Source organism: Centrocercus urophasianus, unplaced genomic scaffold (genome assembly GCF_019232065.1).
Source record: "Centrocercus urophasianus isolate 14NV4802_14NV808 unplaced genomic scaffold, USGS_Curo_1.0 seq_46, whole genome shotgun sequence".
NCBI classification, from domain to species: Eukaryota; Metazoa; Chordata; class Aves; order Galliformes; family Phasianidae; genus Centrocercus; species Centrocercus urophasianus.
Genome location: NW_024885044.1, coordinates 1,822,602 through 1,881,611, shown reverse-complemented (window position 1 = coordinate 1,881,611; position 59,010 = coordinate 1,822,602). Strand labels below are relative to the sequence as shown.

At 43.0% G+C, this 59,010-nt stretch overlaps 4 protein-coding genes across 6 annotated transcripts; 1 reads left to right on the top strand and 3 right to left on the bottom strand.

The window, feature by feature from the left end:
* Nucleotides 1-334: 334 nt before the first annotated feature.
* CSTF1 (cleavage stimulation factor subunit 1) lies at nucleotides 335-8,850 on the bottom strand. The gene is made up of 7 exons (XM_042834444.1): nucleotides 8,561-8,850; nucleotides 7,846-8,016; nucleotides 7,044-7,239; nucleotides 5,541-5,818; nucleotides 4,522-4,719; nucleotides 3,585-3,975; nucleotides 335-2,453 (listed from the first exon to the last, which is right to left on the bottom strand). The coding sequence occupies exons 1-7, from the start codon at nucleotides 8,678-8,680 to the stop codon at nucleotides 2,194-2,196; spliced, it is 1,614 nt and encodes a 537-aa protein (XP_042690378.1). The 5' UTR covers nucleotides 8,681-8,850; the 3' UTR covers nucleotides 335-2,193.
* Nucleotides 8,851-9,218: 368 nt separating this feature from the next.
* On the top strand, nucleotides 9,219-16,244 carry AURKA (aurora kinase A). 3 transcript variants are annotated; one of them, XM_042834416.1, is made up of 9 exons: nucleotides 9,219-9,506; nucleotides 10,004-10,088; nucleotides 11,139-11,424; nucleotides 12,014-12,092; nucleotides 12,751-12,942; nucleotides 13,500-13,638; nucleotides 13,994-14,142; nucleotides 14,755-14,929; nucleotides 15,527-16,244. In XM_042834416.1, the coding sequence occupies exons 2-9, from the start codon at nucleotides 10,035-10,037 to the stop codon at nucleotides 15,683-15,685; spliced, it is 1,233 nt and encodes a 410-aa protein (XP_042690350.1). In that variant the 5' UTR covers nucleotides 9,219-9,506; nucleotides 10,004-10,034; the 3' UTR covers nucleotides 15,686-16,244. The 3 variants fall into 3 exon arrangements, with proteins under 3 accessions (XP_042690350.1, XP_042690349.1, XP_042690351.1); XM_042834415.1 differs by lacking the exon at nucleotides 9,219-9,506 and adding an exon at nucleotides 9,793-9,801; XM_042834417.1 differs by lacking the exon at nucleotides 9,219-9,506 and adding an exon at nucleotides 9,795-9,801 and having other exon boundaries at nucleotides 10,030-10,088.
* Nucleotides 16,245-16,826: 582 nt separating this feature from the next.
* Nucleotides 16,827-21,890, bottom strand: FAM210B (family with sequence similarity 210 member B). The gene is made up of 3 exons (XM_042834418.1): nucleotides 21,717-21,890; nucleotides 20,334-20,503; nucleotides 16,827-19,479 (listed from the first exon to the last, which is right to left on the bottom strand). Exons 1-3 carry the CDS (start codon nucleotides 21,888-21,890, stop codon nucleotides 19,263-19,265), a joined length of 561 nt encoding a protein of 186 aa, XP_042690352.1. The 3' UTR covers nucleotides 16,827-19,262.
* A 30,756-nt stretch (nucleotides 21,891-52,646) lies between these two features.
* Nucleotides 52,647-53,624, bottom strand: MC3R (melanocortin 3 receptor). The gene has a single exon (XM_042834398.1). It carries the CDS (start codon nucleotides 53,622-53,624, stop codon nucleotides 52,647-52,649), a length of 978 nt encoding a protein of 325 aa, XP_042690332.1.
* Nucleotides 53,625-59,010: the final 5,386 nt, after the last annotated feature.

Here is a 59,010-nt window from a genome sequence, read left to right as displayed (position 1 = left end):
TTGGATTTTCCAAGTAATCTACTTAAGTAACGAAACACAGTAACTAGCTTAGTAAATAACTTATTTTTACTGGGAAAAGCAAGGCCACTTTTTGTAAATACCTATGGAAATCAAACTATTTTAATGAAATCAATACGAACATCCTGCAGCCAAATGCCAGTTCTCTCTCTGTGAGCATCATCTCTCACTACAGTACTGCTAAAAGACAACAGCACAGGAGCTCATTTCAGGATGTTTTCTCCTACATCTCTACTTCCGTTTCAAGAGAAAAACAAGGAAACCAACCTCGTACAGAATTAAGGAAGTCTGAAGTGAAAGCTACAACACTGCTAACTTAACAACTTCAGCAATGGTTTAATATACAAAACACTGCTTCGAAAATAGAAGAGCCCAAAGATGCACAGCGAATGAGTTTCTTACAGACAGCTGCTTTACCAGAAACACTTCAATTTAATAAAGAACTCCCACTGCTCCCAGTTTAGCCCACTGATGCTGGTACCAGAGGGCTGACTGCTGAGCAAGGACAGCGTGTTCATAGCTGTGTCATGATTTCCCTTCTCCCTCCCACCGGCTCTCCTTGTTCCTTCACCAAAGCAGCCAGCAGAACCCACCACCTCCTGCCTCCAGTGCATCTGAAGTTGTAGACAACTGATGTAGAAAATCACTGAGTCCAATAAATTGGTTCTGTACTGCTGTACTGTTTAAGAAGAATATTAAATTTAGAAGAACAACAAAACTGAAACATTCAACACTGCAGGTCTGCAACTGCCTGATTCGAATGCGCTGCAACAGAGCAATTCAGATTGTAATACATCCCAAATCCTTCCAGTACTTTTACTATCTTCTATATAGAAAACTAATACATTTCCTTCTTTATATATTAAATAATTTTTTAAAAGATCATCTTTATTTATATATAGACAAAACCTGCATCCTCATCAGCCCTTGACAAGACACTCAGTGGCAATGGAAGGTTAACCCAACATTAATAAACAACCATACATTTAATGAAAGCAAGTGCTGAGCTTATGACTAAGGGAAATTCATTCCCAAAAGTGAATCTGAACAGCACTGCACCACTATGCTGCAGATAGAATGCCTGAATGAACACTCTTAAAACTGCAAAGACCGGATATCAAACCTCACCTATAAGAACATGTAGTGAATTTTCAAGTGTACAGAAGTTTTAACCACAGATTTCTTGCTGATTTGTACTTCTATGAATACAGTAAGATCTGGGAAACTCAGACTAGCAGACACAGCAGGCAGAAGAAACAATGAGTCTGTTTTTAAATTCAAAAAAGTATCTCAATTGCTGCGTGACACACTGACAGAATGTGAACTAAATGAAACAAACTGACATTTCTGACGTAGATATATGAAGAAAATTGACATTTCTCAGAGGAGTTACTAAACAGTTCCTATTGCCAGGTTATTGTCACTTTCATATGCTGCAGCACTGCCACATTTAATAGCTTCAGTGTGAATATTCCTTGAATTTACTTTAAGATTACACTTGAGATAAATTGTAAAGAAGACAAGATTTCAAGTCTGAACTTTAATATCAGAACTAGAACACCATTTCTTCAATTCATCTGAACAATTTAAAACCACGTTTTAAATTCTTATGGCACCAAACTGACTCAGAATCAGAGGCCCACTTGGCCAACTGAGAGAAGGAGACTGAAAGATATAAAAGAGCTTCAAAGCATGAATCAGAACTGAAGACGGCTTAAGGCTTCACTAAAACATTCACTGAGTTCTACCGTTGCTCGTGTAATCCATTCTTTAAACAGACTTTAGGGGGATTGCACAGATACAATGCAGAGCAAAACTGGCTCACACTGCCCAGTTTGAGCAAGATTTAGTCACATTATCTTTCGCAGGATTCAGAAAGACAGGAGAGTAAGTTTAATCCTTCCTGCAAGGATCGTTTTATTCCGCACCCCAGCTCCTCGAGTAAAATCAGAGATGACTTAAAAAAATTAATGCCACGCACACTAATAAAAAAAATTAGCGTGGGGCAAAACTGAAGTTTCAGTATCTCAATATTTTTCTGCCATCTGACAGAATTAAAACACAAAACAACAAAAAACAGACACAGCGTAGCTCTCCTTTAGGCATCTGTCGGCGGTACAATCAATACAGGATGATATAAGGAATCTGGATAACCATTCTTTTATCAAGATGCCCTCAGTCCGTCGTTGACCTCCTGTACCAAAATCTAGCCCTGTAGTCATCACTGCAGGTCATGAAGCCAGGGTTGGTGGGAGAATGGACAATACAGCGGACGATGCTGTTGTGCCCAAGAGAAAGGAGGTTTCTTCGCTCAGCAGTTCTCGAATCCCAGCAGCAGAGACTTATGGTCCTTTCATCTGGCAGCAGCACGTAGTCTTCTGTGTGGTTGAAGACTGCTTGTGTCCTGTGCACTTGACGTCCACTCAGACCAGCTCCTAAATACATGCAGTGAAATACAAGCCAAGTAAGATCTTTAGGTTTTTCTTCCCCAAGGATCCAGAAGTAAACTACAGCAATTGATAGTTATGGGAAGTCTATTACCGAGCCTTATTTCCTCAGTTAGTACACATGTAAAGTAACTACAGGTATCCTCTTGTAATTATATACACTGTATAGGGCAGAACATGTTAGAGAATAGAAGGATTAAGCATTCCACTAGTAAGAAGTTCAGCCAGTCAGCATGAATGCAAACATTAAGAGCAGTATAGCCTTACATCTTTTATACAAGGCTTACAGCTAACTAACTGAAGACCACAGTTACTGGTGAACACACATTCCTGTTATCATTAGTAACTTCTGCTTTTAATGAGCAGGCCACACAATGTGCCACACGATGTACTTCAGCCACACCTCTCCTCCTCCCTTCAAAGGGGATGTGTTACCCACTCATGCATTTATTTTGCAAGGAATACATTGCTGCATCCTACCTGGTGTCTGCAAGAGTTTACTGAGGAGGTGCTGCACCCTGCTGGTTGGCAGCAAACACAGCCAGTGCACACAGACTGCACACATCCAAACCAGTGGTACGAGTTCAATTCCCCTACAGTCTGGGCAACAATCCAGGCAAGTGAACTCCTCTAACTCCAAAAGGGTTACACAGTACTTTTGACTTTCCCATTTTTTGGTTAGACTAGGCGTGCAGCTTAAACTGGTGAGCCCCCAAACTAAAGTGAACATTAACAAGAAAAGCAATTATGCTTTTTTAAAAAATAATGTTCAAGAAAAACTAGAAAATGAAATTCTTCCCACAAGCATTCTATTCCTTAAAGGATCCACATTCCTATTTACTTTTTCTCTAGTCTGGTGATGACTTCCCTCCAAAAGTGTAATGATGTCAGTTATGTGTCCAAGCTCTAGATAGAGTAAATAGGTTGACATTGACATAGCTCTTCTTCTGGAAGTATTTTACATTTTCAAATTTGGGGCCATTTATCCTCACAAAAGCAGTCCCCCCTTACGAGTTAATATTCAGCAGTGACAGATCTTACTCTTCAGACAGACACCACCACCTGCTCACTGGTCAGCACACGACAAAGGTGGTCCCTGGCAGGTCAGCTGCCACGTACCTGTGTACTTGACCAGCGTCCGACCAGTAGATATCTCCCACAGTTTAGCTACAGAGTCTTTTCCACTTGACAAGATATACTTTGAATTCTTGGAAAAAATAGCAGAACAGACTTCAGCTCCATCATGTGCCTTCTCAAAAGTAGTGATGCAGCGGTTCGAAACACCATCCCACAGTTTGATGCATCCATCCTTGCTTCCTGTCACATACATGTTTGCGCTTGCGTTGTAATTCACTGAGCATATGGCATCGATGTGCTGGTCTTGAGGATTGCAAGACACAAAACATTGGAAAGTATTGATATCATAGAGTCGCAAAGTAGGGTGCTGGGTACCCACAAGTATGAAATCTCCAGAGGGATGGAAAGAGATGGAGCGCAACATCTCTGCTTCCTGTTGGAGCAAAAAAGACGTAATTGGTGTAAGGTTAAAAGTAAAACACAAAAATCGAAGCGTCAATCGTGGTGGCACTAAAAAATAAAACTGCATTATCAATTAGCATAACCTGTTCTATTTTCACAGCATAGAAAATGCCCTGTGTATTATTTAAGTGACAGGCCACGCTAAAATGTATCATAGTTTCTCCCCTAGAGCAGCTTGCTGTGCCCATTTGTTGGATACTGTACAACAGCAGCAGGAGGTTTTGTCAGCCACCACATAATCACAAACTTTGCCTCCAGAACCAAGAAAATGTAGCTGACTTCAGAGTCATCCATTTTAGATTAGGTCTGAATTAACAAAAAGCCAACAGGCACAAGATTCTAAGACTATAGCTATCCATTACAAACTCACAGTGCATCACCAGGTCTGAACATTTTGTAGCTGCATACTCCTGCATACTACATACACTTACATACCCAGATGCAATTCAGCTCACTGATACCTCAATAATCACACATGCAAGATTTGGTTGCTCTGAATTGAACTATTGTATCTAACCTGTATGTATTTGAAGGCTCTTTTGGCAGAAGGTTTTGAATAGTCAAACAATTTAAGTGTGTAGTCCCTTGAACCAGATGCTAGGATCTGTTCTGTAGGATGAAAAGCTAAACATGTAACCTCATCCACATGATCATACAGAGTCCGAATAACAGGGTGATTTTCCATGTTCTGCTGTGCTGTCTCATTCATCATGACCTACAAAGAACATTGAACAAGTCACTGTTAGAAGGCAGAACACTCCTTTGACAGGAAATTTACCATTTTCACTCGTACCCGTGATCGTATCGCTACCTTTTCTGACATATGACTTGGCACATTATCACTGATCTTAATTATCTGAAGATGTGATACCTTCACACAGTCACAAATTCTTATGAAATAACGTCCCTGTGTCTTTACAAAGGTTACTGGATTTGCTCAAGGACAAACTACTGTCAGCCACAGAGAACTGATGCCTGAACATACATCACCTTCGTGAACAGTCCAAATCAAAAGACATTACTGCCACACTAATTAAGGGAAGCAGTACCAACTGGGAAAACTGCAACTTTCACTCATGTTGCATACTGCTGGGAATTTGGTGTGCACTCAGTGGGGAAAAAAAACGACAAACCCAGAACTCTTAAGCTGTTGCCAGATAAGTGTATTAGAGAAAAAGGAAGCAAATATGAACTCCGTGAAAAAGTACTGAAGCAGAGCCATGCGTTGTATAGTCAGATGTGAAGGTAGGTCCATAACCAAACTGTCTGCATGGTTATAGAGATTATCAACAACTATTAGAAGCAATTTTTGTCTTGGCTCTCCAGAATGCTGTGAGGAGTTACACAGGTATACTCGCCCTGTTTTTTCTTCTTTTTCTTCAAGGGTGCTTTATGAGCCACTGCTGGAATAAGAAATACGTCGAGACAGATATTTAGTCCAACCCACTGAGCCAGCCACAAGGCACAGACATGGCACGAAACAGAGAAAGCAGCCCAAGAACTGACAAAGTGACTGTGATTCAAGTCATATTTTACCTCAATAGGCATAGCACTTTTGGCCAGCATTCTCTCCGTGTCAAGAATTTTTATTGAGGCATCAGCAGATCCTGTAGCTATTAGCTGTCCATCTCTGCTATATGTTGCTACACGACACGGCCCCTTATGAGACGTGACGTAACAAGTCTCATACTCAGAGGCCTCAGGAGACATGGTCTGTACATCTGCATCAAATTCCAAGTCGATTCCAGTGCCTGGAGCTACTGTATCTGACCGCCCAATTGCATACTGAACAGCACTGTCATCATTCTCCATCCCTGAAAAGAGAAAGTTGACATTCTTAAACCAGGCTTACCTCCTCTTTAGACAGGCAGGCTATGCCCACACCTATCCTACAGATTTCTTTGGCAGCTCTCAAGTTCAGGATTTAAGAGACAGCCCACGTTGAACAAAGCTAAGCTAGCAGAACGGATTTAGTTGTAGTACAGCAACATCTATCATTAAGAGTGAAAGGCAGTTTGACTAAACACAGCTGTTTAGTGTTCAGCACTGGTGTAACTGTGGCAAGATAACCAGTAAATATAGGATGGTATTAAGTACTAATTACTTATTAACAGCTAAACAATCACATACAGAAGTCGATGACATGCCTATAATCAGGTTACAATAGGGTGAAAGAAGACAGTGCTATTACATGAGATTTAAAGTGGAAAAAATAGAAGCATTTACCAATTACTCTCTTTCTAACTGAATTGAAAGAACAACACAAACTCCTATCCTAACACTACTCACAAAAATTATTAATTCAAACCCACCTTAAAGAATCATTTTGACTGCAACATGCATCTACATGACGAAGCCAATTCAGCACTGCAAACTGCACCAAGGCACACAAGCTTTAAGCTAAGTGCCTACTTGCAGTTAGCGACTTTCACAGAAAAGTTTTTTCCTGCTTTCATCTACAGACTGCAAAGCCCAGTATTCTTCTTACAGACAGACGAGGCTCCACATTTATACCCATAGAAGTCAACTAGTTCAAGCAGCAGAACCAGTTCAGTTACAATGCAGAGAAAACACGTTGTCATGGTTAGCACTGTTCCAGTAATCCAGGTGACTTGTTTCAACAGCAGCCCAGGAACTCTGGGCTTTCTGCAGCACATGTGTACTTTCAGAAAGATGCATAGAGGGAACAGGAAACACATCTTTGCCAAGATCATAGACTGTGAAGCTTGTTTTCTTGAGAGTGGTATAAAAAGGCCAATGAATGGGGCCAATAGAAGGACTTATTCCCTCCCCTCCAACACGTCCAGGAGCAACCAGAGAGAGTTGTGCCTTAGTAATGGATCTAACACTATTAAATGTGCAGTGATCCTGCGAGTCACTGAACAGGCTAAAGATATAAAAGCTTTGTGATTTACTACAAAGGCATAGAAAACAGAAGAGATGCATTCTCAGTAATACTACACTATTCACAAATGTTTAATCCAAACATTTGGGAGCACAAACTTTACAGGAACTATTTTGCTTTTAATGTCAGCTTACCTAATTTAATAAGATGCAGCAGTTGTTCAGATGGCGCACACACTGATTGTGGTTTTATCTCATTTATTAAGCCATTGGCAATATTTATGTATCCGTCATACAGTAGCTGACTAATGATTAGTTTATAAAGTTGCTGACGGTCTTTCAAGCTGACTTTTGTCCTATACATTGTGAGCAAGGAATGCCTTGGAGGGGCCTGAAATAAACAAATGGGAAAAGTCACACACAAGAGAGTTGCACAAAACAAAGCCTTTAATTGAAGTGCATCCTGCCAGGTATCAGTGCTAACAGCACCGAAAGTTTAGGTAAGACAGAGACCGAGAAGCGAAAGACAGAAAAAACAGGAGAAAGCCGGTGCGGCTTTATTGCAGAAACGAAAACCCGACAAATAAAAAGAATGTGAGTTATATTAAGAAGCAACGGAGAAATAATGAAATAAAATAAAATAAAATAAAGAAGAAAAAAAAAAAAGCAGCTCCGGTGAGCGGGGTTATCGGGTCGGTAGCGCCCATCGCGCCCCACTGGCAGCAGGCAGGTGGGTGGGGAGCAGGGGGACGGAGCGGGGCACGAGCAACGTGCGAAGCCCGAGCGGCAGCGGCAGCCCCGCCCGGCCCGGGGAGCGACGACCGGAGCGGGAGGGGGCGTGTGGGAACGGGGCCGAATGAGGGCGGGCACGGCGCCCGGCGGGAGCGCGGCGGGCAAGGGAGCGCGGGCGGCGCCGAGCGGCCGTTAGGGAGGGCGCGGCGCTGCCGAGGCCGCGCAGCCGAACGCGGAGAGCGGCGCGAGGCCGCCCGGTACCTACCGAGCCTTCCTTCTGCCTCCCTCGCTCTCCCCCTAAAATGGCGACCGGAGCTCTGAGCGCATCGATCGGCGGCGGCGGTAAGGGAGGAGGCGGCGGCGGCGGCCGAGACCGAAGAATGCTCCTCCGCGAAGGCTGCTGCATCGAGCGCCCGCAAATCGATTGGAGGCGACTCTTGGGGGAGAGAACGGCGGCGTCACGTGAGCAGTGACGCCTAACGTGCGCGCCGCGCCGCTGGCAAGCCCCCTCCCCGTCACGTGACGCGCGACGCGCGAAGTGAGCCCCCGCCCGGCGGGGAAGGGGCGGGCTGCGGGCGCGGCGCCCCGCGGTGTTACCGGGAGTCTACCGCCCCTTCCCCGCGTGGCTCGGGCCCAGCTGCAGCCGGCGGGGCGGCGGCTCGGGCGGGGCGGACAGCGGCCCGCGGACGCGTGTAGGGCCGCCCCGCGCCGCCCGTCGGCGTGTGGGGCCGGCTGCTAAGAGCGTCAGCGGCTGGGCGCCGAGGGTCTTTGTGTCTGGGCCGCGGGGCGCCCGCCCGGTGCCGCCGGGACACCGCAACACCCGACGCGGGGCTGCGAAACGAGCGCTTGGCTCTGCCTCCCGGTGCCGCAGGCCTCGCGAACGGTTCGGGCCGCCGGCACGGCCGGCCGCCCTGCTTCCAGGTCCCGCAGGCTGAGCTCCTGCCCCACCGCCGCCCTCCCCGCAGCCCTGCCCTACTCACGTCAGCCTCCAGAAACGGCAGCCGAAGTGGACGCGGGTCGAGGAGCGGGGCCGCCATGCTCCCCATGCCCCGCGGCAGCTGGCGTCGGTCACACGCGGCAGCCACACGACGACCCGACATCTTCTTTTTACCTATCGTGTCCCGCTTGTCAAACACCAACACACCGGGACCGCCCTCGCGCTGGTTGTTAAGGACGCAGAGCCAAGTTGCCTTCAATCACACTTCTTCAGAGGCCGCACGTGTCGCACCGAGCGGCGGAGCTCCCGGCACCGCAGCGAGCGGGGCCACGCGACAGCGCAGCGCCCCGCGCTCCTTCGCGCTTCACGAGCGGCACCGAGCGCTCAGCCCTGTCTCAGGGCGCCGCGTACCGCTGACAGCTGCGAGCCGGCAGCGCCGTTACACGACGTCGGGCTCCGGCCGGGCGTCCCCTAGTGCCGAGGCGGGCGGCCGTCCCCTTCGCGCTTGTCCTTAAGAGCCGAGGGCACGTGGAGCAGTGCCACACAGTGCCGCCGGTGCGAGCCAGAGGCCTGCCGCAGCCCTCCTGCTGCTCCTCGGCGCTGCCACCCGTCGCACCTTGCCTCGCCGGCAGGACGCGATGGCCCCGAGCCCCCTTTCGAGCTCGGCTTCACGAGAGCCGGCGGCACCGCCTCTCCCTCGGCCTCGGGCTGCGGGTGGGCGTGCGGGTAGCTGAGAGGGACGAGGTCGGAGCCCGGTGAGATGCGGGACTAACCTGGAGCCCTTCCCCCCGACGCCGGCGGCGCGCTGCAAGGCCTCGGCGGCTGTAAGGAAGGAACGGTAGTTGTAGCGTTGCCACAGGTGGGTGGTCTGGACGTACGCGATTTGCGTAACGAAAGACCCGGCCGGGCAGAGACTTGCGGAGAAAAGTGTGTAAGCGGGGCTCAATCCACGCAGTTGGAGTACGGAAGAAGCCAGCGGCGGAGAGACGGTACGTAAAATACGCATGTAGCGCAAACACCGCCCTCGGGGCGGGCGGGTCGGGCCGACGCGGGTACGCAGCAGGCTGCCGTTGCGCATGCGCTCCGCCAGCTCACGGCGACGAGTCTCGGCCTCGCGACGAGCGGAGCTTTAGGAGAGCCAATCGGCGGGCGCGTCGACTGAAAAGCAGCCAATCGGCGGGCGCGGACGCCGGGAGAGGGGCCAATGGCGAGGGGGCGGTAGTTTAAAGGGTATTTAAGGGAGGGAGGTTTGAATTCAAACAGTCGGAGCGGCCGGAGGCCGAGGTGAGGGGGGTCGTGAGGCGTTCGGGGCGGTGCTGCGGCGTGGAGCGACCTTCCTGCATCGGGGGCGGCCCGGCTGGCGGGAGGTGCGGGAGGTTACGGGAGGTTACGGGGCTGTGGCGGATGGTGTAGGGGGCAGAGGGAGAGTGGAGCCGGGGAATGGTGCTGTCTGCGCGGCTCACCCCGTCCTCTGCCCGCTCCGTAGGCGAAACCGCATCTTGCCTTTCTCAGGCGCTATGGACAGGAAGATAAAAGAAAACTGTCCTGGAAACCCGTCTCGCGCTGCTAAGGTAAGGGGCTGATAGAGTTTATGGGTGTATTTTTCGCGGCTGTACAAAACCTGTGAGTCTCAAGGTGTGATGATGGTGACTGGTTTTGTTAAGTGGCAGACAGGAGGAAGAAGCTCTGAGCGATGCTTTCTATGCACAGCGAGCAATTATCAACATGGCCTTTCAGCCTCTTTTGTTGCAGAGGATAATGTCCAAGTCTGAACTTCTTACTGCCGTTATTAGCATGCGGTTTTTTAATTGGCAAGTCTTAATAGTGCAGTTTTTATCCATAATCCCTTAATTAGATAACAAATGTGTGCAGGGAACTGGCTGTGATTTCCAAAGGAAATGCTGCCTTCATGCTGTTATTCACGTGTCTAAGACTGCATATCTTTGCATACAGAAGCAGGGACATTCTCATTCTTGTAACTTCAATATGAACAGGTCCTGGTCAGATTTTAGAGTAGCAGAAGTAAAGCATAATTTAAAATCGGCTTTCAACGCATTGAATCAAAAAACTAGAACATAAGTGTTCTTAGGGGAGTCAAGGCATCACTTAACAGCGTTTGAATTTAATTCTAAGCAAAGTATTCTGGAACAACTAAGAATTGCTTAAATATAAATTTAAACTACCTTCCTCAACTGAAAGAAAGGGATTAAAAGCAGATAAAGGAACCTTACCAAACTTGCTTTGGTCTGATGAACTCCTGTTGCAGTGCAAGGCATCTTAAAATGCACAGCATTCAAGGGAGCAGTGGCTCAAAGCAGTGCATGTGAATAGAATTCCTGTAGTAAAGACCTCTCTAAACTTTCCACCAATATCTGGACTTTGGTGGGTCCATGACTAATTATGAATAAGTATGTTGTTAACAAGACAGCAGTTTTCTACAGGTCAATTGAATTCTTAAAATATAAGATCAGAGTAATTTTAAGATCTCCTTTTGATATACTCTGTTTTTTTTTTCTCCTGCCTGTCTTTTTTTCACAACCTAAACCTAATTCTATTGTACAGGGACATAAAGGTTATAGTGTGCTATTCTATTACTAATGTACAACTACTGTTTTTTGAAGGTAGCAAATCCTGTTGTAGATGGCCCAAAACGTGTCCCTGTGTCTCAGAATTCTGCCCAGAGCCGGCCACTGAACAGTGGAGTTCAACCACAGCGTGTTCTGTGTCCTTCAAATTTTGCCCAGCGAGTTCCTGTGCAATCACAAAAATCTTCTTCACTGTCAAACCAAAAACTGTCCAACAGTCAGACAACACAGCAGCCCCGGCCGAAACTCCCAGTCCAACCAACTGCTGGGCCTCAGGTTGCAAGCAAGAACAATGAAAAACCTCAACAAGCTCCTATACCTGGTAATTCTGAAGATTACATCTTTATGTGTTTGTGACACTTGGGATACTTCAAACAAGAGTGCAGTGCAGAAAATGTAAAGCTCATGCTATGTTGGGCAGTCCTGTAGAGAAATAGCTGGTTGCACCCAGAAACAGAAAAGCAGCACATAGTTCATCTTGGATGTTACTGTACTGTCCTTGTTGCTAGGATTAGGGATTTAGAGCCCGTATAAGTGTTTCTCCAACCTTGAAAATTTACAGATGCACATTAGTCAACTTTGAATAAATGGAGTTGGTGTTCCTGCAGCACATTTTTTTTTCCAGTGTTTATGGTAATCTGATACACGAGGATACTGTATGAGCAGGAATGAGGAGGTGGGGGGAAGCTTTCTTAATGTTTTCATTGATTTCAAAAAACATTTGAAGTTACACTTTGATGAAGTAGCCCTAACTGTTGTGCTGCTTTGCCAATGGTGAACTACACTAAGTTTTAAATATCATGGATGGTGGACTGTAAACTGCTGTAGATACAACCCAGACTTGTTCTTCATGTGAATGTGTTGTGTTCACTGGTCTGTTTTATAAAGTTGTTCTACTTGTTTGTGTTCAGCAAAGAGTTCTGAAGCAGACAGCACCTCTAAACAGAAAAGCGAAGAGTCTACTAAAAAGAAAAAGGAAGAGACTAAAAAGTAAGTTGTGCGCCTATAAAACTTAGAGCAAGCTAATTATTCTTTCAGTGTCTAGCACTTCATGCTACAGCTAAGTTGCAGCCAAGCTGCTGTCTTTAGTCTCTTGACTGCTAAGAACAGTGGCCTTCTCACTTCATAGTGACAATATTTATTAATGAAACTCTGGGAATGGTTATTTTGCTTTGGTAATCTTCAGAAACAATAAATTACTGTAATCTGAAGAAAAGCTTTTGGCTCAACAAGGAGCAACTTTTCCCATGAGAGAATTCTGATAATCACTGCTGTAATCACATGATGTTCACTTGGAAAAATGTGTTCTTCATGTGTGCAGGAGGCTTGAGTCAAGTTTCACTTGTAGTATGGCTGCTTTGAAACAGTTCTGACAGTCTAGAATAGATCTGTATCAAGTATATTGAAATGTACTTTGTTATACAGTTTTGGTTTTGTTGTAATAAGTAGCTGTACCTCAATGCATGTGCTTTAGAAGCAAGAGAGAAGCTTTCAAAACTGCCTTTAGAGAAATCTCAATGCATGTTTTGTCCTCTTGGTGGTGTGCCTTTAAAGACTAAAATCTAGCTGAGATCACTAATTATGTATTTAGCTGGAACGTTGCTGTCACACCCAAGCATTGCTTTTGTAACATTCTCTCCTTTTGCAGAAGACAGTGGTCTCTGGATGATTTTGAAATTGGTCGTCCTCTGGGGAAAGGAAAATTTGGAAATGTGTACCTGGCACGTGAAAAGCAGAGTAAATTCATTCTTGCACTGAAGGTGCTGTTTAAAGCACAGCTTGAGGATGCTGGTGTAGAACATCAACTACGAAGAGAAGTTGAAATACAGTCTCATCTCAGGTAATGTGAGCAGTTAACCTCTGCTTAGTTTGTGCTCAATTTAAAAAAACAAAGTAATCTTACCTGAAGAAAAGCAATCCTGTAATATGTGACAACTTGAAACTGCTTCTTGTCATTCTGCCCCTGCCCCACCACCCCATGGGCCAAAAGAACCCAAACAGAAGTCAAGCACCTGGCCAGTTCTTACAAGTGGATGACTGCAATTTCTCAGTCTAGGCTTGTTCCTGCTATTCTGTTTCACAGAAAATAATTGAAGTATTTAAGCTTAAGTTCAGAGAACTGTAGATATTTGCGTGTTGAATGGTGATCTATTCTGTGTGTAGAAAGCTATGTATGAGAAAATACAAATGAGCTGAATTCTTGGCTACGTTTTTGCTACTAGCAAGTCTGATACTTCTGTGATAAATACCTCTGTCTGCTCTGAAGCTCTCATAGAAACGGACATGGCAGTTGGAACTGTGCTGTCTTGTGTAGCATTAATGTTAAATTGTAGGCCCTATATGTATAATTAGTTGTACACATACCTTGTTCAGGAAGGCATTTCAATTTTCTTGCAGGCATCCCAACATACTCAGACTGTACGGCTACTTCCATGACGTTACAAGAGTCTACCTTATTCTAGAGTATGCACCTCGTGGAGAAGTCTTCAAGGAACTACAGAAGCTTACCAAATTTGATGAACAAAGAACTGCAACTGTAGGTTGTTCTGACTGCTTGCTGCTGTGTAGCATACCTGAAGTATAAAGCTAGCTCTTCGAGAAAGTCATTTTCAGTTGCATGAAACCAACTCCTTAGATGCTAGTTTGCTTATGCACTTGTAACCTATTTAGGAATATGCTGGGAGGACAAACTACTGCAGTGTTAACGGATAATGTTCAGCATTGCCCAGCACTGCAATTTGTGTTGTCACTTCAAGCAACACCTGTTGCTTGAGAGTGTAAGGAACAATTTTTCTACTCCAAACTGCTAATTATGCCTAGGGAATTGTGTTAGTGAAGCTTGAGCGTCAGTGTCTTCATACCTGATAGTTTTGTTTTCTTTCTAATTGCAGTACATTACAGAACTAGCAGATGCCCTGTCATACTGTCATTCAAAGAGTGTGATTCACCGGGACATCAAGCCGGAAAACCTGCTGCTTGGCTCAAATGGAGAATTAAAAATTGCAGACTTTGGGTGGTCTGTGCATGCTCCATCCTCTAGGTGAGAATGCAGTATATACCTTAGACAGAAATTATTCTGTAATGAAAACTTTAGCTTTCTTGCCAAACTTACAGTTATGGAATGGAGATAAATGTCCACTTGCTGAAATACTGGTGGGGAGCAGTTCAGTGATTGGACCACTGTTGTCAAGGTCTTAATAGTTGACTGATGTAGCACAGAGAGAGTGTTATCCTGCTAATCTGTGTGTTTAAAAACTTGCTGAACCTGAAACAAGAGCGTTAGCACACTGTTTTAGGGTTATGGTGGTCCCTGAGATGAAGATCAGAACTTCTGTCCAAATAGGTCACACTAGCACTATAATTGGAATATTTCCTTAGTCTGATTTGTACCTGACAAAGAAAGTCACACTGACTTGTAAGCCAGTGGGAGAGAGGAAAAGGAAGGATAAGACTGCCTGTAGTGACAAGAATACTTTAAAGCAAAGCTAGAAAAGTGACTGATGAAATTCCAGTGATACTGAGTTTATCTGGGGCAGATTACACTGAGATACAGATAAGAGCACTTGAATCCAGATGCTAATGCTAGCAGTTAAAACAGATCTTAGCTGCCATAAAGGGTAAATGATACACTGTACTCTGTACTTTTCTTCAGGAGATCAACACTCTGTGGGACACTTGACTACTTGCCTCCTGAAATGATTGAGGGAAGAACACATGATGAGAAGGTGGATATTTGGAGCTTGGGGGTTCTGTGCTATGAATTCCTTGTAGGAAAGCCACCTTTTGAAGCAGAAACATATCAAGAAACCTACAGAGCTATTTCCAGGGTATGTGCTGTAACTTCAACTAGGTGAATTTTGGTTTCACTTCTTGTCTTGAAGATTAATATTCCTCTTGAGGGAAGGAAAGACATAATGAGATGTACGCAAAACTACATCCCTAAAGCTATCCTGAAGTCACTCCAGTTGAATTACAATGAAGAGTAGGATGGCTTTCCCGGCTGCTTGGTTCTCTCCTGTTTCTACCTGCATCTGAACACCTACCTTTTCATATAGCAGCTATTCTTCTTCACTATCCTTCACTACTTTCATGTTTCTGGTATATAAAATATTAATCATTCAAGGTATTAGGAAAAACGTAAATTATGTTTCTAGATTACAAGTGTTCTGTAAACTTGAGAGGTTCCATCAAAGTGGTTTTGTGTTTGGAGCACAGAGAAAAGCACACTGGCTGAATTTTGGCAAGCAGTGAGAACCTTCAGTTTTATTCAGGATTGTGATGAAATTACTCACTAGGTACAAGGTACACAGCCCACAGAGCTGACAGTTTTCTTTGCTCTCTGTACCTTGGGGCAGAACGCTATTGCTCTCCAGTTTTGATTAGTGCCAAAGAATATTGCATCATCTTTTATCTTGTTTTCTTAGGTGGAATTCAAGTATCCATTATTTGTAACAGAAGGTGCAAGGGATTTAATTTCAAAGCTTCTGAAACATAACCCATTCCATCGGCTGCCCTTGAAGGATGTTCTTGTTCATCCCTGGATTACAGCAAATTCTACAAAGCTGCCCAACGATAGAAAGTGATGTTGCTGCCCCATCCAGAATACAGTCTTAACAAGGGTAATCTCATTGGACTAACAAGGAGATTTGTACTGTGACTACTGTAACACAATAAGGAGGAGCAGGTCTTGGAATCCAGTGGCAATTAAGAACACAAAGCCTTTGGGTTGGTTATCATCTTGAACTGATCTTGAATTGCAACGTAAATCTATTTGACTTCTAGCTGGGTGTTGTGGAATACTTAACGTACTTGAAAAATAACTACATGTGGGCCAGCTCTATTGATGTAAGTATTCAAGGTCTGTTCAAGGCCTTTATGATATGGTCTGTCATAATTATAGCTCATTGTTCCAATAACAAGAGACAGTGGTGGTTCTATCTTACTGAACAGTGCAATATCCCAGAGATACCTGCCTATGAACTCACTGGGCTGCTAAAGGGTATCATACCTGTGGTGTAATCTGAAACTGAGGTGAATGCATTTGTGTCCTAAAAATGAATGATGTGTGTGCATTTTTGTTTCTAGTTTTTGTCTTAAATGTGAGCACTCAAGTTTCTAAATAAAGATTGCTTATATATTGTAGAGCATGGCAAGGTTCCTTATAATACATGATATTATGTGCTGGTCACCTCCAACCACCTGTCATTACTGTCAGACTACTAGAGTACATCTTGACTGCTCATCTATGGTCACAGACTAAGCTCACTAGCTCTGTCCAAAAGTAAGTTGATATAAAATAAGTTTTCCTCTAAGTGCTGGTGTTGTGTAAGTACATATAGCTATTACTCTTCAGGTAAGTACCAAAAATACCTTACAAGAGTTCCATAGTCACTTAAAAACTAAATCTGCTTCTTCCCTTGCAGTTAAAGTATAATAGTCATAAGCAAGGTTTGAAAGTACTTCAGAGAGAAAGACCTGGAAAGTCATTATCAAGCAGGAGATGGATATACATCTGTATATATACATGTCTGTACATATACACACACACATCAGAAACAAGGAAAAAAACCAAAGCATGCTTACCAGTTCACATTTCCAGTTCTCTGGTGTTTATACCCTAGGCTCTAAATTTTTTCCCCCTATTTACAAAATATCAGAATCAATAGATTAGAGCCTAGGCTCCATAGTTACAAACATAGACATAAATGGCAAAGTATTAAAATGCTTTGTTCCAGCATCATTGTTTTAATCACAAGGTTTTCTGCATTTTTGAAAAGAAGGATAGTGGTTTTTTTTTTAATTAATTAAAAATAATTAGAAACATGATAAAACTTGCTTGTAATTTGTCATTAAGTGCTTTCTCATTCTTCCAATTAGACAAGGCAATCAGAGAAACAAAACATGTAAAGCAATTATTTTCCAGTAAAACACTGCAAGCAAATGCTACGAGAAAGCAATTTATTTTCTTCATTATCAGGAGCCATGGAAGGTCTCTTATTATCTTACAAACTATTTTAAAAAGATCTTTTACAAGCAAGGATTCTAGGATTCAAAATATATTCTCAAATCACTGTAAAATATTTAGCAAAAACTCATCTAAAAGTGCCAGTAGTTCATACAGCCATCTTTATCTTACAGTTACAATTTAAATGAAGGGATTTTCTATTACCACAACAAAATCTATACTGTTTCTACCTCTTAATAACTTCAGGTACATTTGCTTTAAATGAGTCTTGTTTTATAGAAACACTCTAGGAACAGGAAAGGAAAAGTTTGACTCCTTTTATCAACTTCACGACAAGCCCCACTTGCTAGAAATCACTGATCAAACAAAATAAGGCTGTCATTATTTGATTATAATGGAATCCTTTTTGTTACCCTTGGATAACAGAACAATGACCTGAACAGCCAGAGAACGTGTAGAAAAGAACATTTCTTGGAAAATGAAGCAAGAAGAGCCCAAGTAAGACTTCAATTGTCAAAGAGGCAGACAGCATAAATTATCTGTATCCAGCCCCAGACTGCAGTAGATCAGAAAACAATAGAAGTGCAGGCTGCGTGTTGTTACTGCACAGTATCCCTTCCTTTGCTGTGTAGACACACAGAGGTTTTTAGCTCTTGGATAGCCAGCAATAAGCTTCCATCCCAGTACCAAATATAATATTCGCGCTGATTAACTGAGGATGTAAGTTAACATTGTCTGAGCAGTGTTAACAACTTGCTCAGGACAAAGACATGCCTCGTTCTTCCCTCTTCACTTGAGCAGTATTTATTTTCAGAAAGACAACTCAGCAAAACATAAAATAAAACAAAAAAATACCTTGATGGTCACTGTAGTTTTCTGCCAGTTTAGTTCAGATTCCTGTATATTCATAGATCTGTGTCAAAGCCACCATGGCATAAGTGATAAGCAAAAACACAGAGGCAGACAATGTCACAAGAACTGACGAGGAAGGGAGAACAGGTCCAAAAGGCTCAGATGTGGCTTCAGTCATTTCACAGAAGCACAGTCCTAAGTCTGAAACCCAGGTTTAGCACAGAATGTTAAGCTGAATACCTAGATTTGAAATCCAGTTTTTAGGTTAACTGAGAAGTGGTTACATGCAAATACAATTTAATAGGAATACTGCCCAAATAAGGAAGTGAATTACACCTGGAGTTGGTATGCTCAACAGTCTACCAGACGAGCACATGTATTGCTTTTGAGAAGTTCTAAACTGTAACGTCTGGACTTCAGGTGAGGATCAGAGATTCATCCACAGGAGCCCCCATGTTAACAGCTAACTAAAAACAAAAACAAAGCCCCAAAACAGACCAACAAGATGTCCCCAGTAACAAAGCTAGGTATCAACACCACAGTTACTTTGCCTCTCACTTTATCTTTGGAACACATTCACTCACACAGGAGGTAATTCTGGTTATAATGATTTCACTAGACTCAGTATGAGTCTGTAGCATTTAAAACTGAAAGGAAAAGAAAAAAGACCTTAGAAAGGTCAGAAAAACATAGTTACAAACAACAAAATCTTGAGATATGGAAGCACCACAAAGGAGCCATAATTTCAGAGAGGTGCATTGCCTCTTCCAGCTAAAACAATTACAACTGTGCAATAATTAAGCATACAGGTACTCTCATTAAAGTTAGTTTGGCATGTGTGTTGGATTGCAGGAGTGGGATCATAAAAATGCCCTCTGCAACAAAAGAAACACTCATGTAGCACCTTAGATCCCAGTACACCTACTTACCAACAGATCTGTTTACATGGTCCATGGAAGAAAGAGCACTCCACTACTGGGAAAGGAATCTTACTCTATTTCCCAACTGCGCAGTAATAAACTGCAACTGCATTTTGGCATGAGAAACATTAATGATCCAAAAATCCAGAAAATAAAGACCCAGAATTGTACTTCTGGTTTTTGTGAGAGACAGCACATTGTCAAGCATTTATATGAGCACTTGAAGTGGAAACCAGACTGTTTCAAGAGCTTTCTATAAAGGGAAAGATGAGGACAGCACTTTTTACCGCCACATCTACCTGAAAGTATCAGCCAGAGGAATGCAAGAGAAGGTCAGCATTAACATGAATTCAAAGGAGTATCTGAAGAGCGACGTGAATATTAAACATTTAACAAATTATAATAAGAAACAATAAGAAATTATCATGGCTTTGGAGCAGGAGGTTTGAAGAAACCAATCTTCCGGCAGTACCGGACAACAAAGGGCACAGAAACCACAGTGATGCTGATTCGTAGCGGGGCAAACAGCTTGTGAACGGCGTATGCCAACACAAACGTGCTTGTACCAGCAGCCATCTTAGACTGCAGGGATGATTCACTGAAGCCAAGTTTGATGAGAACTGGAGTCATATCCACACCGCTGGGGAAAAAGAAAACAAGACTTGTCAGTTTATTTTAAAATGGCACACTAAAGAATAGGAGGTGCTGTTTACTCAGGGAATTTAACATGGCATAACTTCCAACTCTGGAATTTCTATTAAGTTTTGATAAATAATAAATGAGTTCTTCCAGGACTAACAGCACGATTTACTTCTGTGACAACAGCACATGCTTATTTTCAGATACAAATTTTGGTTTTAATTGGCAAGATCCCTACAAAGTCAAATGTCTTCTTAGTTTATTGGTCACACAACTGCAGCACAGAGAATGCTCAGCCCCGTGCACCACCTTCCTGGAGGAAATCATCAGCTCCTCCTCACAAAACAGAGGCATCTAAAGCTGCTGCCCTTCCCCCTGAAATCATATACACAATATCCTACACCTCTTCTGTAAGGTTAAAACAGAAAATACTGGATAGTCTAATCCTCTTTTTTTTTTTTTGGCTGGTGCCTTCTGCAGTTTAAACTGTGTTCAGCTCCCAGAAAAACAGATTTATCACTAAGCTCCAGCACTTTCATACGGCTCTATCTCTACATGCCACGCTCCTGTTTGAGAACAAAAGATACCTCTGCAGAAAAGTAAATTCTTTCGTCTGGTTTTGTCAGTCACTTTGGTGCAGTCTCTGCTCTGTTTTCATCAGCCCACCACATCTATCTTCACTCATGCCTGACTGGAGATTAGACCAACTTACAGATCCATTTATACACAAAAAGCAGAGGTTTCCTGTATATACATCCAACAAGCTTAGAGAACGCCTCCTTAGAAACGAGCACAATGGTCAGATATTTCCCTTGTCTAAACCATTACAGTCTACAGACACTGTACAAAGCACACCTTGACACGGCCACGTAGAAGATCCCTAGAGATATTAACGAAATTCCAACATGGAACGAAACTCCTACAGCACCATACTGTTTGAAAACTTGTTTCAGCTGCTGAGATTTGTTGAGTTTCTTGTTCTCACCGCTGAGATCTGTGGCTGCCTTTTCAGGGGATCCCGCATCCTAAAAAAGAACACAATAGTATTAATTAGCATTAAGTACCATATAATATTCCAACCAGCCAAACTGATTTGAAAGAATGAAACAATTAGCATGTGTAGTGATGCTTGGAAAGCTTTGGGAAAGAGCAACACTGTTCTGCTTTTTTACATTGGGATTGCTGAGGCCCATAACAAAGCTCATAAAAGCTCTCATTTTCCAGCTATTCACATTAAACAGATGTGCTGATCTTGGTGCATATTCTTACACAACCTAAGTTTCATCATAAAAAAAGGAGTTGCTATGGTTCCAGCACTCTATCTGATACAAAAGAATGCCAAAGCTCACCCACATAGTTTTGGGGAGATGAGGTTGAGGTGCCAAAGAGATTTCTGTCCATATCCACTGCTTTTGTTTCAAGCCTGCAATTGGCAGGATTGTCACCAGGGTACAAAACACACAGTGCAATCTTACAGTGCTCACGGTGAGACAAACCCACTTCAACCAGCGATTTTAATCATGCCCTCCCGTTACCCAACGCAAACAAATGATGTTTGCAATCCCCCCCTCATTGGAATTTGCATTACTTTTTATCTCATCTTGAGAAAAGTCACACAGATCCATAAACACGTATTAAGGAACTATGGAGCACAGCCTTATTTATTCTAACATAAGGAATAATATCATTATTCTTCTGTTAGGCTTTGGCTCATGAAACAAAGCAATGTTTGAACAGAAACTGAAAGTTGAAAAACGTCCAGCAGGAAAAAAACAGAAACACCTCCAAGCCCTTCACTGCTTAAACCAGATTTAATGCTAAAAAGGAAGCGAGGAAACAATTTTCATTCTATATATGTATATTAAAGCAAGCTCTTTAAGCAAAAGCCAGCATTCACAATTAGACAATCCAATTATTTCCAGCCCTGATACAGCAATACTTCTAAAGTCGTTCCCACTCTTCAGTTTCATTACAGGAAAGGATTCGAGGAACAGCGCTGTTTGCACACCGCAACCCGGCGCTCCGCGCTCACGTGCCGGCGATTCCCGGCTGCCGCGGAAGCCCGAAGCTCAGCGCTCTGCCGAACGGAGCGGCACCGACCGGCAGCCGGCCGTCCCGCGGGCAGCCGCACGGACAGCACGCACAGCCAGCGCCGAGCCCCGCCGCCCCGAGCCGAGCCCCGCTCCGCGCAGCGCCCCAGGGCGGGCGGCTCCTCCGGCTGCGAGCCCAGCCCCCTACCTTAGCGGGGATGCCGGTGGCGGCGCGCAGCGCTACGCGGCACGGCGGCGCTGACGAGAGAAGAGGGCGACCGAAGCGCTGCTCGCTGCCCGGGGGACGGAAAGCGGCGGCGGGCAGAGACCTGCGGGGCAGCACCAGCGGCCGCAGCGGGCCCGGCCGCAGCAGGCGGAACATCGCAGCACAGCCGGGCGGGCGGGCGCACGAACCTGACAGAGCGAACAACCCGGCCTCCGACAGCGGGCGCCCTCCTCCTTAAAGGGACAGTAGCCCAGCTAGGGCGCCTTCGCCGTGAGGGGGGGAGGGCGCCCCCCGCTGGGCGGTGTAGGGCACTGCACTCACTGCGCTCACCGCTGAGTTGCAGGGGCGGCCTGGGTTGAAGGAGAAAAATGTCTCTGTGGGTGCTGCGTCCACACCTGGGATGTCATGAGGGAGAGCCCTGCCTCAGGTGGCTGCAGTTCCCCCCCAGGATAATGGTTGTGATGATTATACGTGCGTACACACATTCACGTAGGTTGCTCCAAAAATAATGACTCCTATTTATTTCCATGGAGACTATGGCAGGTACAAAGAGCACAATAACACCATTTGATAACGCAAATTCTCGGCCACAAAACACTATTTTTTCAACACAGTCACCATCATTAGCTGTGCATTTTCACCAGCAGTGAACAGGAGCCTGCATGCTGTGCTCCTGCAGAGGTGACCACTGTCTGTATTAGCACTGCTGTAACACCACTACTGCCTCATTGTGCTCACACCCACTGCTTGGTTTCCATAAGAGCTCTGCAAGAGTTGATTAATATCAGTTGGTACTATTTTTTCCTCATGGAGGAATTCAATTCCATGCCTTTGCTTTGTATGCACTTCCATGTCAGACACCAATCTGTCAATCTGCCCATCTGCTGCCAGCTGTCACATGGCAACAAAATGTAACAGGATATTGGCAGGAAGGTTCAACCCCTACTGCCGCACCACCAACATCTGTCTCTGACATTGTGAGCCAACATCAAAAAATGTAAGGCATTACTTTTGGAGCAGCACTTGTATACATATTTACAAAATAAGGCATGCACAAAGTAGTCGCTCATAGCACCAACTGCAGGGACACTGAAATGTCCTTGGCTTTGTGCAGCACCGCTCAGCAACAGCTAGAACATGGGTGTGTTATCAGTGCTGCTTTTCTCCTAAAGCCAAAACAAAGCATCATTCCATGCACTGTGAAGGAGATCACCTCAGTCCCATCTGAAACCAGCACACCAGGCTGTACGCTGAGGTAATTTCTGTCATTCCTCACAGTGCTGCCGTGCTCCCAAGGTCTGTGCGTGTATCCAGGCATGGATGTGGTTAAAGCCTTGCTTCTGCAGTTCTGATGTATGGGCTTGCAGTGTAGGTCACTTAATTAATCACTCACTTTATGCTGATGAGTCCCAGCCATTTGCCAAGTCTCATCATGCAGGGCAGAGTGTAACTGCAGAGCTCTTCCAGCCTCAGAGGGTTCACAGCAGCTCTGAGACCTCCTGAGGCCTTCCAGCAAATGCTGAAGTCTCATGCATAGCCTCATTTCTGCATCATTACTCTAACAGGAAAAATAAGAATTAAAAGTACCATCAAAGTAGAGAGGAGAGTGCCAGGGAGAACTGTAGTTGGTGGGGGGCGATGTTCCTGGCAGCGACCCCACTGTCCTCTATTTCAACCAGAAGGGCCTTGGTTAACAGGAAAGGTCCTTGCTCATCTTCATCACACACCGCGGTGATTTCTGGACCTCTGGAGGTGTTTCAGCCATGTAATGTCAGTGCTAAGAGGTGGTTTCGTGCCTGCAGGTTGGCACTAGCCTGCACAGAGCCAGGGCTTTTCACAACCACACTCACAGCAGCGATGTGAAATGGCGGCTGCGTGCACTGCACACTGCCAGGGGACAGCAGGTGTTGTGTGAGCCTGTCACTGCACAGACGGCACGTCTGGATGCTGAGCTCCGGCAATAAAGTGCGTTTCTTTTCCTGCTCACTGAGCCTCTCCTCTCCAGGCAGGCTGTTACAGTGGCATAAGCATACAGGGCAGTACAATAGGAGAACTGTGAGACATAAATAGGAGGTTTTCCCTCCGGAAGAGAGTGCAGTGGGGAGCATAAGCTGAAAGTGGAGAGGACAGCACTGAGCGGTACAATGCTGAGACAGCATGGTGGGAGGCTTTGTTAAGTAGGATGCACCGCGGAACAGATGGGTTTCGAGGAGAGTCTTTCAGGAAGAGAGAGAGCCTTGCATGCATTAAAACAGAGTCTGTCCAGAGCATAACAAAGAGCACTGCCAGTTCTGGGGATTTGTGTTTTCCTTAGTTCTTTCTTCATAGATTCAGTTTCAACCTGAATGCTTTGCAGGGGAGTAGTTTCTCCCAGCGCAATTTTGTTTATTTAGTATGTTGTTCTGTTACTGTTCCAAAGCAGTTTGTTTGCTACTGTGTTTTCTGTGACTATTTATACTCTCACCATGATCCCAGCAGACAGATGACACCAGCACAGCAGTGCTGTCATCACAGCACATCAGTTTTGAACTTTTTCCCCCTAATTATAATAAATCCTGAGTAATCTCACCCAGTAAAGGAGATGCCACTCAAGTTCCTGCAGTATGGACTACCCCTGGGGTTAGTAACTCTCAGCTCCTTTCAAGAGAGACCTAATAACTGCCGAGTAACTTGGAGTCATAGCTGGAAGTTTTTCACGTGAAGAAAGTTCTGAGAGCCATATTTCTACCTGAGATTTTCCTGTAAGAAATACGTAGGCAGTTGCTACAAAAGGTGTCATAGTCCAACACGTTCTGAATTGCTGGTGCATGCAACATGGAGGTGGTCTGCCCACAGCAGGAAGGTGCAACTAGATGGTCCTTCAGCTCTCTTCCAATCCAAGGCATATTGCATGGGAACTGTTGATCACAGCCTGAACCTCTGATTGACCACCTGAGGTAAGCAATGAGTCAGCTGCAGCAGCACAGGTGAAGGCAATTCTCCTGTGCTACCAGAAGGGATGGAGCCTGGCTGCACCTCTCCTAGATCCCATTTAAGTGCTGACTACCACTGAGATTACTCCTTGTGGAGTTTATTGTGAGCCTACAATGAGTGAGTGTTTTTTGTTTATTATCTTTCCACCACAATAATCCTCCTCAGCCTAACCTTGGTACACCCATTGTTTGTACTTATACGCACAGACACTGCCCTCTGTCTGGCAGATTCATTGGAGCCATTGCATGAGTAGAGCATGGAGTTACTGTCCTGCAGTGTCTGTGTCATGCTGCTGCTAGGTGTCTAGAAACCCAGGGCAAGTGGAGAAAAGAGCAATAGGTCGGTTAATGAGGAATAAAAGCAGATGAGTTAGCAGCTTTATGTGCACTGTCTCCAAAATCTCAGTGGGAGACTTTCTTAGAAGCAGGAACCAACAATACCAGAAACATCAAACCCTATGTGTTCCTTGAAAAACAAGCAAACAAACACTCCAGCTTATGATATTTTAATATAAATGGAGTCTGTGAGCATAGAGAAGCTAAGAAAAAGAGAAACTGAACTTTCAATGGCAGCTCATGAACATGAATACACTTCAGCACAGGCGCACGTCTTGCACCATCATCCTGGAGGTGCAGGTCCCTATGAGGTACTAACAGAAACACACAGTAGTGAGAAGTAAGGCCACAGAGTGCCAAGATGTGAACCCCAAATCGAGATAGCTTAGGGATCTGTCACTGAAAACTAGATTTGAGTTGACAGCTTACTTGATCTACTGTATTTGTGACATGCCTCAACTTGTGACACGCTTCTTCTCTCAGCTTTTTGCTTTGTAGATTTACTATGACTTTCCTTTTGTAATGATTTGATGAGCAGGTGCACTGGCTTTGTGTTATTCACATTATTATTTCATCATTATTGTTTGTCATGAGGAGAAGTGAAGCTATGAACTAAAACATGAGTTTTCCACTCACCAGAAGTTACATTTCAATGTCAATGAGCCTTTATTTTTCCATTATGTAATTCTCACGTGATTTGTTTCAGAATTGGTTGTCATGCTTTTATCAGAAAATGTATAATGAAGTAATGTAGGAATGTCCTGTATCAGGATATCTATTTAAGAACCTTTATACTTTCCCTCCCATAATTTAACTTTTTGAAGCAAAAATCCTTCTTGGTGTTTTTATGGTGCTGTAGAAAGAAGCAGTGGCAGAATTGAAGTATTCTGTGGTATGCAATTTCTGTAACTAGAAATTCATGCTAAAAAAGAATCTATGCTGAATATCCATTGCTCAACCTTTGGTTTCCCAACAGTATAAGGTAAACAGTGCCACAGGCACTTAAGGGAGCACTGCAATAGCTTGTTCAGGAGTTCAGCTCAGTTGTAAGGGTAAACGTGATTAGTAGTTGAGTAGCAGATAACCTTTGATGATGGATCAGTCAAATGGTGATGAAGAAACCTTAGAAGTCTTCTAAGTTTTATATATGGTTTGGAGGCAAATTTATTATATGTTTTTCAGATGTTTTTATCTATTTGTAATTCAGGGATTTTGAATGTGGTAGTTCCAAAGTATAATGGCTTCTAATGGGCAAGTAGGAATTGGTTCCTGTGTGAGTGGGAGACAGCTGCTAATGCATGATGGAAGCTTATAATTTAGTATTATTATAGATGTAGTAATGCCATGGGTCATAAATATAATGAGACAAGTTGGGAACTGAGCACGAACCTCATTCAGAAAAGAGGCTAAAGCAAATTTTGTTCCATTTCAGTAAACGAAGGGCATGGCATGTGAAGTTGAGTTTTAAGAGGCTCAGTTCTTTAATGCACTGGCATTTTCACATCATCTTCCAACGCTGCTTAGATTATGAAAATGAGGTAATATAGGTAGATGATAAGATAAGCATGAGTTTAAGTAATATCAGTCAAGATTTTGTTTCATCAAGGCTAAAATGTGTATATGTGAAATATGCACAATGGATATTATTTGAGAAATCTGAAAACAGTTTATGGAGACATTTAGTATGAAATTTTTCATGCCACGAATGCTACAGGCCACCATCTTTCAAAAGCAAAATCATTAAAACTGAAGACGGTAGTCTTCTATTCTAATGGGAGAACACTGTACTGCTGGGGCAGCTACAGCAAAGGATGCCAGCCCAGGGAGGTTTACCTGTGAGGCAGGAAAGTGGGGTGATGTGGGGTGAGAACATCTCCAAACAGGGAAGCAAAGAAGGAATGATTTCTCTGCAGATCCTTGAAGAATGTGGCTGTGTGGCCCCATTTCATTTCAGTTCCCTGGAAATTCATGGGACGCTTTAAAGCAGAGCACTGATCATCCAGGCAAAGGAAAACATATCTTCAGCCCAAAGCTCACTGCAAGCTGATTTGAGTACATGGCAGCTTTTGTGTAAATCTCTGCACAAAGATGAGTTTCACAGGTGAGGCAGGTCTTGATCCGTGATCTTGATGACCCTAAATGGGCACAAAATTTCTATTGCTGGGGAGTGCACTGTCTGTGGGAAATCTTACCACCTTCTGCCCTTAGATTGGTACTTATTTTGCAGCTAGGTGTAAGCAATTAATTCAGCTACCTGGGGTGTGGCGCTGGGATCGGGTATCCGTGGCTATTTAATTTGTCACTGTATCATTTTACCAATGCAACCCACATCTCTGGAATGGAGCCCTCAAACTTATAAAGCAGATGAAGTCACTTAGCCCAGGAAAAGCACAGTGCATTTATTTCTGAATGTAACACAGGGGAATGTGAAATGTTACTGTTTAGTGATGTTTTGTGTGTTTGCTGCTGCTATAATGAGATAAATCATATTTTGTGAAGTCAGAAACTGTAGGGCCAAATTTGGAAGCTGAATATCTAAATTGCTTTGCTAATTCCTCCTCAAGCTGTTTCACAGCCCTGCTGATTCCCGCAGACCGTCAGGTTTGCACAGACTTAGGTTTACCTTTGGATTTGACTCACAAATTAACATAGTTTAACTTAGGAAAGATCATGCAAGAGGTGTGTTTTGTCTTTGTTTTTCTAAATGTTCAGCAATATCAAATTGTTTCCACAGATACAAAAAAAAAAAAAAAAAAAAAAAGGTTGTTCTATTCCACTTCAGGCTTAAAAGCTATATGAATAGATGATAACATTCTGCTGTTGCAGCCCATGATTTAGATTCTCAAGTGCAGATTTCCTGCCTTTGCTCCTTACCTGTATTGCTATAAAGCAAATTGTCAGCTTATTTAGATGAAACAAGTAACAGTCAAGGCCAGATACCCTCTTTTCTACCCCTTGCTTCATAATGCCATAATGAGATTCTGGCCAAAGAACTCAGTGCAATGCAATATTCAATCTGCCGTGTACTCAGGAAAGGCTGATATGAATGACCCAACACAGCCATTTGTCCCTGTTTGTATGAGGTTATTGGCAATTCTCCTCACATCTTTCAACTGGTTATATATTGCTGCTCTGAGACACAGCCCTTCAAAGCGAGAGGCACAACCAGTTTGTGCTCTAATACATGCAAGTGAGTTTACCTTTTTGCTCCTGAATATAAATCTCTGTTTTTTTGCTGAAGAGGTTCTGATATGACTGACCATAAGGAAGGAAAAGAGTACACTTCCTCAGAAGCATTGTTAATGGGGCTAAGATGGCCAGTAAGTCTTGCCAGCTCTACAGAGCCATCACTGGGGAGCAGTAGAGAATTTGGGATACACCCAAATTTGTAACTATTTTTAATGCCCAAACTTTAAATAAAAACATTATTTGCATTGAATAGATGCAAGTGGCTCATATGGGGAGCTAGAGAGGCATTAAAGGTTACAAACCGCAGCTAACATCGTTGTGATGTCTAACAATCCCCAAAACAAGGAATATCCTTGTAAAGCCTATAACCTGTCACTTAGAAAACATTTATGTAATGTATGTCACATTTTCAAGTGCTGTTCTGTAAAGTGGGACCACAATAAGAGAGTGATGCTGTATAGAGCTGTCAGCCTTCAGATCCTGAAGGAAAAGGAGACTGCTCTTGTGCCCAGCACTCACTGCACTGCCAGTGCCATGTTACTGTACCTGGATCTGTTCATGCATTGTGGTGCTGCTCATTATGTGATCTCAGAAAGAGAAAAGAAAAGAGCCTGTTCTTTGGCTCCGGGCATGTGATCACCCTGTGACTTGTCATGTTCTTCTTGTGACATTCGTTAGCTGGCACAAACACGCATCTATCAGGAGCCAACAAATGCGAATGCAGACATTCTGCCAGGAGGAGTGAAGTTGTTTGACATATCTGGCAGCTGTTATTTGAGAGCAGGCATTGTAAGAACTTGTTTGGAACCAGAAACCAATGTAGAAAGACATTGGCAAACTATGTGCAATTGCAAGGAGGCCGAATACAGGAGTGTTATCACTTCATTGATAGGTATTTTCCCCTGCCCAGAACGTGCTTTATGAAGTTCAGTCAATGGATGGCACTGCTGGCTTTTCACAGCTGGGCTTGTTTTGGGAACAGGCTTGTGCAATGTTTATGACTCACTGCTCAGTTTAAACCATGTCTGAAAACTTGCTGTTACAAAGTGGTTGTTTCAATGGCAACAATGCAGCTAACTCATCTGGACCGAAGGTGGGGTAGATGTGGGCCATTAAGAAGCTTGTAAGGGAAATGTAGCTGAGTCTCCAGGCAGTTATGCATCACTCCCGGGTTCTTCTTACAGAAATGCTGGCTGCCCTTCATTCTGTGAACATAGTGGCAACACAGTCAGCTGGCTTTTATTTTTTTTCTCAATTGAGAAGGCCTATGGCATGTTTTACTGCTCAACCTGTTTGAGCTCCAAAATAACCTGAAGTCATGTAACAGTTCTGTGCTGGAATAATGAGCTCCACTGAGAAAAAAGCACTATGATTTCAGGCCTGATGCATGCATGCATCTGCTGGGAATATGGACAGATATCAACTGAATTGCAGACTGTTTCTTCCTGCTCGAGAATGTTTGTTCTTCATCCTTTAGATGTGCTTCCAACTGCCAAAATGCGTTTTCCAGAATCACTGGAGGAAGGAAGGCACACCAAATATCTTCAGCACTAGAGAGAAAGAGGGAGAAAAGCCTTTGATTGCACTGTTTCCAGCTTTTTTCATTATCCCTCTGAGATGCTACATAGTTTCGTACTGAAACCCTAAGTGGTTTCTGTGGTTCATGAGCTTCCACATTCTGGCTGGTCATTTGCCTTTTGGAAATACCTTTAAGATAATAATAATCATAAATTGGTAGTCCCTTTTGTTTTTAATAGGGTTCAGATTTACTGAGCTGTAGGAAATGGGAGCGTTTTGCTAATTGGCATCCTAGCACTGCCTGCTTTGTTCTTAGCTCTTTGTGAAGTGTCAGATCTTTAGAGGATGCTACATGCACCACAAATAACCAGGCAAGGATGATTCTGAGGAAGCTGCTCTGCTGCCAAAGTGTGGTTTTTTTGACCTGAAGGTAAGATACTTTGTCCTCGTATTTCAGCTTACAAAACCCAATTTTGCCTATGTTATAGGGAAGCCTTCAGCTGCCTCTGACAGGACTGCAGGCAAAGGAACTGTACAGGAGAAACAGATCTAACAATGTATGTTTGCTATGAACTCCACTGGGTTAAGCAGTTGTTTTGTTCTCATTCATAAAGCAAGTAAACACTGGTGTTTAGCAATTGCTGATCATGGTCCACGTGAGTTCATCCTTTCCACGCAGCCTTTGGGGTTTGGAGTTGTTGCTGGATAATGCTTGAGCCCACAAACATTAGGCATGGGGTTGTAAGCACAGTTTCCATGGGAATTGCAATAAAAGACCTAAAGAATGGAAGAAAAACAAACATGTCTTTTGGAATTCTTCATACCAGAATAATTGATGCTGAAAGCTAGTGTGCAGCATTTCACACACTGACAAAATGGTGCACAGAGGTGGTTAATTTTGCTTCTGTTAGGGTTGAAGTGCTCACAAGTACCTGTGACTGGAAAGCAGCACAGGCAGAAGTTGCACAGACATCTGTAATTCTGCTCTCTATCCGCTCTGTGTGAGGATGAATTGTATGATGAACACTGCAGCCCTTTGCAGCTGTATTCAATATTGGTATTTAATTCTCAAGCTTAGATCAGAGGGAGCAGAAATGTTTCCATCCTCTGTGCTTCTCAGTGATTACCCCTGGGATGACTGACATTTCCAAGCTCCACATTTTAGCAACATGAGCATATATATGAGCCTGGAATGGCTGTTGTGCAGTGACTTTGTCTGCTCCTCTTCCTGGAGCTGCTCCTGGGGGCAGCAGAGGAGGAGATGCTGCCAGCTGTGCAGTCCCTCTGGGAACGTAGGAACAGAAAGTGTTTCTGAATCAGGCAACCTCATGGGGAAAAAACCCTTGTGTCTTCACTGTGGTGAGATCTCTTTGCCAGGATGGCTGTGAATTTCTGATCTTGTCTCAGGTGAAGGTATTTTAAGGTAGGGTATTGAAATGTAAACCTCTTCTATTATTTCCTTCTTTTTGTTATTAGAATCAAGTGAGGAATTTAGAAGGAAAATAGAAGATAAAACCTTTGGTCTTTTTGCAGCTCTGAGATATCATGGATATCATCAGAGTAGCAAATTGGGGCACTCAGCACTTATGAACACCCTAGAATAAAAAAACAACATAAAACACCAGGAATGAAACCAGGCTGTGCAATGCTTCCCAGCAGCTCTGCTTTTACAGCAGATAAACTGGGAGCAGCAAGGCAGGGAAAGAAGCTGGGAACAGTGGGAAGAACTGCTTCAAGAACCAGAATCTTGTTACGGGCTGCCAGGGAAGGGTGGCTGATGGGGAATACAAATGGTGAGTTCAGTGAGATCTGAAAACACCTCGTCAGTGTCATTTTGCATCAGGTCACTGTTGCCCAGTGCTGGGGTATCATCATCATGCTGAATATGATGAAACTGGTAGCAACCAGGCTCATTCGTTAAGAACTGGGTCAGCTGTCTTTTAGCATTGGTGACAGTGTTCTCCAGCTGTGATGCATAAATATATTTTCTCACACACCATTGCCAGACGTTTTTTTTTTTTCCAGAGCTGACAGTCCCCAGATCAATAGCTTATCTGATACACTTTCTGAGCCACCTACAAGAAACTTTGCGTGTGTGAGATTGGAAAGAAGTCATCTTTATGACAGCCCGTTCTCTTGCAGCTCTTTCCCTTGGAAAAGGATCTTCCCAGCAGGCAGCAGAGGTTGCACTTGTAGGAAAGCCTCTGCAGAGCTGCAGCTTTGGCTGCTTTAAGCAGCTCTGCATTGCCCACTATCACTGGGAATGGTGGAATTGGCTGAGTGGGAATTCACCCACTCATAACCTACCCCGTTTCTGTGGAGCAAATATAGAAACCTGCTGCTGGAGGCACACGCTGACATTCGGCTCAGCATGGGTTGCCAAACAGGGCAATTAGGGCCTGACCTCGTGGCAAACAGCATGTGCTGTGAGAAATGCCTCAAAAACCTTGGGGCTTTTTGGATTTTTATATAGAGGGATTAAGAGATGATCTGTTCACAGAGTGTGCTGCAGCGGACAATACCAATCAAAATGAAATTCTAAGCTGTACATTTGTGCTTGGCAATAACTTTTTTAAAATGATGTAAAATGCTAGCTAGAAATATGATTTCCATCTAGATAAATAGGTGCTGTCGTATATGCCACCAGAGCTAAAGAAAAGACTTTAGAAGCCCTACATGAAATCTTCTAAATGAGACTGGAGGTAAAAATTGAAATCATTTCCTCTGGAACTTATGTTATGTTGAGCTTGTTATCGACATCTGAATAGCATTTCTGAAGCAGCCATATGTGCTCACAAATAAGGACATGTATTGTACACTTGTTTTTTTTTTTTTGTAGATAGAAATGCTTCAAATGAAGGAAGAAATCTTTGTTGTTAGGAAAACTGATGATAATTGAAAGAATGACCTTGTCCAACTTGCTGTTGCCTACTATGGGCTGCCAGGCACCCCGCTTGATGTGCTGCTTGTTATCAGAAGGGCACCAGAATGTCCTTCAGAGAAACTCCATGGCTTCCTGGGAATTTGTTGAGGACCACGGAACAGAACTGAATGTTTTTCTCTTCTAAAAATCAGTGGTAGTTGTAAATTTAATCAATATTACAGAAATGGTAACATTACCATCCCTCTGTCTTTCTTAATATGAAAGGACTTAAAGGCTGCACATTTCTGTGCTCAAAGGGTAAGGTCCTTGGTAATCTGAAAAGCAGACCAGCAGTCTGCAGTGGCTGGGTTTGTGTGCACGTGTGTGACTGCAGGAGAAGATCTGCTAATGATTTCCAAAAGATTCAGAATTCTCCTCTTTCTTTCACTAGCCATAGTGTAAAATTCCAATGTGCTCTCAGGTAATGCTTTGTTTGCCTCACTTGGCCGGTCCTACTAACATGAAAAATAAGTTTGAATAGAATTTGTCCTAAGAAAACACCAAGTCAAATTTGTTGATGAAAATCTGTCAGCTTTGGGCTGTGAAAACAAATCAGGAAGAATTTGCAGTGCTTTTGTCTTTAAATAGAAATGTTGTGTTTAATTTTTTTTGTGTTTTGCTTTTTTCATCCTGTCAGCAATCAAAAAAAAAAAAAAAAAGGCCAATCCTCCAACAATGAGATAAGGAGAAAAAGTGCTTCATGTATTGATATTCTGTGCATCTACAATATCTTGAGGGAAGAAACAAGCTGAGCTTCAGATCCTCAACTCTTTATGGCAGAGCTCATATTTAGTCCCAAGTTTCCCATGAAGATGTCAGAGTTTTGCAGAGCATTACTGAATAAATCATGTTTCCCTCTGACAGAGCTGCCAGTAATAGAAGAGAAGTTTCGTGTCTCACTTCATGTATCTGGATAAGAATGAGGTCTGGAAATCGCCTGCAAAATGGCTTCTGTTTCCTGGCTTTACGTATGCTGAAGGTAAATTCCATAATCTTAAGAAAGCACATTGATGAGAAACATGGTATTTGGCTTTGGGGAGAACCAGCAATAACTGTAACAAAGTGGGTTTTTTTTTTTTTTTTTTTCAGTAACTTGACATCTATGTTATATATAACATATATATATCACAGAATCATAGGGGGTTGGAAGGGACCTCCAGAGATCATAGAGTCCAACCCCCAAATATATGTATGTACTGGATCTGAATCAATTTCAATCTGAAGTTTAATATTAATGAAGAGTTCCCCTTCATATCACTTGCAGTTCATTTTCCTCTTCATCTCTAATTCTCCCACTGATGACATCTGGAACTAGCTCTTTGTGTGGCTACTCCTGTACCAAACAGAGGCAGAGGATTCTTCCTTCACATATTTGTCTTTTTTTAATTTCTTTTTTTAATTTGAGTAGTGATAAAAGAACACACACGTGGGATATAATCGTCAAATGATAACTCCCTGCCTCCTCCGCATCCATTTCTTGTACTTTTCTTCCATTTCCTGTGCTACCTGCACTTTTGCACCCTGTGATGACAAAACTGACCTCAGCATGTTGCCAGCATTTGTAAAGAGCTTAACAATTACTTGCATGACTGACTAGAGAGAAATGTATGCCCCTGAGTCCTTGATTATGGGCCTGTCTGCACAGAAAGACAGCCTCTTGGTGCTGGAGGGCATTGAGATTTGGAGGCTGGACAGGCAGAGAAGAATCAGAGGAGGTTTTGAAGAGAGACTCTTCCCATGAATAGAGACCACAGCCATGGACAGAGAGGCACAAAGGAGCTTCACTGGCTTTAAGTGATTACTGTTCCTCTGATTCAAGGGGTGAAATTACCCTAAGAGAGGAAAAGGAAGGAGGAAAGGAATAATCTCTGGATTTCTTCCATTGACCCTGACCCCACCAGCAGACTTTTTCTTTTTCTTTCTTTTTTTTTTCTATTTTTTTTGTACTTTCCTCTTTGGAAATTATCTCCGTTAAAAAAAAATACAAAACTTCTTAAGCAATGCCCACTGCTTAAGCGCATACCTTCTTGTCATGCTTTCTACAGCTGAGATTAACTGTGCAGGTGAATACTTAGGGGAGGTCTGTGTGTGTCTGAGAGCCCACAGCACTGAATTGCAGCAGCATTCAGACAGGATCCTGCTTTGGAAAGTGTACCTGAAGTGCTAGAGACCATTGGCAACAGCCAGTGACTATCCTGAGTGCTGAGTGGGTGAAGAGAATGAAAAGCAGAGCTGCTACAGGATTCAGACACTGGGTGTGATGTTATTTCATCATTTGGATAACTGCAATTTTCTAATGGTACAGTGTGCTACTGCATAATGGCAGTGCTACTGTGGGAGCAGGACTGAATTAATAGGTAAGAAGGGCAGTCTGCAAGTTACACCAGTCTTTGACACTGTGGTTCCTTCAATCAATATGTAAGATAAACAGTGTGTGATAATAATGGTGTAGTTATTCTCTGGGAACTCCTGGATATTATATAATTACATATGTAATTATATAGATAATATCCTCTCCTGGATATTGAAAAGGAAAAAAAAAATCCAACCACTTTCTCATACTGCAGCCAGAAATGGACATCAGTCTGCTGTTCCAGCAGGCAGGGAACCTCAGCAGTGTGACTGAGATGAGAGGGGATACAAAGCAAAGCATGCAAACAAAACTGCTCCTTATCAAGAAATCCTTTGATTCACTGTGAGCCCAAATGTGTCCAGTTTGTTGGTTTTTGTTTTTTTTTTTTTTTTTAGAAAACTGAATCAGTGCACAAAAGTTGTAAATATAACATGCTGTTTTCTAAGGAAGATAACTCACCTTTTCACAGCCTCCTTCTGAAGTAACATTGCTCATTGCCAGCACTTAATATCCTCACATAGGATCCTACTACTACTATGTAATGAAGACAGTGAATCACCCAACCTCAAGTTATAGCTAATGAGAACAGAAACACCAGTGCAGAAAAAAGCTGATTAAAATAAAACATAATCTGACACAGGTTTACATGGAGGCCTAAACACTGCCTCCTGTGCAAAGCTTAGGAGCTGGGGATGCAATAGTTAGCTCATGAGTGTTTTAGGCTGTATCAAGATGAACTCTGTACTTTCATTCTGTTAAAACAGTTGATATCTCTGACCCCAAATGAAAGCTATTTTCTGAACCATTACCATGGTGATGCACAGCCAGAGTACCGTCACTGCTAGTGCTGTTAGAGCTTTATTGAAATGCTTTGGGGCTGAATAAAAAGTTCTATATGAAATGATAGTACATCATGTTGGAGACTGTTTACAATGTTGTGCTAAATAACATAGTTATAGAGTTAATGGGCTCCCTAAAATTATAGCCAGAAAAATTACCAGAAAATTAAAAAGACCGAAATATACAGAGCAGCAAACATCGATGTTAGTGCCTAAGTACCATCCAGCCTCTCCTTCCTAGGCACTGCAGGAAGAAATGTTTGCTAGCAAATTGAGTAACTGCTTTTGAAAATTGTCAGTTTGCAGGTAAGAGGCTCAGTATTACCTGTTCTTAAGAAACTTCTTTGGATGCATAGAGTGCTTACTGTTGTGAAGCTAATGGGTGTGTTTTTTATGAATACATTTTTCCATTTGAATGGTGGAAGTGTAACCTTTAGTCGTTACACAGACAAGATCATTTCAATTCTAGGCTGAGTCTGGCAAAATTGATTGATTAAGAATCTGATGTGCACATGGGCTAAATTTTTATTTCCCTGCTGATAATCCCTATGTGCTGATCAGATTGTGAAATTGATTTTATGTATATTTATCTTAGATTTGATGAACTCATTTCTCCTCTGCTCTCTCCAGTTCTTAAAAACATGCCGGATTCCTTTTGCTGTTTTTTTTTTTTTTAACAAGCTCACTTTTAAACTTCATATTCTGTAGAACCAATCCCATCTTTGCCAAAAGCAGTAAAGCCTGCAAAACCAGCAACAAGTGTTTGCTGTGAAATCCTGGCCATGTTCAGGGCTCAGCAGGAATTTAACCCAAGATCAGGCAGTTCAGATCCCACACTCAGCACAGCAGGGGTCAAACCCCGTTCACTTTTCCCAGATTAGGTAAGACTCCTAAAGCTCTACGGCTGAGGTGTGCCAGAGTTGGCTGATTTGCCTTCTGTCTGTGTGCTTGCTCTGATTCAGGCTGGTGCAGTCACTGACATGCATTTTTTCCTTGTATGTAATTAATTTTAACATATTTTGCCATTTCCTCTCAAAATTTATTAACAAGAATAAAACCATTATATTTGCATAAATCAATGACTAAGCACTTAAGTTAGCTAGGTCGTTAGAAACATCAGTATTTTTTGAAAGCAGATCTAATTATACACTGCATCACATATTGGGTATTATTTCTGTCAGAACTGCAAAGTGGCTAAATTATTATTTTAATTAAGTTGAGTTCACTCTCATTAATCTGCCTTTATCTCCTTCATTCTGACTTCATTCAGAAAAAAACATAAATGTGTATCACTGTCCCACTCTGAGCAGTGGTGATACAGTGCTGTTCTTCATGAGAGCAGAGTTATGAGGAACAGGGAGAAGGAAGGGAATAGGAGAGAATATTTTAAGCCATGGGGCTGAACTTCTGAAGAGGATTTGGGAATTACCTAAGAAGTCTATGTTAATGCAGATCAGTGTGAATCAGTTCAGCTTGGCATCCAGAAGTCCAATAGATGGGTTGAACTGGCAGCTCGACCTTGCTTGTGTTAACCATCACTCTGATGGGCTGCACCTTCTGGCAGGTCCTCAGCAAGTCAGTTATTTTTTTTCCCGAAGGATTTTTATTTTGCAGTATATGTGTCATTTCCTGAGGCTGATGCTTTGCTAGTTGCTGAGTGCTCTGTCTCCTGAAGGAGGCTCCTGACATATCAGCCAGGCATTGCCTAAATAATGGGAAAGATTGCACGAGATCTTTCAGAATTACCTCCAGTTCTCAGGGTGGACTCCTTTCGCACACAGCAGCAGGGAGGCTGACAAGGCACTCCAGCTTCTTTTTTCCTTTGCCAGTCATGTAAGCAGGGCTTCACATGGAGTCAGGGAGCAGGGAGAGCAGCTGGGAGCCATGAGGCTCTCCAATCTGACACACAGCGTGCATCTCTTGTCTAAGGAAGTGACTCAGCCCTTCATTTTCAGATCCATCTGTACGACTCATTAACACTTTGCCAACTAAATCATAATAAAAATAAAAGTTCAGCAATCAAAAAAAAAAAAAAGAAAAAAATTAGGAATCATGGCAATTGTGGCTGAGCTCCAGAACCCACTTTTGTCACTTGCGTGGACTGTACCCAGTCACCTCCATCTAGTTAGGCTGCAGGGACTATGACTACGCTTATTAACCTGAAGCTTTGCAGACCTTGTCACAGGTAAAGGACAGCTTGTGTACTGAATTGCTGTTTGGACCATACAGGTCCTCCTGTACTGTACTTCCAATACTGTGCTGTAGCTGGGGCAGGTTAACAGAGGTGGTGCTGGTGGGTTACCCAAGAAAGTACTGTGGATTTAAAGGATGCTGGCTCTACGTTACCCATTTTGTGCTGAGTTGGTGCTACTCTGCATAGCCATACCTTGTAACACCAACAAAATGCCTCAAACACCTGTTGCCTCTGAGCTTTGCCAAAGATTCTTTCTGTCTATGAAGTCCAGAGCACCCACAAGGAACGCAGGGAAGTGGCTGCCCTGAGTGCCTTTCCTCACTGCCCCTCTGAGCTTTGCACAACTGATAGGAAAAAGGGAAGGGAAATGTGTTCAGCAATTAACTTCTTTGTTCAACATTCACTGCTGTCCTAAAGGCTTGCTACCAGCAGCAATCACAGGTTAAATGAACCAATAAACGGATTAATGAATGCATTTCCCTTGTGTGAAAACAAAATGAAACAAAGTCCTTCAGATAAGCAATGAGCCTTTTGGTTGTGGTTGGGTATCTTGAGCCCAGACCTGCTCCCAGCACTGTCAGTAGCTGGTTACAGCCAGGTGCTCTGTGCTTGGAGGCTTTCTTTTCCCACAGGAAGACCTGTGCCTATAGCATGGGGTTGCACTGTTCTCCAGCCAGTCTTTGTTTCTGGCTTCCACCCTACTTGGATGCAAGCTGTGTGCTACTTCTAGTTCCCCATCCCTTTGCAGTGCCCAGATGTGCACATATGTTCCACCTTGACACATATGAATCTCTTTTCTTAAGACTTTTCTGTATGTATATGGCACAGAATATTGCATCAGAAGATTAACATGACACCACTTCTTTGTGTCACTTCTCTGGTAAAGCTTTGTCATCCACAGGGATGTGGATTTCAGAGAAAGAAAGGGTCTCACTATGATCTTGGTTTCAAAAAAAGACAGAAAATCAAAATCCCCATTTTTCTCCCCACAATTTCTTGACAACGTCAGGGCAACAATCACTGCAATGATACTGGTGGAAAGAAGTCTGCTTCAGAGCTTCCCCATTGCAATGGGAATCTGGAGACAGTTGTAAGGCTTAGACTATTGTAAAAGAGAACTGCTACATGCTGCTTCAAGAGCTGCCTTAAAAAACTACAAATCCAAACTCATTCTAATGTCAATTGCACTGAACTACACGCTCAGCTAATTGCAGAGCTTTTAGCTATGTTGGTTGTCCATGCACTCCTTACTTCTCTGCCCAGGAGTCCCAAATTACATATAATGGAAAAAATTAAAGCATTAAATGGTTACTGCAAGTGGCTGAGATTGCAGCCTGCCATAACATCTCTTACGTCACATGCACAGGAAACAAAAATGTTATTGTCTGGGACATTTCCATTCACCTACAAGATATCAGGAAGGCCTACCACTTGACTTTCACATGAAAAACTGCTTATCTTTGAATGCTACAAAATAGAAAAAGAGGTTGTTTTTTTTTTCCTTAGAATTCTTTAATGATTCTGAAAGACCTTGGAAAGCTACACAGAAGCACTCTGCAGATTAGTGAGTAAAAACACGGAGAAAAATAACAGAGATAACTCAGTTTTCATGGCTAACTTTTTAAGTAGCATGCCTTGAAATACAGCTTAGGAGAGTAACACTCAGTGGTGGAGGGTCTTGTCACTGAGAGGGAATGAGGGCTCCTCCTCAAAGGAGGGGATCCATGAAGGGAGAGGGACACAAAGCTGCTTCCTACTAAGGGAAGGCGTCTGTTGGTGCAAGCGAAGCCAAAAAGTTGTGCCACAGAACTAAATGGCTGCAGATATTTCCCCATCTGCAGTTTTTTGTAGTTATTGATGAAGTGTTTGGCTTGAAGGTGCCATAAAGAGTCTTCTTTCACCACAGTGACGTGACCTATCGGGAACTCTTGGAAAATGGAATAACCAAATTGTGCTGGTCTTAAACTGATCTCTTGCAGTACTTTCAGCACGATATACTGACCGTTTATCACACATTTCTCTTTCATGTTACCAGTGTCCTGAAGGTGACATCCTGCACATTCACTTGCTGGGCTCCCCATTCTGCACTGCTCTCAGATGTTGCTGTTTGGTAGCAGTAATCACAAAGTCTTCCTGTTCCTCCTTACTAATGAAATTCATGCAGTGTGGGAGATGTGGGAGACACTGTAGGAAAGCTGCTTTCATTTATGGACATGGCAGTTATCTTCCTTGTCTTCTTTTAGTTATCTGGAGAAAAACGTAACAAAACAAAACATTTCAAGAGCATCATAGCATACCTTAAGTGACAGCATCTCTGAGATGAGCCTGTTAGCAGGGTGGCACAGTGTATGAAAACTGGAGTGAGTTTGGATGACCTCCTTCTACTGTTCAGAAACAACACTGTGAGCCTCGCAGCATGTTTGCTTTTTCTCTGCTTTGCAGGAGTGTCCCGGAGAGAAGATGATCATCTGTTGTCAAAAAGTAACACCTTTTCTAACAAGAACATTAGGATTAGAAGCACGAATCTGGAATTACGGCAGCATGTTATAAATCAGAGCAGCTGGAGCACAAAACAACACGCAGATCTATGCTTCATGAAGAAAGTATGGGAAAGGTACAGCTCGTATCTACCAACACAATAAATGTTGTGCAGAAAGGACATCCTGATGCGTTAAAAATGTCTTTGCTCTCCTCCATTCCTCATGGACATCCCTCCTAAGGTATTTGGCAATCAGACAGTTTTGTGTGTTTCTGAATGAATTTCCAGAAAGGTGTTATTGAAGAGCAAGAAGGTTTTTTGGCAGTGGAATGGTGAGGCCATTGGCAGCAAGGTACAGGAGCCCTGAGCACAACAGCTTTTCAGGAGAGGGTTTTTAATGGGTAGGATTTTCACTTCTATTGATAATTATTTCTTTTGGGATTGAGTGATGTTCTCCGGCTTTTTTTTACTGTTATTGGGAGTTATGTGAAGGTCTGAAGCTGGCCACTGTAGTAAAGGGAACTACATTCTATTCACACAGCATATGAAAAAGCCCTGTCAGTATTTCACAGTATGGTGCCAAGAAACCCTTAATTTTCATGTGCTTGTCTGTAAGAGGGAATTGATCTGTATTTTTTGTAATAAGAAACTTGTCTAATTGTCATTTAGTGTACAGTGTGGTATCCAATGATTATTATCCTAATCACTCAAGTGACTATCTGGTGGTAGATTCTGTCTGAACCTGAGCTTTTTGTCACATCTAGCTTCAGGATGGCTCCATAGCCCTCCTGCCTTGAAAAGAAGTAATTATTCAACCCAAATATACACACTTCTGTTATTATGTCAACATACCCATTTCCTGCTGAGTATTAAACTGCATTATTCCTGGACTGTGCACCAGAAATATGACTAATAACAAGCTCTGATACAGAAGATAGCAAATGAAGGCAAAGCAATAGTAATTTTTCATTTGAATTGCAGCCAAATTGGCTGTTTCACAGTACACGTCTACGGCAATTATATGTTGTTTTGCTTCCTAATGCTGATTTGCTTCCAGAGTTTATCAGCATGAATGACAGGGAAACACTAGCACAGTGGTTTTGTCTCCAAGCTCTCCTGGCCAGGTGGAGAAGGCAGTCTGCCTGATCAGACCTGCTTGAACACAGCCCATCTGCAAGGTGATGATTTTGCTGAGTGCCTCTGGCCCTGCTGTGCTGCTTGTGGCATCGCTGTGCTGCGCTGTGGTGGCTGCGCACGGCTGAGCTTTAGGAAACCATGCAAGCCAAAAAATGCAGTGTATTCTGAAAGCTGTCATCCTTGCCAGGCTTACACAAGCAGCACTGGGAGCTCAAACTGCAAGTTTGTGCTCTGCTGTGGAGCTGTGCCAAGCTGCTTGAAAGGCCTTTCACTCTTTATTATTACAAAACAAGATGTTGAGCTCATCAGAACTGCTGACCTGCTGGGTTAGGTTTGCAATCAAACTGCCTGGGGATGCTCAGCAGGGCCTGTTTGGTGTTGCTCGTGGTCAACTTACTCAATGATTTCAGGACTCATTGTTCCCAGCAATCTGAAGAAATTTTGCCCCTGTATGCCTTTAAATACACAGAGGAGCTCAAGTGAAGAAAAATCAAAGGAGGAATTGCTTTGGTATTCTGATCTCTCCACTAGAACAGTTGATCTTGTAGCTCCACAAAATAAGATGATAAAATTGGAATCAGTAGTTGGATTAACAGAGGCTCCTGAAAAGAATGGTTGAAATTTGAGCTTCACAGAAAAACCAGGCAGTGCTCATCTAAGTACGTTGTAGTTTGCCAGGTTCCACTTCATCTTAAAATGACTATTATACATCCATGGATCTAATTCATTTTTCACGTTTTGATTCAATCTAGACAGACGTAAGGCAGAAGAACAGAGGATGTTTGAATTCTTGCTAAAGTAACACAAACAAATTCCACTTTCACACATGCAAAGAACAAACATGACTGCTTTCCTATGAATTGTTACTGAGTGGTTCAAACTACGTCTTCATAAGGAAAATGAATGTATGGCCCTGTAGACCTGTGTGTGTGAATGCACACATGTATGTAAGTACATGCACATCACATAACTCATGATGGCAGGAAAGTTCCTACCAAAGTACTTTCTTTTTTCTTACAGCGAGCAGCTGATTTCAGCTGCTGAAACACTGGGAGCGTCCATCTTGTGCAGGTCTGGCTTCATTGGGACTGACAGAAAGGCTGTGGGTTCACAGTATGAGCAAAAACATTTCTGAAAATGACCTCATTGCAATATTATCCTGATCAGATAACAGTGCTAAACAATATTTTTCAGAAAAACTACCTGTTTTGTAATGACAGAGACTCATGAAGATAAGACTTGTTCAAATTCCATCCCCCTGCTGAAGAAATGACTTTTTATTTTTAAACACATATCTGCTAATTATGCAGATGGATTAATGGTCTGATATACACTGCTGTATAAATGAGGAAGCTGCATTCTTAGTTCTGTCAGGTCCATCTCCTCCTTTATTCAGAAATCTGATGGCTCACTGTTCTTTGAAGTGGTGGTTTTGATCATGAGAAGATTCCACTGGCTGTTGACACAGCTCTCTCAGTGTGCCCATCTCTTCAGGAAGAGAAATGCAATAACTTTTGGTGACACGAGCCCTTACCAGATTCCAGAAAGACAAAACAGTGGGTGGGATATTAGTGAAGTAATTTTCTGAATAGCAATATTTGTGTAGATGCCTTGGGAACTGTTTGCCTTTCCTGATGAGCAATTATATGGCAAATTGGGAGTAATTGTCACATTAGAAGTAAAGTATTACTTCACTGTATTGGAATAATTTTTAATTAAGGAGAACTACCACAGGGACTGTATTTAAGAAAACAAACCACACAGCTGTCACACACATTTCCTAGGAAATGCTTTTCCCTGAGTGTCTCTGGGCTGTTTGAATTTGGAAAATACAACTCCTGAGCAAAATATCCTCCCTGCCAGCTCTGCTACTTTCACTGTTTCACATTAATTCAGATTTCCCCCACCCCCATCTTTCCCTGAGCCTTATAGAACCTTCAAAGATGGAAACTTAAGGTCCATACTAGTGTTTAAGTGAGAAATTCTGTCTGTCTAGGAGTGGGCAACAGCAGGGAAGTACTCGAAGTATTCTTCTTCCCATGCTACCAATTAAGAGTTCTGGTTTGCAAGCCAAAAAGAAGGAAAAGAACGCCTCAGCCTCTGGTCTGCATTCCTAAAGCAAACTGAAAGTGTTGAGTAAAACTGATTGCCTCTTCACAGATTGTTCTTCAGATAATTATCTGGCTTTGAACATCTCTCCCACATTGGGACTGTCAGTATTTTCACTACTCTTCAGCTCCAGGAGCTGCACTGAGATCAAAACGTAGTATTTAAAATCCTTCATATCTGAGATAATTGGTTTCTTTTTGATTACCTTTCCATTAAGAGAGAGTGCACTGCTTTCCACTGCACACTCATTGTTGTGCAGGATTTGTATTGGTGGCTATTTCTCTCCAAGTAATATTTTTCTTTGGTCTTTATTACCTTAAGGATTGAAGTTTTAAGCTTATGTTGGACTTCACTTTCATGCATTCCTTACAAGTATGAAGTGTTCTTACTCACACGAAGTAAGGATACCTAAATATAGAGGCCAAAGCTATAGGGCACACCTTGCAGATATGCTTTGGGGGTTTTTCCCTTCCTGCCACACTGAGCCAGCTGGGAGCCCAGTTCTGCACAACGCAGTGCAGTGGTTTCTACTTGGGGCAGGCAGACGTGCTTTCCCTTCTCTCCAAAAACCATGGCCTTTGCAAGCACAGCAGCCTTCCAGCTGCATCCAGGACAGTTGTTTTGTCACCCAGCAAAGAAGGCCTAATGCAAAAAAGGTCTTTACAACGCGAAGTCCTGGTGCACAATAATCAGAAGTAATAGAAATGTACCTGAAACTGTTTAAATGAATGTTATATGAGATGAGAGAAGAAAGCAATGAATTGAAACTGTGAGAACAGTCTTTTTCCACTGGGTGAATTCATTTTTAATGACAGTGTTTAGCAACAGATGCATGCACTGATTCCATGCATGGATGATTCCATTTCACAAGAGTTTATAACTCTACTGCCTGCCCATAGAAATTTAGGAAAAGGGAAATAAAAAAGGAAAAAAACAAGAGAAATGGTTACTTTTCTCTTGAGAACGTGTAACCTTCTGGAAATTACCTTCAGTATCATTCTATTTCTCCTAACTTTTGACTTAAAATTTAGATTTTCATAGTTATTAACTTTGAAATGGAATTCATGACAAATCTGGTTTATGACTTTCAGGTACGTTTTTTCAAATAAAGGAATGAATGAATGCATTTTGGATAATAACAGTGTGATAGAATTATTAAATCAAACACCAGGTCATCCGTAATAAAGCTAAATTATACAAACCAGTTACAGAAACAGTGCTCATGTTGTTATTACTCCCACAAGTCAACCACTTGTATTTGCTCTCAGTTTCAACAGCTTGCTTAGCAGAAAGAAAAGGGCCCATGCTTTCTCATAGAAAGGAATTTATCATAAGAGAGCAACTGTTCCTTACCAAAAAGCTTTTTACCATAGAAATATGCATCTGCCACTTTGTGCACAAATATACTCATGCTTCCAAAGGTAACGTTTTCAGTGCATATTCTCATTCTCTTTTGTCTGTGCCTTTCAGTCCAATTTTGATCAGTGGGAACTTGTTTGGATCATAAAACTCAATTTGGTGTCTTACTGATTGGATTTACCTAAGTTGTTTTTAAATGTTTGTTTGGACATTTCAAAGCTTCTTCCAAACCCACCCAGATTTCCCTCTTTGCCTCCCACCTCTCCAAATATGCAATTTAAGTGGCTCATCACCATAAATTAAATCATGTCTTGATTTACTTTTTCCTATGACCTCTCAGAAAATCAGGATGATTAATATTCTGTAGAGCTTGTTTAAGCATTAGGCTTACATTAACTGTATGCAAATGCCTTTCATTACTGGAATTGTTATTGCAGATTTCTCAAATGAGGGTTATGAAGGTGGTTAGCAGTGCTGTGACAGCTTTTGTGGAGCACATGATCACAGTCACTGATTACACATCCACAGTTCAGAAGGAAATAAAAAGCTGTGTAGTCATGAAGTGGGAAAATGAAGCAGCTTCCCCATCCTCATCCACACTGCTCTGCAAACCTGGAAATGTAGCAACAGGGTCCATATTATTTCACATTTTGGAGTATCTTCTGTATGTCAGAGAAGCAACTTTTTGGTATACGATAAGCCTTCCGGATTGAAAACATGATATATTACAGAAAATACAATACAATGCACTTTATCATGGCACTAGTAAGATATTCTATGAGCAAACCCATGAAACTATTTTGTAAGAGGAAAAGTCTACGGCATGCTTTGTGTTTGGTCCTGCTTCCTAAATGTATCTTTATTTTCTCACCAGAAGGTTTGAATTCTCAAGTCTCCTTAAGCTGATTTTGTACAGGGAAATCTAAAAAAGAGATAGCAAATTTTTGTTTACTGTTCATAAACCACTCAAGAGCTTCAAATAATGAGACCTTGGTTTAGAGCTCATCTTCAAGTACAAGCTTGTGTGATTTTAAGATGACTGAAGTCACCTTGTTCATAGGTATCAGGTAACTGACTGCAGTGGAGAGGTAAGCAATAAAAGGCTACGAGGAGTGCTCTGCTACTCTGCCAAAACAAAGAATGCGTTCTGCAACAATATGAAAGACAGGGCTGTTGAGAAGAGCTGCTTTGCTCTTACGAGCTGAAGACAGGAGTAGCACTGGGGCTTTGTGAAATAAAGCAGTTAACGATGATTCAAAGTCTGCACCAATTAACTGCAGATGCTTGGATTTCACAGATAATAGCTCTTGTCTGCTTATAGGCACGAAAGACATCCATTCTCAAATCTCTTCTTCCCATGAAAATGGGGATTGCTCACACACTTTAGGACAGCTGTGTGCTGGCAGTGCTGGAGCTCAGGGATCCCCACTCTTTGGGCAGTTCTGGAAGCAGATTTCTGTGATCTCAGAGGGGATAGCACAACTAGAAGAGACAGAGCTGCCTCTGCTTGACCCTTTCCATACCATAGCTATTTCAGGGGAAAAAAAACACAAAACCCCACAAACAACTTCAGAATTTTATTCACTATTGAATGTCTAATTTGGAAAGGTCAAGATCTGCAGAGCTGCATACAGATTCACTTTACTTACTTGGGGCAGAGATCAAAATCAAGTTATTTCCAAAAACTGCCCTGTTTTTTTTGGGTCCCTGAACACAGAACAGCGTAACCACTCACCCCAGCAAAACCAGCAATTAGATGAAAGCATTCCAGTGCTGGATTCTAGCAGGCCCTGCCAGCTCTCTCCGTAGTCAAAGAGGAGAGCAGCTCCTGGCATGTCTGTAATGCAAGTCACTGATGAAAGTGATCTAACATGAATTTTCTATAAAGCGTGCAGAAGTCTTCATTGAGTGCAGGAAAAGACAGGAAAATAACAGCCTTGCTTGTGTCATTAGCTTTCGGAAACAGCCACCATCATGCAAGGAGCACAGGAGTTAATTGCAGCTAACGAAGCCTTGGATGGGAGCACACGCTGCAGCAGAAGCACTCTGTTAATGCTTTTATTCTGAATCATGCTTGGATGCTTTTCTCAGCACGCACTCTGGCTGCTTTAAGCTACGTGTGCTGACAGTCGTGCAAAACTCTGTTAAGGAAAAACACGAACCCCTAAGAAAATGAGTGCTAATAGACCCTCACTGCCTTTCCTCATCACAGGAAACAGCCATTCAGAACAATGCTCCCAGCTGCACCTTTTCACTGCTTCGACTTTCTGCTTGCTCACACAGTGTAAGGGCCCCTTTGGGTTTGTTGTTTCAGCAGCGCAGTTTTTGAAGGCAGAGAGGCACTGAAACTGCTGCCCAAGTGCTTGTGCAAATTGGGACTGCAATGAGAGAGTTAGCGTGGATGGGAAAGTGTAACAGCAGGTGCACAAGGCTGAGGGTCTGCAATGGTTTGGCCTTGCCTGCAGCTCTTGGTGCCTTTAAGAAGCTGCAGGTCTAAAGAAATGTTTGTTCCTTATGATATATGTGAATTTGCCTACGTTTAATTCAAGATAGTATTTGAATGCAGCCCCAAGTCCATTATGCTTGGCCTCTGGCTTTATGATTCTTGCAGCTTACCCCCAGAGTGCATCCTCACAATTGTGGTAATTACATCAGTAATGGGTTGAAAGTATCATGCTGCTTATTATAGCCATTATAGTGAAAGAGAACTGTTCAGTGCATTTTATTTTTCCTAGAATATTTATTTTTGACATTGACTCAACAGAAGAGTATAGAACAAACCAGAAATAGCAGCAGTTAATGCTTGAAGATGAATACTGACTATTTATGATTTATACAGACAGTTGAAATGGAAGAACCATGGAAGGCTCTTTGGAGTAAATCTCACTTTACAAATGCCTTCTTTATTCATAATCACAAGAGAAAGAAATACTTTCAAACAAATTCTATTTGTTTTTCATAAACAGAGAAAGGAAATACATGTTCCACATTTGTTTTAAATTTTGTAGTTAAAAAACCCTCAGAAATTCAGAACTGTTTACAGCAGACAGCTAGCTTTGGCACAGTGAACAACATCTAAAACAACAGATGATATTAAGTAAACTTTGATCACCAGCAGTGCTGAGTCACAGCCAAAAGCAGTGATGGAGCACCTGGTGGGAAGGCAGGGCCAACCCAAGTGAGCACAGGTGTGAGCAGTGCATCTGGGTGATGGAAGGGCTGGAGCCAGGTTTCACCCCTTCCAGCCCTCATTAAAGAGTTGGTATTGAAGGCATGGGGTTCTTATTAGAGATCCTTATGGGCTTGTATTCTTCTGAAGGTAAGCAGCTTTTTTTTGCCTTTATTTCTCTGGCTGTTGTATTTGGGCAAATCTTCACTTGCTGCTGCCTAGGACTTTGCTGCTCTGCTGTTATTGCTGTGCTTTCCTTGGTGTCACACTGCAGAACGTGGAGGTGTGCTCTCTTCTGGTGCAAGCAAAGTTGTATGATTGAGTAACCAATGAGTAGATCTACTTTTGTCATCGGTGTTTTCAGAATGTTGTGAATATTATAGGAATCTGCCTTAATCCTTCAAAGCCCTTGTGATAAGTCATCCTGATTATATATATACTTGGACTTATGTTCTGCCCCATTGACCAATACAGTGTTGTACAAACACCAAATCTATTGGGTTCAATTTTCTTATAACCTGCTTGTGAGATACAAACCTCTGCACGTTATGGGAATTCAGGTCTACTTTATACATCACTGCATTAGTGAGTGTGATGGAAATGCACCTTTTGCTCAAATCTGTGCTGGTGCCAACAGAAATGTCCTGTGCTGGCACCTTGCTCAGGTCTGACTCTAAACTGGGTGTATCCTATGAGAGTGATGAATAAGCACAGTCTTGAATTACAATTTAAACTGCAAATAAACATATATGGCTGTGAAGTTGCAGTGGATGGTGATGACAATGAGATTTGTAGTGGGTTTTCCTATGCTTGCTTTTTTTAATTCCCAGAAAAAAAGCATCTTAAGCCAGTAGGAAGAATTAGAAAGAATTGTTTTCCAAGAAGAATTAAAACATCAAAACTATGTTATTGACTTTAGAGAAAATCCAATGCAACTTTTTTTCATCCATCCTTTGAAGTCTGACTTGAGTTGTGACCCCGTTCCCTTCCAGCCCAGCCAATAACCACAGTGACACGTGCAGCTGTGAGGCTGTGTAGCTCTTTGGGTAATGAGTTTACCCTGTGCAAAAAGGGCTTCACTTATAACTCCAGCCTAGATAATCTATTTTCCTTGCTCCATGCTTCTGGTTATTAGTGTGCTTTATGAAATTTAAACAGCAGGGCCGTGTTTTAATGCCTTAACTCTAACAGTCAAGATATTTGTGCCAGTGGACCAGAAATGACCTTGGCTTACTGCAGAATTCTGTGCCTGGGCTTTGTTATTTATCCATTAGGGCAAATACTTTCAATTGTAAAATATTTAGACAGTTATTGATAGAAAAAGTGCATGCACTGTGCTAACACTGCATCAGAGAGGTGAGGTTGGTTATAATTGGCAGAACATGCTGTGCAGAGTTGACTTAGTGAATTACTGGTGCTCCTGAGAATTCAGCTATTTGTCTGAATGCATGGGGCTTTTTTTTTGTTTTTTTTTTTTTGTTTGTTTTTTACAAATCTTTGAGCAAACTGATTGTTGTGCACAGAGATGGAATCAATAAGTCCAACTAACGGCACCTTCAAATGAAAAGGATGTCATCTCTGCTATTTCTTGCCCTTCTCAAGGGAAACAGGCAGACACCCTGTGAACCCCAAATCCACCTTTGTGGAGGAGAGCTGCACCTTTGGTGCCCGGTGCTGGAAGCAGTGGGAGAGGTGCTGCAGGGGTTTGCTCTCTCTCCTTTCTCTGTGGCTGCTATGCACACTGAGGTGGTTTTTTCTTCCCAGTGTTAAACTCTATTTCTAGTCTTGTGAACCAGACCACACAGACTGTGGTTTGACATGGGGTGGTGCTCCAGGAAAAGCAAACACGATTCTGAGCGATGTCTTCAGATTGCTTTATTCAACAGATCTTTTTTTATTTTTTATTTTTTTGCTTAAATGTGCAGCACAGTATGAATTGTAGTCTCACCTAAAATTGTGTTTAAAATGAAAAATAAGACATAAGGTACAATAAGAGCTAAATGCACAATAACCTGAGGCAGGGAATTGTGGCAAATCATGCTCTGTAGAATTAAGGTACATATCACTGACACCAGGTAGGGATTTTTACAAGTAGGTACAGTTTTGTACAGCAAGATAAGGTCTGTTATGAGATATCCTATGCTGATTTCAGTTCATCTTAATGTACCACATCTGCTGTTGCAAAAGCCAGAGCCAACAAAACAGATTTTACTACTGCCCAACTGTGATTTGTGAGATGCAGGTATGGGCTGAGAGCACTCAGCTTGACTTACTGCTGGGTGTTGGGATTTTTTCTGGTCACCACTTGAACCATGGCAGAGATGCCATCCATGTCTGTTCTGCTATGTGCCCAAAGGACCTTGGTGTCTGGTTTTTTTTTTTTTTTTTTTAATAAATTCTTTCATTTTAAATGTATTCATGAAGTTACGTGAACAGTGGGAATGTTGGGGAAGTGGAAGGGAATGGGTTTATGGGAGGAGATGAGAACTTGATAAGGGAAGTTCAGGTGTGATGATAGTGCAAGGGAAATGGTGAACATGAGGTTGGTTTGGCTGATGAGTGGAATGGGGTTGGAACACAGGGAGAGATGGTTCTTGAATCTGTGAATGTGATCTAATCCTCCACAGCAAGCTAACACGTCTTCTATGTATGCTGTAGGATGCTGAGAATAAAACACATTCATAGAAACATTTTAGGCCAGTGTTTGGAGTCAGTGAGGCATGTATTTCCCACAGACAGTAAGAGCTGTGTTCCAGAGCCAGCAGTAAAATCCCTTCAGCTGGGAGCTGAGCCAGGCCATGATGTGTGAGTGCAGAAATGGAGGCAGGAGGGACTGGGAGGCTCTGGTCTACCACAGGACTGATAGTGAGAGCCCCAGAAATAATAACATAGCAATTACACTGAAAGGAAGAAATGAGAGAGAGACTTAAATCAAATGAGAGCTTTTAGTTGCTCGAAAGCAATAGACTTTGTTTTCCTGAGGGTTTCAGGCGACTGCCTTTACTAGAAGCAAGATACCAGAAGGCTGCTAAGCGGATTTTACCATGGCTTAGAGTTTTTTAGTGTGGCACTGTGATGGCAGCAATACAGCCTATACATTGTAATATACACAACTCATGTCTGCCTTGGCTTGGTTACGAGATGCTACTTGAGGGCTTCTCCTGTGGTTTGTTCCTACAAGAAGCAGAGGAAAAGACTGAACTACTGTAGCTGAAGTCACGTGCTTTATATGCCACCGACTTGCACATAAAAATGACTGCAAAGAATGTGTTGCTTTCTTGATTTCAGTTCAGGAGTGTTCATCCACTGTTGTCAGGTTAAAGCTCTCTAAGTAAAACCAGACTGACCCAGGACATACAGTAATCGGTGCATAGAGCCACATCTGCCTGCTAGCAGGTACCTCACTCAGCCAAATGGCTGTTTCTGAAGAGTCTGTGTGGATTTAACGCAGCTTTGTGTTAAATGATTTGGCATCTTAGCTGTTCATTATGTTCAGCTCCATCTTCAGATCCTCAGTCTTCAAAATTCTCAAGGGATGAATCTCGCTGGATAATAATTATCAAAACGAGACATCCGATTTGTCAACATACCAAATACATTAATCAGTGCAATCCACTCTTTGAAAAACTTCAGAGGATACAGTATTGTTATCCCACAATAAGGAAAGTAATTGGCATCTTCAAATGAGTTCACTTCTACCCACCAGCTGTGTAAATCACACTGTCGCTTGCACAGTCGTTCATTCTCACTGAGCTGACTTTACAGGAGGAATAGTTCAGTGCCGGGGATGGTTTGCTTTCATCCTTTTAAGACTTTTCTTGATTTGCTTTATATCAAGCAGCACAAATGTCAGCCTGTTCCTTTATTAAAAGGTGGAGACATCAGAGCAGAGCTGTCACTGTCAGTGGTTTGATTTGATTGTGGGTGAATAGCTTTCCAGAGAAGTTCCTAAGGGAATCTTTTGGGAAACACTGACTTCACTGCTAGAGGCACAGAGATAAAGCAACAGGTGCAGATGGAGGAGAAAGACAGAATATTATTCCGTTCTCTGTAAGGTAACATTCACTCTCAGGATTCTTTTTTCCTCATTTCACATTTGTTTCATCTATTTTGCAAGCTGCTTTGGACTTTGCTTTGTTATGGCTGTTTAAATAGCTTCAAATTGTTTAGTTGAATCCTTTCCTTTTGAAAAGCATAAGTCAAAGCATTAAACAGGAGCTTTTTTTCCTGTGCCCTTTCTTCAAGAAGTGCTCTTAAAATGAAGCTGCTATGTATCTACGAACGCATTCATACACCTACTGTATGCTTCCTCTGCTCCCACACAAAGCTGAGAGCTCACAGCATGCACTGTCCCACGCTCACACCATAGCAGCAACATACTATTTCTTTGAAAGTCTTTCTCATCTCCAGGCTCCGGAAGGCGTAAATGAGCGGATCGATTACCGAGTTGCACATTATCAAAACCAGATAAGTATTGAAGTGCGAAGTGTAGCAGACACAGTATGAATTCATAGGGCAAGAAATGATGAGAATGAGGTGAAGGAAGAAAGGCGCCCAGCAAACAATGAAGACACCCAGCAGTATTGTGATGGTGACGGCGCCCTTCATGCAGGTCCGCTGGGAGGGCACCCCATCCACAGGCAGGGCTGCGATCCGCTTCACGTGCAGGCGTGCAAACAGGAACATGTGAACGTAAAGGGAGGCCATGAGGAAGAGCATGGTAAAGAACATGGTGATGAGACAGACAATGACAGTTTTGCTTTCTGAGTAGGCAATGAATATGATGCCGCAGATGATGCAGGCGATCCAGATGAGCACAATTAGGGTTAAAGCTTTCTTCACAGTCATGATACTGTGGTAACGGAGAGCATAGAAAATAGTGATGTACCTGTCAATGGCTATAACCAAGAGGTTGCAAATGGATGCTACCAAAGAAATGCATATCATTGAGTCGAAAACATTGTCCATGTGCTGAATGAAGTGGTCATCGATGATCAAATAGCCGCTGCTCAGGATTGCGATCATGACGGTCTCCAAGGCGTTTGACATGCTCACCAACATATCTGCCACAGCCAAGCTACAGAGGAAGAAGTACATGGGAGAATGTAGGTTTCCATTCTTCAGCACTGCGAGAATGACGAGGATGTTTTCCAGCAGGCTGATGATCCCTAAAGCCAAGAAGACCTCAGCTTTTATGAAGACCTGCTCACAAAATCCATCACTGCTTCTGTTGTTGAGAATTGAGTCATTGACATCTTCGGTGACATTAAGCAGCACAGGCTGAAATGAAAAGGCAAAGTGTGTGCCGTTCATGGTCAGCCAGGTTTGCAGGAGATAACAGAGCTGACAGAGCAAAGGTTAAAAGAAGAAGAAAAGAAAAAGAGGGGGAAGAAGGGAAAGAAAAAAGCAAAAGGGAAAAATAATTCCTTCCAAGTTGCTGCAATGCACACAGAGTGCAACCAAGCAGGAGTTCTTGTTAGTCACTTCTGCAAGTAGAAACTTAAAAAGAAGAATCTTCCTTTACAGTGCGTCTCGTGTCAGTCCCAGGCTGCTGCTCTGCCTTGCAAGGAAGTGAGCTTAAAATCGGGCATCAAGCTGCTTTTTCTGAAGAGAGAAGCCAGCAGCAGCACGATGCCGGCTCCGCGGCTGCAGCCGAAAGCCCCATCTGTGCTGCCGGCCGGTCTGCTGCAGCTCGAGACTTCGATGGCAAGAAAGGTAAAACAACGAAAAACCGACCAAAACACTCGCAGGGCTTTATACACGTGTGAGAGGAAAACCAACTCCTACTCGGTCCTCCGCGCCGAGCAGCGGCCACTGCCGAGCGGGCGGCTCGCTGAGTGACAGCGCGGCGCCGTCCGCGTAGCGCCCCCTGCTGGCAGCCGCCGCCGCAGTGCGCGTTCCGATCGTCCCGGGGGAGGCGGAGGCGCCTCCTGATGGTTTGGGTTTGTTTATTTTCCTGAATTTGCTCACAAATAAAGCAAATCGCAGATGTGCGGCTCTTGCTAGTTGATCCTGTGGGGCTTTTTTCCCCTCCCCCCCCCAGCTTGGGAAGCATGTTGTGTGGGCAGCAAAGAGTTATTCCAGGTGGGTCGGAGATCCAGCTGCTTACTGAGCAAGTTATCTGGCAGTTAATTTGTAGCTGAGTTCACTTCTCAAACAATCTCTGGCAGTCCTATGTTCAAGGACAGGGTTCTTCAAGTTCAATTGCCTCTTCTTTTTCGTCTATATTAACCTATTGTTCCGTTCATGCGAATGGAAATTTAATGTTGGTCTGGTTTCCCTGGAAGCGTGTCCAATGACCTCAAGCATTCCTGCCTTCTGACTTCATTGCATTTGAGCTTTGTTGTCATCCCCTGACTATCTGCAAAGTCCTTTTTTTTTTAACTCAGAGTACATGGCTATGTGGGATTGCTCTGATATCAGGCCCTTTTAAACAAAGATTCCTCTAGTAACACTCATGGTCAGTTCAGCTGAGCACAGAGCTATGGGATGGATAGGTCTGGGCCAGTGCTGTTCTGGGACTGCCTTCAGCGTTCTAGCTCTTTGCACCTTGGGCTCCTGCTCTGGAAGAGCTCCCCAGGTAGGTACTTCTACAGGAAAAAGAAATTCTGTTTCCATGTGTCAAAGTCTCTCCCTAAATTCACAGAGGTATGTTTCAAAGAAGCTAATTTAAAACAAGAAAATCTCTCCCTTAATCCCGTGGTAGGGGGAAAACATTCCCTCTGTAGATTACAGCAGTTGCAGATTTATGCCTCCAGCAGCTGTTTTTATTTTGCGTGGTGCACGTCAGTTGTTTCTGTTCAACTCTCTTGAACTGATGGATTAGGCTGGAGAAAGCACTTTTGAGATACAGTGCTACTGCTGCTAAGCAGGATGGGACACTGCTAAGGACTGAGCCTGAGGTGAATTCGTGTCTTGTGCCATGGCAGTTGGAGGCTGTTGTTCCTGGGCTGAGGGCAGGATGGGAGGCACAGCTCCCATTTTTGGTGAAAAGCACCCATCATTGGGGCAGAGTCCTCCTGGGCTCGGCTCTGGGTCACCTGCTGATGTAGGGGTGCTTATGCTATAGGCACTCACAAGTAAATCGATTCCCAGATGTGTTTTGCGATTTGAACTCGAGTCCTGTTTTCCCCATCTGGTTGGACACAGCAATGAATGCATTACTTGTGTTAGAAATCCAAAATTAAATAAAGCTGTTTAACTTCAGTTATAATGCACAACCAAATTTGAGTCATGATTAGTATAAAGCATGTATGAATCATCATATATGATGCATTGTTTTGAACATCATGGTTTGATCCATAAATAGCCATTAGCTGGAGAAATGACTCAAGGGCAGGAAAAAAAAACAAAGCCAAACCAAAACAGCAGAGTTTGCAGCTGAATCTTTCTTCAAGGGGAACCTTGCAGACATTTTTGACAGGGACTTCTTTTTTCTAGAAAGACCTACTGCTTTGTCTTGTTTAATAATAAAGCAAGCACACAAAGAAACCAACAGAACTTTTGCTTAAAAGGAGTTCAGATACATGCAGGAGGGAGAATACATGAATTGTATTGCATAACTGCAGAAGAGTGAAGGATGCTCAGCCAGATCCAGTCCTGGGAGTCCAAACACAAGGAGTATCCAGATTGACTGAACATGGGTCTCTAAGGCATGCCTCTCTTCTTTGTTTCATAGTGCTTCAGCCTTGGCCAAACATTAATGTTCAGTTTTTGTTCTGTAAATATCAACTCCGGAATGCCCCATCACACTGTTTTAAAGGGCTGCTACAGATTTCCCCATCTTTCAGCTGAACCTGGCAATAAGAAGTCATTAAATACATTTCATCATAATTTTGTGAATGCCATCTGTCAGCAGGGATCAAGCTGCCATTTGCACCGAGATGCAATTTAAAGCAGAAATTGGATGTTATATATCAGAATGGATTAATGGCACTATTAGCTTGGCCATTAAACACTAAAAAGTGCTGGCTTGAGCATGGTGGATCTGATTGCAGGCTCAAACCAACTCCAAGGTCTTTGCAAAGATTGGCAGAAGCTGTTTGCACAACACAGAGACTCCTAAGGCCTCCCTCTACGTAGATAGGAGGGGGCTGTTCTGCTCGGCTGTCCAGTTCTACTGCTCTTGAAGAGAGATGATTACTGATCGCGTCCATTGCTGTGCAAAATGGACAGGCTGCTCTAATATCCACAATAACATCTTCTGGAGATGCTGCTACAGGAGAGTGTTTGCATCTTTTTGGAGTGGGCTCACTCAGCTTCCATTCAGCCCTGGCTGCTGGCCTTTGTGCTCAGTGAGGAGAAGGGACGTCTGGTAGTGATTGCAGTGAAGTGGCATTCAGATGAGTATTTTATAATTTCAGCCAGTTAGCAGGTTTATTTAACCAGACTCAACTTTTGGACATTATAAGCAATTTTCTTTCTCATCCAGGTAGAAAAGGAGACAAAGCAGACCTGATTGCAAGACACTTAGCAGCACCTGCAGGTGCTTTGTCATGTTCAATGGACTTTAAGTGCTTCAGACTGATAACACTGAGCGTCGGTTTTGTCCTCTCATGCACAGGTTGAAAGACAAGCAGACCTGATTGAGCCAGCTGCATTCAGCTTCACTGGTGCCAAGAATCCCCGGAGTATTTCCGTTGTCTCTGCAAAACACTGCAGCCTTTGTGTTCATAAACCTGTCCTGCTGTGCTGGGGCTGAGCACTGTGTACGTTTGTTTGTCTGTCCAGCTAACGCGGCTGGCTGCTCTCCTTCCAGACCCTGCAGGTGACCAGAAGACTTTGGATACAGTCACAGCTCGATGAGGATTTTACTGAGATGTCAGGTGCTGTGGGTAGATGAAGCAGCAGAGCCTCCATTTGTGGCTGTGCTTGGAGTCCTGCATTGCTTCCATCCAGATTAAATGCACATATAAGGACAGGAGGAAAAAAAAAAATCAGGAAATCATATATATTTTTTTCTGCTACTACTACTCATTATGCCCCAGGAATGCACTGCATGCTGGACCTGTTCTCAGCTGCTCCCAGGCTTGCTGAAGTATCAGCTGTGGGCTGCTTAAAATCATGTCTACATGTGTGGCTGCCTATCTACAAGACTACAAAAGAAACATCCCTGAGGGACTGAAAAGAAAAAAAAAAAAAAAAAAAGGAAAAAGAAAACGTGGGGGAAAACAGTCGCAATAAAAAATTGTGTATGTGGTTTTTCAATAAATTCTCATTTCAGAGTATGGGACTTTCCTGAAATCAGTGGGAAACTACCATAGGTAGTTTCCTCTTTCTGGCTCTGGATGGGAGCTCCCAGACTGTGTGTCTCACCAAGAACATATCCCCTAATTTGAACTACCAATTAAACCTAACTTTTGCCTTGTTAATTTGGTGCAGTCTTTCCTATTATGTTCTTTTGGTGTTCAGCAGATGTGACCTCAATACCATCGTATGGCTGTAAGTAGAAACCCATCTTCAGCGTTTTTATCTGCTTTGCTCTTTGTAAATAATTTCTAGAACAGAGTGGCACAGCCTTTACTTAGTACTTATGATTTAGCTGTAAGTTGGACTAGTAAAAGCTTATGTGCCCGTTTATTTAACCAACGCCACAGGCACAACCATGCTGGTGCCCTTCAAAAACAAGATGAGATTTAGAAGAGAGGATTAGAACATTTCCCTTCTCTGGGATTCGCAGTATAAGCTGTATATCACTATGTGTGAACAGGGTCCATGCATATGGAATGTACTTGCACGCATAGAGAGAGCTGTAGTCTCCAATAAATGTTTGGTTTTTGTGACCTTCCTGTCTAAAGCCTGCACCAGGTTTGTGTGCACAGCCGTGGTCAGCTGCATGTGCAGCTTCAGCCCTTGTCCCTCCTGTGCTGCAGCCGTTCTGCACACAGACTATAATGCCTTACATCTTGGGTCAGTTAAACCCATCTTTAGGGCTTTTTGTTTTAAACTTCGTTGCTGCTCCGCTTTTCTTACCAGCCTGAGATTAGGGAAGTGTCTGGTGCCATCTTGTGTCGCAGAGGAGTAACAGAGCTGTCGACTAAAAGCTTCTTAATTTGGAATCCGAAGTGTTTTTAACTCGCTTAGCTTTAGGGTTTGTCACTGGCAGCTGCCCCAGCATCGACGAGGCAAGGCACAAGGTGACCCTGGGGATGCAATGCAAAGTACATTGAGGGCAGTCGAAAAATGCATTACAGTGGGGATGTGTGTAGTGTCACCAAGGTCAGATAAGCAAGGAGGTGTGGGCAGCCCTTGTTACTGTGACCTCAGGTGAAGATCTGTTGTTTTCAGAAATATGCAGATTCTTTTTTTCCCTTTTCCTCCTTCCTTCTTTTCTTGATGATGACAGTGGTCTGCTATCAGAGGCAAAATTGTGACGAATGTGAAGAGAATATTTGCCTTTACAAAATATGACAGAAAATCCCCTAGAAAGCCAGGAAGGCTCCAGTCAGGCATCAGGTGTCACCTGTTCAGTTTAATGGTGAGCACATCACCTGTCTCCCAGTTCCTAGGTTGCTGCCACAGAAGAGTACAGGAAAGTTGTGGAGCTTGTTGTGCTCATAATCCAATTAACTTCTCCAAAAAGCACCTGTTTCTTGGGCTTGGTTTCCAAGTCACGGCTGTGAAGTGAACAGTACAAGGCTCTTTTTTCTTTTTCTTCTCTTCTCTTCTCTTCTCTTCTCTTCTCTTCTCTTCTCTTCTC

What these genes read in the sequence shown, in the direction of transcription:
- CSTF1 (XM_042834444.1), bottom strand. Translation starts at nt 8,680, where the DNA reads ATGTCGGGTCGTCGTGTGGCTGCCGCGTGTGACCGACGCCAGCTGCCG. An exon ending in GCTGCATCTTATTAAATTAG is followed by an intron (nt 5,819 to 7,043) that starts GTAAGCTGACAT and finishes TTCTCTTTTCAG; the next exon opens with GGATGGAGAATGATGACAGT. An exon ending in GAGCCTTCAAATACATACAG is followed by an intron (nt 3,976 to 4,521) that starts GTTAGATACAAT and finishes TTGCTCCAACAG; the next exon opens with GAAGCAGAGATGTTGCGCTC.
- AURKA (XM_042834416.1), top strand. Translation starts at nt 10,035, where the DNA reads ATGGACAGGAAGATAAAAGAAAACTGTCCTGGAAACCCGTCTCGCGCT. An exon ending in TCAACAAGCTCCTATACCTG is followed by an intron (nt 11,425 to 12,013) that starts GTAATTCTGAAG and finishes GTTTGTGTTCAG; the next exon opens with CAAAGAGTTCTGAAGCAGAC. An exon ending in GAAATACAGTCTCATCTCAG is followed by an intron (nt 12,943 to 13,499) that starts GTAATGTGAGCA and finishes ATTTTCTTGCAG; the next exon opens with GCATCCCAACATACTCAGAC.
- FAM210B (XM_042834418.1), bottom strand. Translation starts at nt 21,890, where the DNA reads ATGTTCCGCCTGCTGCGGCCGGGCCCGCTGCGGCCGCTGGTGCTGCCC. An exon ending in CCACCGGCATCCCCGCTAAG is followed by an intron (nt 20,504 to 21,716) that starts GTAGGGGGCTGG and finishes GTTCTTTTTTAG; the next exon opens with GATGCGGGATCCCCTGAAAA. An exon ending in TTCTACGTGGCCGTGTCAAG is followed by an intron (nt 19,480 to 20,333) that starts GTGTGCTTTGTA and finishes CTTTTTCCCCAG; the next exon opens with CGGTGTGGATATGACTCCAG.
- MC3R (XM_042834398.1), bottom strand. Translation starts at nt 53,624, where the DNA reads ATGAACGGCACACACTTTGCCTTTTCATTTCAGCCTGTGCTGCTTAAT.